The sequence below is a fragment of the Kogia breviceps genome, chromosome 12 (genome assembly GCF_026419965.1).
Source record: "Kogia breviceps isolate mKogBre1 chromosome 12, mKogBre1 haplotype 1, whole genome shotgun sequence".
NCBI lineage: Eukaryota > Metazoa > Chordata > Mammalia > Artiodactyla > Physeteridae > Kogia > Kogia breviceps.
Genome location: NC_081321.1, coordinates 69,963,712 through 70,035,800, shown reverse-complemented (window position 1 = coordinate 70,035,800; position 72,089 = coordinate 69,963,712). Strand labels below are relative to the sequence as shown.

Here is a 72,089-nt window from a genome sequence, read left to right as displayed (position 1 = left end):
TATATAGAGTTAGGGGTAGAGAGATAGAGGGTCAAAGGCTAAAAGAAAAGCAAGATTTGGCAACATGAAAGGAAGGAAGGAAGGAAGGAAGGAAGGAAGGAGGGAGGGAGGGAGGGGAAAAAAAAGGAGAACGATCAACACAGAAACAGGAACTATTGAAGAAAGATGAAGGTGAAACATCTGTTAAGTGCTGTGTGTGGGGGGAGAAGAGGGGGAAAGGACAGGCAAACTTATGCCCACAGACAACAGGGCTCACACTAAAATGTTTTCTTTGATTGTGTGTATCCAGAAAATTTTTTGGTCTATTTATCCTTGTCTAGTAAGCCTGTAGGGACACAGGTTCTATGTTTTAAGCATTCTAAAATTCCTGCTACAATTATCCACTGAAAATGCACATATATATATCTTGAATAAAAAGGAACCAGGCAAAGATATTTAATAAAAGAATTTGAAGGAAGCTATTTCATCGTGTTTGTTTCCTTTTGGCTTATGATGATAAACAATGAAATGTAACTGCTATGTTAACAAGCTAGTGAATAATATTTGCCTAGCCTATTTCAGTCCCATAAAATTTCTTTATTACTCCTCTTTGTTCAGCACAGTACCCTACCTAGAGCATTCTACCTATGACCATAAGTGAGCTGCAGAAACTGTTTTTTTGGTATTTTGATGTAAACATGCATTTGATATAATAATCATTAAATTAGAACACATGTCATTATTTCCAAGGACTATTTGCTACCTCATAAGCTAATCTACTCTGTAATCAGATAAAATATAAAGCTTTACAGTTTTTGGAGCACCCTTCGAAAGACAATATCTATGTCACTTTTGATGGTATTCAATAGATACATGCTAATTCATGGGGAGCACTGTTCTCTTCTTGCTTCAGACCTGGTAGAGCTGATGTCGGCAAACGTAACTCCCAACTGAACATTTCACGTGTGGAATACGAATTGCTTTTTTACCTTTTAGGTCCCTTTAAAATGCGCAAATCTCATTTTCCCTTAAAAAACTAGAAATGGAATTATCATTTACCATGAAAAGATAAATATAGTTTAAATATACATATATGGTTAAACCTCTTTATGGAAGAATTCCAAACAATAGATGTAGAAGAAATGAAGAAAATAGAAAGTCACCATTAGAACACCACAGTAATAGTGACTGCAGGAGAGATCAATGAATGAACACTGTAATTAGCAGGTGAAACTTTAAGGAAAAACAGGATACTTGTGTATCCTCAAAGTACCTCCCCCAAATACTAATTAATTTCTGTGGTGGTTTTAACATATGTCCATACATCCTTTGATCCTCTTCCCTCCAGGAGGTGGAGTTTAATTCCCCTCCCAAACAGAGTATGGAAAGGGAAAAAAGTAGTAAATTTGCAGTGGAGAAAGCAGGTAGTGTCAAACACTACCTTAAACCAAGTGATCAAGACTAGGGTCACCAGTGGTGATCCATGTTGATATAATGCACCCCTGATATAATACGACGAGAATGGCGTTTCACTTCTGAAGGTATTCATTCCAAAATCTCATAACCCCACCCTAATCATACGTAAAAAAATAGGTGAACCCAAATTGAGGTATCCTCTACAAAATACTTGACTAGTACTCTTCAAAAACTTTAAGAACATGAAAAACAAAGGAAAACTGAAAGACTGTTACAGACAAGAGAAGACAAAAGAAACGAGATGATTAACTGACATGGAGTATCCTGGAGGGGAACTGGAGCCAAAAAAAGCGGGGGAGCGTCTGTAGCAAAACTACTGAATCTGAGTTTAGTTAATAATATGGTACCAATGGTAGTGGATTCATTTTGGTAAATGTATGATGGTACGACAGATGTTAACGTTGGAGAAAGCTGGTCAAGGGTGTAGAAGACTTCTATGTACTATCTTTGCAACTCTCTATCAATCTATTATTACAAAATAAAAAGTAAAAAAATTATCAAGTTCTTACAGTAGCCCACAGGTACCTTAGTGATTGGTCCCTTGTATCATGTTCTCCCTCACACAGTGGAGAGAATCCTCCCTTGGGACCTTGCAGTTATCTCCTCTGTGTCAGTGCCCTTCCTCCCTATGTCCCCTTGGCCTCTCCTGCATCTCCTTCGAGTCACTTTCTCCGGGAGACATCCCCCGACTACATCAATTATAAGCATAGTCCTCTTCCACTCTAGTGTTTTCCCTACCTCCTCTTTCCTCTTTGTTTTTTTAACTGAGCACTTATTTGTAACATGCCATGTTTTCACTCATTCCTTTAGAATATAATCTCCATGGGGACAGAGAATTGTTTGTTTTATTCACTGCTATATACCAAGCACCTACAACAGTGTCTAGCATCAGTGAATAAATATTTCTTGAATGAACTAATGAATTCTATAAATATTGCATCTCTGATATGTTCCAGATTCTGTGAACAAAGAGGACATCATCCCTATACAGCGCAATGAGGAGTTAGACACAGAAACAGCTATAACAAAGTACGATAATTGCCATAACCAGGGAAATAGAAGGTGCAGGGCGACTTTGAACAGAACCACTTAGGTCAATGTCAGCAAATGGTCAGGAAAGACCTCCTGATATAAATGACTTTTAAGTTAGAACTCAAAAGGTGGGAGGGTAACTAGATAAGGAAGAAAGATAACATTTTTTCCAGACAAAGTTAATAGAAAAGAATCTCAAAGGGAAAGGACCAGTTTGGATGCCCACCAAGACTCTGAGAATTACTACAAAGAAAACTCCTTGTGGTGAAGGTTCTAAGACTTGGGACCTTTTTCAGATCAAGATCTACAAGTGATTCACTGACTTACACAGTCCTTCTGAGATTGTCAAGCAGATTACTTCCATCACTACTGAGCCAGGAGTCAAGGTTGAAGTCACCATTGCAGATGCTTAAATCAGCCTTTTTAATAAATTACATCTAGTTGTTAAAAAAACCCAAACCCTAAAGATCAAAAAAGAGCATATAGTGCATCCAGGAACTGAACAACAATTGGCCATGGGCTAGAGATGTTAGCAGACGCTGGATCACAGAATCCCTTGTCCACCATGTTATAGGATTGTGACTTTAACCTAAGGCACTTGAAGACACTGAAGAGTCTGAAGCAGAGAAGTGACTTGATAAGATGTGAGTCTTACACTCGACTGCAGTTTAGAGATGGGCTCTGGATTGTGACAGATACGGCTAGAGGCAGAAATGCAGTAAGCCAGGTAGACACAGGGAATAGATTACATTTTCATTCCAATGTGGAAAATTTTTGCTTTTTATCTTGTTTTATGTGGACTATTTAGGAACGGCTTTTTCTTCAAATATCAGTCATTAACTCATGAAAGATAGGTTCAGCATGGCCTTAGAGCATCTTTCTTTCTCTCTTACTTTCATTTGTTTTTAACCTGCACATGAACAATCACACACATTCACATACATAAGCACACACGTCACACTGAGATCTATTTTTAAATAGCCGCTATATAGTAAAGGGAATAGGATCTTTATTTGAGAGGATTCTTCTACCAGGTACTGGGATACTTAATAATGAAACTTTAGTTTCTTAAGAGCTACATGAGTTCTTTAAAGAGCTAAAGCTTATCCCTGCCAATTGAAAGTACAATATTAAAATACTTTTAGGGGCTTCCCTAGTGGCGCAGTGGTTGAGAATCCGCCTGCCAATGCAGGGGACATGGGTTCGAGCCCTGGTCTGGGAAGATGCCACATGCCACGGAGTAACTGGGCCCGTGAGCCACAATTACTGAGCCTGTGCATCTGGAGCCTGTGCTCTGCAACAGAGGCTGCGATAGTGAGAGGCCCGCGCACAGCGATGAAGAGCGGCCCCCGCTTGCCACAACTAGAGGAAGCCCTCGCACAGAAACGGAGACCCAACACAGCCATAAATAAATAAAATTTATAAAAACAACTCTCCCAGAGCAACCCTGTATTTAAAAAAATAAATAAATAAAAATAAAATAAAATAAAATACTTTTAAAGTGGCATTTTTTTCATTCACTCAAGGTCAATTTAATGCAACTGCATCACATAAGACTAACATTTGAACGTGTTTATGATCATAGTTAAACTATAAACCCTGGAGGGCAGGATTTATGTCTAAGGATGTATTCCTGTATCCTCCATGATACTTAGCACACAGCTTGACACAAAGTATATGTTCAGATTATCCATACATGACCTTAAATTAATTCAACAAAATTTTGTTGAGCACTTCCTATGTGCTGTTCATGGTGTACTGTATTGCTGCCCATCAGTAAATCCTATCACCTTATTTAATTAACATGATATACTGATTATTTCCTTAGAAATATTTTTGCCCAGAAGATCGTTTTTGGTGGCACATAAATTGGCGGCTCACACCATTAATATCACAAAATGAAAGACCTTCTTTTCTTTCCTTCCTTTTTTTGTTTTTTTTTTTCTTTGTACACTCCTACTTTCAAGAAGTTCTTCTCCAGGATCTCCCTGGCCTCCAGTGCTCGCCTGTTGCTTGCCCTCGAAAGCTGCGTAATGAGGTGTCTGAGCCAGTGATAATCCCCAGAGGTTCTCAACGTCCCCAAATTCCCTCTCTCCCTTCCCCCTCAACAATGAAAACCTGAAACCAGTATTTTGGAAAAGCATTTCTGGAAGGCTGCCAGCCCCTGCCCTGGACATTAGCGAGGCTTGATTTTCATTCCATTCATGTGACCTTATTTCTTTAAAAAAAAAAAAAAGTGGTAGGTTTTTCAGAGGCGGCAGCATTGGTAGCAAAGACAATAGAAGAAAGAGTTAAAGTTGTTTTACAGAAGCCAAAGTGAGAAAGTCCAGTTCAGTTAACACTGTTCTTCTCTTCTTTTGAGGGCCATATTATATGTGCACTTATGATTAATTGCACTTTTACACTATTTTATTACTCCGCCTTTGCCAGAAGTGAACCCTTGATACTTTGCTTTCATGTTTGCTATGTCAGTCTCCTCTCACATTACCTGTACATTTACTCTTTCATATCTCATGGCATTGAAAGAAGAAATATAGGCACACAATAGCTTGATTCACAGCATAAGCTGGAAAATGCCCCAGAAACAAGTGGGCCTTCCTGTGGTTGTGCGAAAAACAGGAATTCAGAATGTCCAGTAGATTCCAGGATTCAATCACCACTTCACCACTATATGCACAGTGAGCTTACACGGCTCATTCTGCATCCTGGGTAATGAGACCTCGTAGTAACGTGTCTGAATGAGGGGCTCTGTAATGCAACTTGCGGGGGAGTGTGTGCAGTCAGTGCCAGTTAGCCAGTCTTCTATAGGCCGTAAGAGCATCTTAAATGCTTATATTCAAAGTTCAAAAAATGATTAAAGACTTGGGGGCAGTAGGTTTCTCTGAAACTTGTAACCAAACAGGCATGGAAATCAACATGGCTGGCACTTCAAAACATATATTAGAAGTGAAAGGTTAGTTGAAGGTCAAGGGGAGGGGGTGACAATTCACCTTATGTCCTTTCAAAATGGCTCACAGTCAAAAGTACCTCGTTTGCAAGGTTACCTAATTTTCTCCCTCTGTCAATGGAATCAAAAGTAATAATCCAAAGGAGATCTCGTCCTCCTTGAGGCAGGAAGCTTCCACACTATGCCACTCATGTATTCCTTGCAGTTGATTAAGATCGCCTTACATGTGGGGAAGCTGTTTCTGATCCCCTTATCACAGTGTAAAGTAAAACATGCCTGACTGGTTAATAAAAATGGAAGATGGAGTTACAAAGAGGAAAAGTTCACTTGAGAATCCAAACAAAGACCGAAGTTCTTTGGTCATACCCAAGAAAGTCAGACAAACATATTTTGGAAATAGATGGTTAAAGGCTCCTTGGCAAAATTTTTCTAACTTACCATTAATTATGAATATATCTAAGAAAAAGGGCACTCTATATTAGCTGTATGAATTCAAACACATAAAACAAAACCCCCTAAAATGAATGTTTTCCAGATTTAAGTTCCATAGGCTAGGTATGCTATTGCCAAAGGTGCCTGTAAAGGTAATTTTTCATGTGTACAGGGAACACTAAATGAGCTCACTGTACTTTGTAAGTTATTAATATGTATGATTTTTAACTTCTTCTTTCATAAATCACTATTCATTCTCTCTAGATTTTCCATGTATAATATAATCCATTTTGGACACTGCACAAGTAGTCACTTCTCTAAAGTTCTGCTATAACAATTAGAAACATAGAACATCAGACCTTCAGTGAATCTCAGGAGTCAGCTAGATTGGCCTCATTTTACAGATGGGGAATGCAAGACACAGAAATTAAAGTCAGAGCTGTGTCAGAACTGGTTCCCCAACAATGCTCTTTCCATGGAAGACCATATATACTATAATGGTTACAAGTGTTGGTTGTGCAGTCTGGTTGCCAGAGTTTGTATCCTGGCTCTACCACTGACTAGCTGTTTTACTTTGGATAAATTACTTACTCTCTAAACCTTGGTTTCTTCATCTATGAATTGGGAATAATAATAGTAGCTGCCTCACAGAATGATTCTGAAAATTCTTGATGAAGTCCTTAGCGGGATACTAGTTGGCTATACTAACCTTTGTAATATATCAACCATTTTTAATAATCTCACTCCCATTCGGGCTATAAGAGCTAAAACCAACATTTTCTCCAGGGGAAGTTTGCCTGAAAGGGGATGTTGTTTGAAATCAAACAACCACCATGACAAATTCTTAGTTTCTATATTCCAAAGCCTCTTTGCAGAGTGTCTGATACCACTAAATGTCCATTTTTTATTAACATCAATCTCTATTACCCAGTCATTCAATAAGATGTAAGAATCATGAGATCTTTAATGGGCTATCACATATATGAGAAAATATATAGAAAAAAATTAAAAACCAATTATGGAATATAAAGAACATTAAGCATATAATATTTAATTATTATGGCTTTCAGAAACAATTTTTGAAGATTGAACTATTTTGACTTTCAACAGGAAGAATGTCTTTTATTCACAATTGTTTTTAAGTAGGGAGACTCACCAACTTATATTTAACACTTGTTATATCACTCTGAGTATATTTTCTTAAAGCACACTCCTCTCTGTGGTTGAAAAGTTCACAAGAGGCCCCTTTCGTTTCTCAAGCCTCACATAAATGGAGCTGTTTCAGGACATCGCTAAGCACTTAGAAAGAGTTTGCAATGTGGTTCATTTTAGTGCTGGGAAATCCTTCTTGGTGTTACCCTGACCTCAAGTGGTCTATTTCCTAATGCTTTTAGCAGTCAAAAACATCATATTACATTCAAACCTATTTTATACAGTTTATAAATTAGATAGGAAACACCAATCCACTTGAAATAGCCAGAGTTTTCCTTAAAGTCTGAAACAGAATTAGTAGGAAGACCAATTTGCTCTTTGGAGTTCATCCTGCTTCATTTTTCATCCTCCTTTTCCTCACCTCCTCTTCACATAGTCCAAAACTGTATGTTTGTTCTTATTGTCCAGGACCTCACGTTTGATGCTTCTATTTTGGTAGTGTCACACAATTTATACCTTTATTTTCCCACAATGAAACCCATGTACCTATTCCCTCAAGACCCTGAGCAAAGTACATATATTTTCTCAGCCTCGGTTTCTTCCACATTAAGAGGTAATAAGAATACTTACATCAGTGTTCTGAGATCTATCCAAACTGTGGCATTATCATGGCATAGTGGGTAAGACTGCAGGCTCACAGGTCAGATAGAGATCATTTCAAAGCACTTTTCAGCTACATACTACGCCTCTTAAGTCTCTTAAGTTGTCATCATCTGTAAAGTGGATATAAATGGTGAGATTGACTTCAAGCGGTTGCTGAAATCATTAAATGAATCAATGCAAGTAGAAAACTTCGCACTGTGTGTAGTGCGCAAAGTGCTCAAAAAGACTAGCTATTGTCACTATCATCATGAAAAGCAACTGGCACAGTACTTGACATGTGTGGTTGAATAAATGGAAATTATAAAAAATTAGGGCTATGGCATTTGACAATAATAGGAACAAATGCATCCTCACCTCTAGGTTAATAGGTGATGTGCCACCTTTCAGATGCAACACTTTATATGTTAACTCTCTGGTGACACTCAACCTCATTCAAATGATGGAGGGAAGTATGATTTGAAAGGCAGATCTGTGGCTCAGGACCCTCAAACTGCAGCTCACAGGGGCCAGCCCGGTACTCTGATCACACACCAGGCCTGCCCTGACTGACTGTTGCCTATGGGGGCTTCAGCCATATCACATGTGCTTTTCATTAGTGAGAATTATATTTTACCTTTGAAGTTCCTGTTTTTAAATCCAATAATACTAAATATTCAGCCATCCAAATTATATATAACTGCTTTAGGATTTTACATACCTCCTTATGGGCTTACCAATTTCTGTGTCAAATACAAACTTTATTTTATATACACTAAATCCCAAAGACATTTATTTTGAAAACTTTTTGGCACTCTAGTTCAGAACAGATGAACATGACCCAATAAAGCTAGGTCTATTTGATAAATTTTGTGATCACATCTTTGAGTCAGGCGTTCCAAAAAAGCTGTTTTTAACAATAAAAATCTAGTCAATATACTCACTTACCCTGAGGAGAGTATCAAAATCTACATTCGTATTTCCTAAATCAGGTGTTAACTAACAAAAAAATTCTGTGATTAATTACACTAGAACAACTCTATATATTATACATCACCTCCTAGAGATTCACTATGTACATGAACATGTTAACGTTCTGAAAATTCCTAGAGAACAGAAATCTGTCGAAACTTGTTCTGCCTACCTGATAAACATAATGTGTTTTCATTTGAACAACACCTATTATCAGTCTGAGAAATTAGTGGTCCTTAAGACATATTATGGACAAAAAATATTAATGACTAATATAGAAAAATTTTTTTTCTCTTAGTGAACAGTATTTGGCATCTGAGCTGTCACTTCCAGCCACTGGAAAGGAAAGAAAGTACAATCTTGCTACAATCTAGATAAATTACACACTTAACAGCCTACCACTGAACTTTGCATACCTCTGTCTTTGCGGTTAGAGGAGCTGAGGCTGGCCAGGAATTAACTGAAGATAATTTATATAGTTCCACAAAATTCTAAATCGAGAATGTCAAAGTTAAATACAAAAAGCAATTTCTACTAAACACATCAAAAATAAGTATAGGGCTTCCCTGGTGGCGCAGCGGTTGAGAATCTGCCTGCCAGTGCAGGAGACACGGGTTCGTGCCCGGGTCCGGGAAGATCCCACATGCCGTGGAGCGGCTGGGCCCGTGAGCCATCATGGCCGCTGAGCCTGCGCGTCGGGACCCTGTGCTCCGCAACGGGAGAGGCCACAACAGTGAGAGGCCCGCGTACCACACACACACAAAAAAAAGTGTAAAATATACCTTAGGGCTTTCCTGTTGGCGCAGTGGTTGGGAGTCCGCCTGCCGATGCGCGGGACGAGGGTTCATGCCCCGGTCCGGGAAGATCCCACATGCCGCGGAGCGGCTGGGCCCGTGAGCCATCATGGCTGCTGAGCCTGCGCGTCCGGAGCCTGTGCTCCGCAACGGGAGAGACCACAACAGTGAGAGGCCCGGGTACCACAAAAAAAAAAAAAAAAAAAAAAGTATAAAATATACCTTAGGGCTTTCCTATTGGCGCAGTGGTTGGGAGTCCGCCTGCCGATGCGGGGGACGAGGGTTTGTGCCCCGGTCCGGGAAGATCCCACGTGCCGCGGAGCGGCTGGGCCCGTGAGCCATGGCCGCTGAGCCTGCGCGTCGGGACCCTGTGCTCCGCAACGGGAGAGGCCACAACAGTGAGAGGCCCGCGTACCACACACACACAAAAAAAAGTGTAAAATATACCTTAGGGCTTTCCTGTTGGCGCAGTGGTTGGGAGTCCGCCTGCCGATGCGCGGGACGAGGGTTTGTGCCCCGGTCCGGGAAGATCCCACATGCCGCGGAGCGGCTGGGCCCGTGAGCCATCATGGCCGCTGAGCCTGCGCGTCCGGAGCCTGTGCTCCGCAACGGGAGAGACCACAACAGTGAGAGGCCCGGGTACCACAAAAAAAAAAAAAAAAAAAATATATATATATATATATATATATATATATATATATATATATATATATATCTTAATAGTTCAACTAATAGCAACCTACAATGGCAAAGTGTTAGAAATGAAGGTGTTGAATCCAGTCACAAAAATATTTAATAAACATTTGTTGAGCACGAAGCATTGGATGTCCAGACGCTGGAGACATGCTGTTGGAAAAGACACTCTCTGTCCTTAAGGATGGTGGGTGAGATGGATGTATTACATGAATAATAGATAGAAGTGGATATTGTGACGCAATGAGCATAGGAGGCTATGGGAGCAGATCAGAGGGCACTTAGCCCAATCCTAGGGATGCAGTTTCAGAGAAGCTTTCCCTAGGATATAGGGTTGTCAGAAAAAATAGAGGATGCCCAGTTATACTTGAATTTCTGATAAACAATGAATAATTCCTTAATATAAGTATGTTCCATGCAATATTTGTACCTGGGTATCCTGTGTTTTTATTTGCTAAATCTGACAACTCTAACTAGGACATGAGATTTAAGTTGCAATCTGAAGAAAGAGTCAAATGGAGAAACAGAAAAGACCAACAGAAATAAATGGACCCATATGTACAACGATGCAGATTTAAGTATGGGCACAGTGCCTGCAGAGAAGTACAGGTCAGTACGGCAGACTTAAGGATTTGGATGGAGCAGGGGAGTTATAAACATATTTTGGAGTGTCTGCTTTCTTTAGAGGTGATGGGGAGCCATGAGGTGTTTTTATGTTTAGTGTTATGAGATTTGTGCTTTAGAAATAGCAGTCTGGAATAGGGCCAGACTGGATGCACGAAAGCCATTAAGAGCGCTGTTAGTAAACTTACTGAAAGATGATGGTGCTTGAATTAATATGGTGACAATGAGAAGAGATATTAATGACTTCAAAATATATTTAGAAATTAGTGTCACGGTTGGGGGTTCATATTCTGAAGTCAAACTGCTTTGCTGCTTGTGAGCTGTGTGTGGCAATATACCATAGGGGTTAAGAATAAAGGTGTTTCAGTCTATTTATATAGAGTCCCCTCTGAACTCAGGTTTTTACTATTAATATAAGCCTGATAATAAGAGGATTATTGTAGTATTCCATTAAATAATACATGTGAAGTGCTTTGCACAGGACTTGGTGGCTAATCAGCTGTGATTGGCTATGATAGGAAAGAGAGAGGAGTAAAGAATGCCATTTCGGGTTCTCTTTAGGAAGTTAGAATTAGAGAGGATGAAAATCAGAAGTAGCCCAGAAATAGAGCTGCACAAATATATTCAAATGATCTTTGACAATAGAGCAAAGGTGATTCAAGAGAGAAAGGACAGTCTTTTCAACAAATGGTACTGGGACAAGTGGACAGCAACATGCAAAAAAGTGAATCTACACATAGACCTTACACTCTTTATGAAAATTAACGGAAAATGGACCAAAGATCCAAAGGTGAAAGACAAAACTGTAAAACTCGTAGGAGATAATACAAGAGAAAATCTAGGTGACCTTTGTTTTGGTGATGACGTTTTAGACACAACCCCAAATGCATGATTCATGAAAGAAAAAACTGACAAGTTGGACTTCATTAAAATTAAAAATTTCTGCTCTGTGAAACACACCATCAAGAGAATGAAAAGATACGCCATAGAATGAGGGGAAAAAAGCTTCACAGAGAACATATCTGATAAAGAACTTGTATCTGAAATACACAAAAACTCTTAAAACTGAACAATGTCAAAAAAACTGATTTTTTTAAATGGGCAAAAGGTCTGAGTAGACACCTCATCAAAGAAGATATACAGATGGCAAATAAGCATACGAAAAGATGCTCAACATCAAACGTCATCAGTGAATTGCAAATTAAAACAAAAGTGAGATACCATAATATACCTATTATAATGGCCAAATCCAGAATTCTGACAATACCAAATGCTGTGAAAATGTGGAATTCTCACTCATTGCTGGTGGGAATGCAAGTAATACAGTCATCTTGGAAGACAGTTTGGTGATTTCTTACAAAACTAAACATACTCTTACCATACAATCCAGCAATCAGGCTCCTTAATATTTACGCGAATGATGTGAATATGTATGACCACACAAAAATCTCCACATGAAGGCTTATAACAACTTTATTCATAATCCCCAAATTTAGAAGTAATCAAGATGCCCTTTAATAGATTAATGGATAAACACACTGTGGTACATTTATCCATACAATGGAATATTAGTCAGTGACAAAAAGAAATGAGCCATCAAACCACAAAAAGACATGAAGGAAACTCAGATGCACTTAACTAAGTGAAAGAAGCCAACCTGAAAAGCTTATATATTGTGTGATTTCCTATATGATATTCTGGAAAAGGTAAAACTCTGGAGAAAGTAAAAAGATCAGTGATTGCCAGGGGTTAAGGTGGAGGGAGGGATGAATAGGCAGAATACAAAGGATTTTTAGGGCAGCAAAGCTATTCTGTATACTACTGTAATGGTGGATACATTTTTCAAAACTCACAGAATGTACAACACAAAGAGTGAACCCTATGTAAACTAAGAACTTTCGTTAATAACAGTATGTCTACATGGGCTCATCAATTGTAACACATGTACCACACTAATGCAAGATGTTAATAATAGGAGGGGGTATACAGGAAGTCTCTGTACTTCCTTTTCAATTTTTCTGTGAACCTAAGACTTCTCTCTAAAAAATAAATTCATATATATATATGAATATATACGTATATATATATACATATACATATACGTATACATATACCTATACATACATCTCTCCTCGGAAGCGAGATCGGGAGTTTGGTCAAGGGTGCAGTTATTGCAGTGAAAATACCTGCAAAGAACGTTGAGAGTGAGGGAAGAAGAGGACAGAGGAGAGCAGCCAGAATCACCACCATTTAGACACAGAGGAAGAGCAGGCTGGGGAGAATAGGGAGAGCAAGAGAATGAATAGATGAGTGGGGTGTCATAGAAGCCAACAGGGAAGACTCCCTTGAGTGGAAAGCAGAGTCAGAATCAGACGTGCCAGACGACTCTGAGAATGTGTATGAGTTTCCTCGGGCTGCTGTAACAAAGTACCACAAAATGGTACTTTGGCTTACAACCACTGGGATCTACTGATCTGAAATCAAGGGATTATTAGACACTGCAGTTCTGGAGGCCCTGAGAGAGAATTTGCCCCCCACACTCTTCTAGCTTTTTGGTGCTTGTCAGCAATCCTTGGTGTTCCTTGGCTCATAGATGTGCCCCTCCAGTCTCTGCCTTCATCATCACATTATATTATCTTCCTGTCTGTCTGTCTGTCTGTATTCAGACAGGAAGGGAATATCATTTCTCTCTTCTTACAAGGACAACAGTCATTGGATTAGGATCCATCCTAACCCAGTATGACCTTATCTTAACTGGATTACATCTGTAAAGACCTTATTTCTAAATAAGGTCATATTCACAGGCACGGAGGGTTAGGACTTTTGGGGTGAGGGCACAATTCAACCCAGAACAGAACTGATCAAGAAAGTGACCACTGGATTTAGGTTGGTGATCTTGAAAAAGTACTTTCCACACTATGCTGTACACCTGAAACTAACAAAATATTGCACATCAGCTATACTTCAATTAATAAAAAAAGAATTAAGGTTGTCCAAAAACATTTAGCTAAAAAGATGATATTATAAACAAATATTAACAATTTAAGGATCACTTAAATTAACATATTATGTTAATTAAATTAACAATTAAACATATTGTGTCAATATAGCAGAATACTTAGCAGCCCTTAAAAATTCTCTTTTCAAAGAGATAGGAGGTGCTAAGTGAAGAAAGTAGGTTACCAGATACTAAATAGGGTATGACCCCAGTTTTAAAGTTATGTGTATAGAATGTAAATGCATTAAAAAAGAACCGGAAGATGAAAAAAACAGAACAAAACACAGTACTCTCCATGGATTGGTAGAAATCAAAACCCAGTTGTGGAGGTTTGAATAGTAAATGGCAAGTGAAAGAGACGAGGGCAGATACACCTTCACAGGAAGTTTTGGGGCAAACCTGGAAGTAGTGAAGGGGTGTGAAGATTTTTTTCCCACTTTTATGATTATTATTATTATTTTTAACACATGAGGTTAGGTAAATGGCAGAAAGAAGAAGCTTAAACAGACAGGACATACTGTAAAAACTCTTGACAAAATGGAAAAGGATTAGAATTAGAAAGAGAATATCTCTTCCCCTAAAATAAGCGAGAAGAAGGAAAACACTTACGGATACAGGTATATTTGTCGATGTAGTGGCAAGTAATTGACAGAGTTCCCACAGGATTTTGTTTATTTTTTTTTTCCTCATGGAGAAGATGCAGCAAGGTGGAGGAGCATTAAGGTAAAAGACTTAAAGAGTGGACAAGCTTCAAAATGTTTATGGTTGAAAATGGGAAGAAAGAGTGACTGGCTCAGGCATGTGGAGGGTCCCTTTGCGACCGAAGGCCCACATTTTTAGTGGAGCTAATATACATTCTTTCAGTGGAGCTAATCTGCACATATTTCTGATTTTTTTTTAAGCGATGTTGATTAGCCCAGGTGGAGGCAGGTGTGATAAAAGGAAAACAGCAGGCTTTTGAAGGTATCGGCCAAAGAGTAGTGAAAGAGCGGGCTGTGAAGTTTAAGCTGGTTAGGTAAAATGGAGATATGGAAGGGAGTGTCAGAGAAAACATGCAGAGGCCGACGGACTGGACGATTTGATGGAGTCAGATAATAGGCACATTGAAGAAAGTAAGTTAAAATTTGTGAACGGTGTAGGGTACTACCAGAGAATGGGAAGGTGGAATTTCCGACTTCCACGATGGCACAATTCTGGGTAATCTGAAGCTCTGAGGTATCACTAGAGATGTAGATGCCTGAAGGAAGGGGGAGGCGAGAATTACTGGATTTGATGCTGCAACGCACGGAACAAGTTTGTAATCCACTTATTTAAGTTTTTAAAGTATTTTCTACATCAGCTAGAATGTAAAGTACAGTTGAACAACGTTAAGAATGTATTTATCTTAAAAATATGCAGCATCCTGACTCTAAACAAAGTTGTGAATTGGTGAATTTTTTGTACATATAGCATCTGTTCCTCTTTGTTGGTGTTTCTTACTACTGTTACCTTGCCCCACTTTCCTCCATAACAGACCCATACATTCCCTCCCCCTTGAAGACCCCTTTGCTTTCTTCAACATCACCCCCATGATCCTAAAACGTCTGTTTCTTTAATTGGAATCTGTCAGTTTCAATACCTTAGATTTTCAAGTCAGCTCCTTACAAACTGTTGATTAGAAAAATGAGTGATTCATATTAGTGAATTGAGAGGGAGCAAAGAAGAGAGAGCACAGACTAGATCAAATACCTGGGCCAAATCCTAGTCCCACCACTTAAGTAGCTGTGTGACATTAAAGAATCTTAACCTCTCTGTGCTTCAGTTTTCTTATCAGAAAGGGGAAATAAGAAGACTTGCTCATCTGTCATGTAATAAGCACTGTTTCAGTGTTTGGTAAAAAAAAATGACTGTTAATGAATTTCTGTTCTTTCCTCACATGCAATTGTTGGGATTCCTGGATACAATACTTTAACTGTGAGAGAATTCTAGTGGAGGGCATTTCACACCAGCCCAGACACTTGGTTGATGACCCTCTGTCGTAGAATTCTCTTACACCTGTGCAGTGCCATCTACTGGTAAAAAAATAATAATAATAAGTGGATTTAATATTTTCCTCAATAATACATTTTTTCAAGTTTCTGAACTTTTAAAAATGCATGGAGATCTTTGATCTTTTGCTAGCCTGATATCCTTCACCTAACCTGTTTTTTGTTTTTCAAAAGGTGGAGTTTGCCAAAAATAAGATAAATACAATAAATGTACAGAAATTTTAGAAGGAATGGCTTTCTACAAATGTCTTAAACTGATTATATTATTTGTGGGATAAAGCAATAACTTTTAATCCATATCTAAGTGTCTAATTGCTGAATGGGTTATATACTCATTCAGGAAGACAAGTGAATATCAAGACCAAAGTATTGCAGGTCCATGGTAGATGGGCAGCTTCCATGTGGTTTATCAGCGGGGTCTACTCAAGACTATGTCATTCACCTTAATAGCATCAGCCAAACATGCACTGGAGGGAAAGTAAGGAAGTCGCTTTCTTACAGTTGCTGTGTTATCCCAGGGATTGGTAGCTGCTCTTTCCCTGAATGTCACCTAAGACATTAGACTTGAAGAATGGGTTTTGGCTAGGTATGGGCTCCAGGAAAGGGGAGAATAGATAAAAGAAGAAGGGATAGATAAGGAGTGGGGGGAAGAAACTATAGAAGAAAGATCATGAATTAAGAGATAAGTAGATTAAACAAGCTGATACAGTGAGTTGAGGAGAGATACAAAGTGCAATCAATCTTTTTCTTAGGTATTATAAATTGTCCCCAAATTGAGTTTTTGACCATTTTTATAATAGGTTCTAAATGCTGAACTCTAGTTTTGTTGTATATGCTGCCATCAAACTGGTTTCACGGATTTCTTTAATGACCTCTGATCAATTTGACTGATTGATGATTGATAATTGACTTACGATAGCCAAGGATAAATCCATATGATTTCTTTTAAGTGTCCATGAAATTCTCTTTGCATGGGAAGGCTTAAATTAGAGATGATTTCTTATTCCACGTTTTAGATTCTTTTCAGGTGATCAGATTCAACAGACTTTTGAGACACAGCTATGAGCACATCCAAAAAAGAAAAAAAAAAAAAAAAAAAAAGCTTCTGTTAGTGGACTAGGATAAAGGCAATCTTTCCCAAAGGGGTTTGTTTGTAAATTGCTTTGGTCCACTTTACAAGGTCAAATCCATTCTCCTAATGATGAATCTCATCTGTTCTGGCAGAGAAAGAAATGTTTTCTTTCACTTCTACGTGTGGCCAGAGCTCATTCATCTCAGTAAGTTCTGAAGAGAAATCTAGCTACATCAGAGAGAGGAGTATTCAAAGGGCAACTGATGGCCAGGAAGATATATGGAATTCACTTTCCTGAGACAGACATTCAAATGGTAACAAGTGATAGAAAACAGCTCTATATTTCAGCATGATGTGTGTTCGCTCCCGATGATTAAACCCCCTGTGAGCCATCTGTGTTTAATGGGTTAGAACTACTTTGTAGCTGCAGTTTTTTCCTACCACTGCTCTCTTATTTATTTGAGAGAAGACCGAACTCCACTCTTTAAAAATTAAGCATGTAAGAAACTCTGCCAAGAGAATCAGAAAGAAAAGACAAATTTATAGCCTAGTGTTGTTTTAAGCATTTAGTAGTATAAATAAGAAGTGTAGATAAATGTGTACAAGTAGACGCATAAGTGACCCTCTGTTTATCTCGGTTACATTATTTGCCTAAATTCCAGAGCAGAATTAACCCAATTAGTTTATATAATGGCTAATGCTGTCCCTCAGCTGAGCTATTAGGGACATGTAAAACTGATGCTAGACCAGGGATGGTGTTATTTTACTTCTAAGTCAAGCCTTGGGGACTGTGGTTTGTATCCAGTGATTCTTGCAGATAAAAATCAGAATCCAGTGTGGAAATTATTGTAGCTTGAAGCAATATACACTATTGGTGTTATTGATGCAATTAAATTGAACTTCTGGTTTAAAATGCCAATGATGATAATGGCTTTCTATATGCAACTGTGTCTTACCCGAGATATGTCACATTTTACTAACATCTCATTATTTTTCTCTGACTTAGAAAAGTCGGCAGCCATAAGCACTCAATAAATATTTGCTGAATTGAACTGAACTCTGAGAACTGAGAGGTGAGGTGGCACTGATCATCAGTGACACATCTGGGATCAGAATCTTGATTCTGTTCTGCCAGACACTTAGTGATCCCAGCCAAAGCCAATGGAAATACTACATGAAGAAGTTTAAATCTAAAAAAAAAAAAATGTCACACAGCTACAAATGTTAATCTGAGTCATATAACTATATAAACCTAGTAAGTTCTCTCTTGCCATGTACTCAATACATTGACTGATTTCAGGGTTTTCCCCCTTCATAACATCTAGCTTATAGCTCTCTTCCTAGGTCATTCAAATTTTTTTCAAAGATATTTCCCTGAATAATTTCTCCTGCCTTTTTTTTTTTCCTTTCCTTTGAACCAGAAAACACATCTACAAGGCGAGGCTTCTTAGGGCTTTAAAAACATCAATCAATTTCACAACTGGGAATGGAGAGATCTAGATAAGAGAGAGCAATTCGTCCATTAAACCTCTGTTTATAAAATTTAAGCAAGCGTTTTGTATAAAATGAGACAAACTTTGACCACACTGAGGCAGACAAAGAGTTAAAGACACAAAAGCAACACCCAGCTGCTGCTTCTTTTTCTTTTCCCTTTCGTGGAGTAGGGAGTATTTTTCCTGTAATGACCTCAGAATCTTCTGTCTTTTTCTTGGTCAGAGATCAAGGGGTACACCAGGGTGAAACCTTCTTCTTATTGAACTTTTCTATCAACTTTCTGCATGCGTACTTTGAAGCTGCACTTACAATTTTTCCTTGTTTTCTGTTATACATTTATATAAGATCATATTAAAATGTTTGCTGTATTTTCATATTAGGTAAGTTTCGGCAAACGTTATCCATCCAACTAAACTGACTATTTTCTTGAAGACAAAAGTCATGGTTGCATTTATTCATAACCTCCATGGCTAGCATAGCACATTGTAATACTATGAGCTTAGCACATAGTCACTGAATTGAGAGTAAAAAACTTAAAAAACTTATTGAATAAAACAAACTATTTCTCCACTGAACTTGAGAGCTTCAATCCAGTTAATAAAGTAATAATAATAAGGAAAAGAAATATTTAAAATTAGAGAAATGTTGTGGTGTGATGTATATAAAAAGGTTTGGAAATATTTTACTTAGCATGGACATAGTCTTTCAAGACACATTTGGGTTATCTTTCAGAGAAAAAGTGATAAAATGCTACACTCTTGTAAGTTCCTATTCATCTTTCAATGTCTGGCTCAAGTGTCACCTCTTCTCTTCAGCTTTCCAGGACTATTTATAATGGCTCAATTAATTGCTTTGTTACCTGTTTTCCAATAGTATTTTGCTTGAGCCATTTCCACGCCATATTTTAATTATTTATTGTACTCTTTCATCTCCCCAACCAGCATGTAGTTTCTTTAAGGTCTTAGCACAAAGGGAGTTCTCAATAAATGTTTGATAAATTGAGAAAAACTGAATTTAAATATTGAAAAAGGAAGAAAAGGAAGAAAAAAATCTAACATCAACTCAACAGGAGGAAAAATTAGAATCTGTAAAAAAAAGTATTTCAATTAAGTACTTTACAGACTACGATAAAGTATTTTCAAATGCATATTTCAATTATTTTTTTCATAGCTTTAAAGGGAGCATGTAGAATAAGAAGGCAGGAGAGGTGTTGCACTTAGAAGCTCCTTATACTCTGACCATAAATTTCCTTATCTGTGAAATGGAGATGATAATAATACCCACTGTCACAAAATTGTGAAAGTCAGGGAAAATAAATGTGAAAGTGCCTTGTTAATCCAAAGCTTTATACAACTTTTTCAATTATCCAGAAAACTAAGGCTCAGAGAAATCGAATAACCTTCCTAAAACTTTAAAGCTAAAAAGTGGTGGAGCTAGGATTCCTAAGGCCAAACTCTTTCCATGATGCTGCCCAAACCACTTGCCTCTTCTCAATGCCTAGCCCCCATCTACCGTGTCCTGGTTCCTCAGTAATCCTCATTAAAATGCCTCATTCATTCAACAATGAATGCTCTGGGGCTTCCTGCCTTAAAAAGTCCTATTCTCTTTCAATCCTCCATTCTGCTAGTAAGAGATAAATAATCTGATAAATTATTAGGCACTCTATTATACTCCTTCCACAACATAGGACCATCCTCTAGGGTGAAAAATTATTTAATCTGGAGAAATGACTCTGGTGCATCAAAAGGGTTTCTTAATCCCTTTTGTGCCATAGACCCCTCTGGTAGTTTAGTGATCTTGTGAACTCCTTAGTAGATGTCTTTAAATAAATAAAATACATAGGCTTAAGAGGGAAACTAATTATATTAAAATACAGGTGTTCAGATATTTACAAAACTAATTTTAGGATGTAGTAGTATCTGTGAATCTTTATTGACAGATAACAAGATCCAGCAACAGAGCTAAAAATTACCCTAACTTTGAAGTATTTGAAACTATTGAAGCAGTTTGAAAACTGTCCTAATCAAGTGATAAACTTGAATTATTTCAAGATATCTTTAATAACTCTAATAAATGTAATATGCCAATATCTGTTCTTTCTATTGGTACCAAAAGCACAGGTACTGCTAAAACTACTCAGATTTGTTGTCCATTCATAAATAAAATGCTGTGTTTCATTCTAGGTGTTAGTGGAAACAAAGATCTAATTATTTTTCTATCTCAGTTTATGTATCCTCTGAGTTCTATCCAGAGGTACACCCTCCTATACCCACTGTCCCTACATTATGAACTCTGCTCTAATGACATGGAGAGATTTTGAGCATTTGAATCTCTTCATCTTCCCTAACCAGACTGTGTAAGTAACCTGCAGGGGGCTCCTTTTGCCTTCTACTGAAAATTTATGTTTTGACAATGCTGGTAATTGTTCTGAATTATTGTCTTAAGTCTTTAAAGTGTACGTCAAGGTAAATAGATTTAAAAAAATTACAAGTATATATTATGTGAAGACGCATGAAAACCTTCAGTATGCAGTGTCTCTTTTTCTAAAGTCAGACATGCTATAAAATAGTGTCATGATGAAATACTCAAGTCATTTATTTGTCCCTTGAACTTAGAAAAATGCATAGTGGTATACAACTCACAGACTAAGAAGAAAAAAACTTCTGTTAATTCTCTACTATTTTATGCAGTAAAATTGAAGAATTAGCTAGACCCTGCCCTGAAGCCTTGCTCACCATTTTTGCAACATATTTCCAGGATAAATGATGGCAGTATGTTTATTTAAAAAGTAGAGTTATTAAAATAAAACAAAATCCCGTTTTAGCATTTACTATACGCTGTGAAACCAATATCGCACTTAATCTGTTTTTGAGGTTCCATGCCATAAATGCTGACTCTACTACTGTTAGGTATTTCACTTAAGATCTTGTTTTCATTTGCATCATTAGTGACATTATTGCCTGGCTTGTATAAAATATATGTAATATATGCTAAGAACAAAAGTACTATTTAATACATATCATTCTATTAAATAGATTCCCTCACAAAAAGTCATACTTTCTTCAATGCAAACTATGGATAGCTATAAGGAAATAATGTCTGTTTGAATTTTAGATGACTAATTTCTCAAAGTAGAAATGCCTTAAAGTTAGCAATTATGTTTTAAATAATAAACATACATCTTTATATTGTAAAAAGAGAAAAGAGAAGTCAATCCAAGTAGAATTTTTCCAAAAAGATGATTTCCATATTTCTTCTTAACTATTTGGCAGCAAAAGTGGTCATTTTTTTTTACTGAAAAATATATATCTAACATAATCACTCATCATTTACAATACTATTTGTTTAAATGTTGAAAGACAAAAGTTAGGGTCACTGGTTAAGTTTAGAAAATTACTTGAAAATTTCAAACAGCTTATGCAAACACTGTAGTTGATCTTTTCACTTCTTATTTCTCACCAAGGCATTGTTTAGTTGCTGATAAACTAAAACTACAACATTATATATAAAACAGCATTATATAAAACACAGGGAGGTGATGTATGAATTGTACCATGGAAGTGAAATAAGCATCCAGAATTTGAGATGAAAAAGTAAAGATACTAAAAGGGAACAATAGCATATCATCTTTGTAAAAACTGTGTTAAGTGCATTGGTCTGCCCCTCACCCCTTCCTTGGAGGTAAAAAAAATCAACAGCCAATTGAAACGATGAAACTAATACACTCCAGTAATTTATATGCACAATTTCATGAGTTTCCTCAAGGTTATATAGGTTAAGTAACTCTGTTATTCTTTTAAGATATGTTGTCAGGACTGAGGGCAAAGATTACAGTGGCTTTATTTCTCTGCTTTCATAAAAAGTTACATAAGAAGAAAATAATCAGTATTTAATGTCCATAAATAAATATTTTCAGAATTCCACAAACCATTTTCTGAAATTTAATTGTATGTTTATGAAAGAAACTGCATACTTTAGCTAATACTCCATTAAATTTCTTTCTTATCATAAGGTCCAAACCTTAACCAACTCACTCAGGAAGAAAAAGAGTATAAGAATCATCTATTAAACCATCTGTGCAAGAGAAGTGTGGAAGGGGCAAATAGAGGATGAAATAGTTACAGGAACAAATGTCCAAGTGGATCAACTACTTAATGAACCAAAATACCCAGTTTCAATACTGTCAATAATGAACCAAAATAAAAGTAAACGAAATGCTCCTTAGTTTTTCCTTTAAGTATGTACATTCAACATTTTTGTGAGTGTTACTAATTCTAGTATACAAAACTTTGTTAACCTAAGTTCAGAAAGAGCAAGAGAAAATTCAGGAAGTGCATCTATGCACTTTTTGTTTTAGCTTTATCTTATCCTACTGCATCAGAAGTTCATTTTTGTTATATTTTAGTCACTTAAATGTGTAATAAAATTTTCAGCCAATAAAAACAAAGGTCAGAATGTTAACACAAGAAAATTCGTGCAATTCTTACTACCTTCATAAAATGTGAAGCACGGTTGAGGGTGCAAACTTTAGGCATGTGTCTGTCCAGGAAGACTGTGAACTCATCAAGGGCAAGAAACATGGTTCCATTAGTTTTTTTATTCTCCCAAATAGTACTTCACACACTGCAGGTGTCAAAAAACAAAAATGTGCTGATTGAATTAAATTTATACAAAGCATTGAAGACGTAGAACTTCAATTAAAAAGATGTTATTTACATTGAAAAGAATTGAGTTACAGAAGCTCCAACTAATTATTAGAATTAATGAGGAAAAAATTTAGAGAAGGAAAAAATAAGGATGTGAAATTCAAACTTGATTAAAAAATGAGTTTTGTCTCTCATTTAAAAAATATAAGTTATTAGGCAAGGGCCACTAAAATTTCAATTATGAAAGCAGAAGAAATGGACATGGATACCATTGATTGGGGAAATTTTTGAAAAAAAATCTCATATTTTAGTTCTAAGTTTTAGTTCACAAATTCCTTCTGACCACATATATGTGTGTATGAAAAGAAGTCATTCTCTTCTAAAACATGAAGGATATTTAACAGCTGCCTAAACAATCCTTTGACAAAAGCTCCTGCATGTAAGCATAATTCTCAGGGCCAAAGTTGAACAAGTTTGTCTTGGGAACAAAACGAAAAAGAGAGAACACAAAAGTAATAAAGAACAGAGTTATTATGAAGTCAAAGAATGTTTGTTTAGGACATCACTCATCTCCATCATCTGCTTGATTTAAAATTTTATTACAGAAGATGTCTAACTGCTGTAAATATTTTCCCACTAGAAACAGACACTTACTGGACTTAAGTACTTTTTCTGAAATTTAATTTTAAAAATTCATTTATTCTTGCCCTTCAGCCTTTAGGGTTTCCAAGCATATCCCTAAAGGTTGTAGGAACCACAAGGAAGATTCTAAGTGAGTACAAAGAGCAGATCGTGCTCTGATCCAAGCCATGGAAGCCATCTTCATTTCAATTAATTTACTTTGCCTTTATGAACTTAAAGAGTCTTTCAAGGTTGACATTTCACTCATCTGAAAAAGCCTGGAATGTGACAGGGGAAAGGGAGGAGAAGTAAATCAAAGGGGTTAGCAATTTTCCAGATGCAATGTATTTTTCTTCTCTTCTTTTCCACCAGAAATTTTAGAGAGCCTTCTGACATTTTAATTCCCTGTGCAAAACCACAGTAGCAAAAATGCTTACAGCTTCTATGTCAAAAAACAAACACACACACGTGCACTTGCACATACTCATGAAATAAATACAGATTCCAACTGCTGCTCCTTTAACTGAAAATATTTCTTTGAGTGTATTTATTAGATGTTTGTGTACAGTTTAATTGACAATGTTAGTTTAAAAGCAACAGCAGGTTTTGTAACTTTCTTTTTCTCTTGTGTGATAATTAATTGCTGAGTCCGTGCTGGCTTTTTCATTAAAAAGATGGCATTTCTACAAACTGTTCTTGTGACTGTATTTTAAATCACACCAGGATATTTCAGTTATCACCTTTAGCCACATGGTTTCAGGAAACGATGCCCGAATATTTCATGCAAATGCTGGTCATTTCCGAAGAGTCCGTTTTTCACAGAGTGGAAATTCACCAAAACATGTAGAGGTAAAAAAATCTTCAAGGCCTGTAGATAAATTCTCAGCAACAGAGGATATGCCCATTGTGTCTTGGAGCCAGAGAGGGAGAAACGGCAGTTAACTCCCCCAAACACCCTGCTTCAATATTTACCTGACAGCTTTGGTATCTTGACATTTTTCCCCAGTGCATTTCCTCCTTTTTCAGGTATTATTTTACAAGGGATTTCTTGTTATACAGAACTAATATAAATCAATCTATAACAGAGGACTTTGTTTAATACATTTATTCTTTTCAGAAGCTGCATGATCATATTTCATTGACTCGTACAATAGAAACAAAATCTTACTACTAAAACAGAGTTTGTGGAGACGGGTGCATGGTAAACCTATTTAGTTTTTTCAGGGGTTCATTCTTAGATTTTAATGTTAAATAATAACAACTATTCATTTAAGCTGGTCTCACTGTATATCTTGACCTTTAGCAATTCCACACACAGCAGCTTATTGTGGTATCCTTTAAATATGAGAAATAAGAATGTTTTACTTTGCCATTAAGAGAAAAAGAAAAGAGTACTGTATGTTACATGGCCCATGAAATATTGGCAGTGTGCTCCTTGGCTTTCATTCGAAGAACTGCGATACTGGAGGACCTCCTTTCAAACTCTGGCTTTGTTTCAAATGCATGTCCATTGGTAGCCCCGGTAAGAAGAGAGTCAGTGAAAAAATTGTTGAGGGGCACGTGGCTGAACTGGTTCTGGTGGTTTGAAAACCCTGTGTAACTGGAATCTGTCCGAGGCGAGTGAGAGTAAGGTGTCATACAGGAGGAAGTGTCACGTGGTAACATGCATGAAGTGACCACAGAACCACCACTCGCATTTCCTGCCCACAAATTGTTCTGAATCTGGAATATATAAAACAACAAATATTACATTTATGCGTTCTCACTTTTGTTCCCTTACTTTGGTGAAACTGTATTTACGAAGTTTTGTTAGTTGTTCATTGTTTGCTCCTATTGGGTGGTCCGTAATTTCATTCTGAGTACATCAAGCAATTACTGAAAAATAATTATTTGAAAGATTCTTCTAGTTTGTTATACTGGAATGGATCACCAAAACCCACATATTTTACCACATAAAATACTCTCAAAACATGTCAATCTCGAGTATTCTTTTTATAGTCATGATTTTTTAAATGAAATCTGGAAGATTTAGTCATGATTCCTCACCAATTCATGTGCTTAGAAAAGTGGTTAAAAATATGGTTTTAAGTTGAAATATAGTTTTCATCTTTCTAAACACAATTACACAATTGCATTTGTTTTTTTAAATTCCACATCTGGACTCTTGGTGTGGCAGTTTGTGCTGGAAACCAATGCTGATATGAGGCTGTTTGTTCTTTAGAGATATTTTTGATCAAACTCATTTTGGAAAATGTTCACTGTTTCATTGTTTTTCGTATCCTATAGTCTTGAATACATAGCTCTGTGAAAAGGACAATTATACACATATTTTAAACATTTATTCTATGATTTATATATGATATAGTGAGGTTGCAGCAGAAGTATGACATGTAGAACAGATTTAGAATCCTAAAACTTTACTATTACCCAATAACGAAAGCACAATTGAGAAAAATATGCAAGTATTAGCAAAAATATCATATGAATATAAATAAAGTACTAGATAACATCTTATAAAACGATTGAAAACTGGGTTATCATTCGTGCCCAAGAAATTCATATCTCATCTCATTAAATCTCTACAGGAAACATTTCAGTGCAATATTATCAGCAAATACAAATTTCTCTAAAGTTACTAGCATGTAAAAGAAACATTAAGTAGAATTTGTATACTATGAATTTTAAATAGGAGGTATCTTAGACTAGCTATTTAAACAAGGGCAAAAAGAAAGTGATCACATGCATGACTGAGAAGCACAGAGAAAATCCTGATAAATGGCAGGAGCTGGGAAAAAAGGAACATGTGGCTTGGTACAGCATGGCAGAGGGATGCAGCCTTAGAAAATGAAATTTAAAAATTATATGCCTTTTACAGTATTATTACAATGGATTTAGACTAGAACACAGCAACAATATATATGTTTATCCCATCTGACTTTCTTTTTTAAAATCATAATTAGAATGGAATCATCAATTATTTCAACACATATACAAGAACTGTTTTCTCCTATTTATTTTTACATAGAAATTTCAGTCTGCTACATATAGCCTCTGGTACAGTCTTACAACACCCAATCTGAAGCCATACTTTTTAAGACAACTTATTTTCAATTAACAGCCAAAAATACGTTGATGAATCTTTTGGATTACACTGTAGAGATGTTACTCTGTCACTTAGAAAGGACCACAACCAGTTTTAAACTGAACAACAAATATTATCCCTTAGGTGGTGCTTCAGTGGTTGGCAAGATGCTCAGTTTAGTATTGTTTTTAAAATAGTTCTTTATATAAATATTTTCTAAGCTGCTTTAAATATGTCAAATCTGTGAGAGATACCTATAGACATCTATCTAGTTATCCAGCTAGCTGTCCATAATGATTTGCATACATTATCAATCCTTAAATCGTCATGGGCTGTGCTGTTTTAATCTTGGCTCATTCTAGTGTATGTATCCCACTTTAGCCAAAATATGATGATTGGTGCCAGTGACTGCTGAGTTATGTATCTCAAACCAACAGGAGGGGCTGTTAATGTCATTAGTCTGTCAAACTAGCTCTTCTAACTTGATCTGGGTGATTTTCCTCTGACATTCAATCAAACATTGTGCTACACTGCAAAAACCACAGTCATATGCCTGACAAAAGGGCTTTCAGGAAATGAAAGTGAACTTGCTTGCTTACTTTTGAAAAAATAAATGCAAGGCAAGATAGTGGTGGAGAAAGATTATTTACATTTTATGTTTGTTAAAGGATCCCTCAACTTATACACAGTGTTGCTAAAATTTATTATTAAAATCATCGACTTGTATTCCAAATGCATAGGAAATATATTTAACAACTCAGTCAAAAAGAAAAAACAAGGAGAGTAAAAGCAAGGAAGGAAATCTATGAATTTAAATTTAAAATATTTTTCCCCTGAAAGAATTAACAGCAATCTATGTATAAAATGAAAAGAAATTCTCCACTTTCCATGACATGAGCAAATATTGTTATTTTGATCAAAACTTCTTACCTGAACATGATCAAGCAAGTTAAATGCGTTACTTTTCATGAAATACAACATATAGAAATGTCTTCTGAACAGAACAGATCAATAAAGCAATTTACAAACAGCAATACTCTAGTTGGACTTGAGGGGATACCCAAATATTCTCATGGGTAGTGATGCTGTCACATGTTTTTACTGCTATGCCCTGTTTCCATGATCTCTATCACCCCTCTCTCCCCAGCCTTTCTTTGATTTTCAAATTTCTGGCATGTTTTCATTAGACTTTGGGGATCTAGTTGGTTTCTATATTAAAGTTAGATGCAAATCATAAAAAATAATATCCCCAGCGAACTGAGGTTTTGCTTCCTCTGAAGCATTCCCTCTGGATGTTTAAAACATCTGATGATGACGAGCAAGATCATGCTCATGATAGCTAACAGTTATCAATTAATTACCATGTGTCAAGCATTATGTTAAAAGCATGATGAAGACTTCTAATCGTTTTGACATCGGAAAAGGTATGTGCTTTTACTATCCCCGTTTCGTAAAAGGTAAAACTATAGAACAAAGAGTTTAAGAATCTCACCCAAGATGGCATAACTCCAACGGCAGAGGTCAAATCTGAACCCAAGAAACCTTAATAAATGCTACAATGACATAAAAACTAGCCTTATGAGTTGAAATTGTTATTTACTTATTAATATCCCTAAGTTTTTGGTTGTTCATAAACTCCACTTTCTGAAAGCAACATTCCCAATGATCGCTCACAATTGTTTTCTCATCCCCAGGCCTGACACAGTATATGAAAAACCCTTTATACACATTTATTAAATAATAGAAAAATCTCTAAGAATATGAAATTTGGACTGATCATCTTACAGATGTAATCAAAGCTTTATGGACAATTTATGCTAATATACCTAAAATTTTTTTCATGATTTGAATGCTAGAATCACCATACTACACGATCTTAACAGAAATCATGAAAATTACAAAGATAGACCCTGTTGACTATATTTCCCTAGGCAGTTTTTTGGTGTTTTTTTTTTTTTTTTTTTTTCTGTTAAACACTTATTATCCACCACAGATGCATCTTCCTGGAGATTCTGATTCATTAAGCAGGGGGTGTGGCTGAGGGAATTTGTACTAAAATAATGGCAATAATACACACAAGCAATTCTTAAGATCACCTAGGATCAGGAAACGCTATTGAAGTCCAGCTTCTTTCCAAATGCAAAACACCCTTGTACATTTTCAATTATGTTCAATTCCTGTGATAAGAAGCTCACCCTGTTTAAAAAAACATTCCGTTCCCTTTTGGAGAGCTCTGTAAAAAAGTGAGTGTTATCTTTCTCTATCTATCTCTTCTATGTCTGTCCCTTAAAATGATACAGAGTAAGTAGCATCCTTCTTACATGGGAAAACCTTCAAATATCATCAGGCGATTATTATACAATCACAAGCCTCCTTCCTTTAAGGATTCCTCATATGACATGATTTCCAGATGGTACCATTCCAGTCACGTTCCTCTGGATATGCTAGAGGTTGTCAACACCCTTCACCCTTATTAACATCCTGCACTGACAACAGAATATAACCTAGATGTCGTCTGATCACCGTAGGGATAACCCAGCAGGTATCATCTTTGTTCTAGATCATCTACTTCTGTTAATATTTGAAGGCGATATTTGATTAAACAACAAAGTCGTTTGAGCTTGGGGTTTAATAAATCTACTGCTGTCCAAGTGGGCTCATTCTATGTCTCCTCCATCCCTCCACCAATCCTATTCTTGTAAGTGATCATTTTAAAACGATGTGCTAGAATCGACACATACTGTCTAAAACTGCGTATATATTTGTCAACAGAGAAGTCATACAAAAATCTTACTCTCTGACTTATTAAAAATATTGTATTTGCTGTTAAATTTTGGAATGAAAGAATGCACTTTTTTCTAAATAAGATCACTACTTTTCTATTTTCTAGACTAATTTTAGACTAGTTCACTGACACCAAATAATTTTTGTGTAGGCTTCTAACTATAATATTCAAGGGCTTTACAACCAGGAACAGCATTACTGAATAATGTCCACATCCTTTTTCATGTGTGCTTAAAAAAAAAAAAGAAAAACGAGAAAAAAAGACTGCTTGCCTTTACATTTTTCTTCTTTGTTGTGTTTAAAAGTAGTGGATAAAAAAATAATAATAAAAGTAGTGGATAATCTAAAAATATTCCATGTTTTAATGCGGTTCACAGCATTTTTTAAAGTTCTGATGGTATGTTCAAAGCACTGTCCAGGGAACTTAGCCAACTACCTCCCATTAGCATGAATGGAAGTTCAGCTGACTTAGAACTCTCCACTTTGAACGTTTGCCCCTTAATGTTTTTCTAATCAAGTAAAAACTTAATTATTCCATAACTGTAAATTTTGGAGGAAAGTTGATTTTTTCGTCTCTTTCCAAACTGAAATCAAATTCATTTAACATTCACTTTCCTTTCAAGGAAATAAAAGCAATGGCTAGGAAGGAGAGGGGTGATATATAAGTATACACATATATATTAAGAGTTCTTCACTGTGGATTTATATATGTCATGAATTGAATAGGGTAAATCATGGATAGGAAATTATAAATCTCATTTACCTTCACCATGGAAACTTGATACAGACATATTCTTTATATAACCAAAACTGTAAAGAAAATTTTAGTATGCTAAATCTGGTGTATATTTCTAATATATTTGCTGATTTTATTGTAGTGGGGAATTTTTCATACTTTTAAAAAACCTTTTAATGTAAGTTTATTAGTCTTTCCCTTAGTTGTAAAGTAGCATGATGTGTAAAAAAAAAGCAGATAGTTTCCTGATTTATATACTCTATATCCTACTGTTAGTAGTATTTATTGAGACACTAGCCAATGGAATTTAATCTGGATTTAATAGAAATACTGAAAAATGTGAGAATATATGAGTAATAACTGTTCCTTAATTTTAGAGCATCTCTAAAACCAACTAAATATTTTTCTACTAAAACAAGTTTATTTAACCTTACTCCTCTCTATATACACTGCTTCTACCAGCCACCAGCATCTACATGTACACACATACATAGACACACACACACACCATGATACACATATTATCCTATCCTCACACTACCCTCACATCACAGCCCCAACACTTCCCTGCGGGAGTTAAAAGGTTGCTTTAAAAAGACAGAGATCAGGGATTCACAAAGAGGTATTTGTGATGATGTTATAGCAATAGCTACTTTGCATTAAAATCTGAAAGTTGACTTTGGTTTATCCTGTTTGACAGAATGTTTACATTTATTGACTACTCTGAATATTATTCAATACTTACTATATAGATTTATTATCACATTATCACTATATAATTTAATTTACCTGATTTTTTATATGGTCTCTTTTAAAAATGAAAACATCACTGTTTACAAAAGCAGTTCAATTTTTTAAGAGACCATTACATTCTTTATTAGCATATCTGTTCCTTTAAAATTTAGAGGGAGAAAATATTAATAAGAATCATGTGCTTAGTAACTTGCAGATATTTTTAGCTGTTGTCTAAACTTAGGGTCCCATTAACTTTTCTAGTAACTACATCAGTAAGCTGCTGGCAGGGAGAAGGGGTATAAGCGTTTTTCCAAATAGTGAATTTGCTACCAGTGAATAACACACACTGAGACTTTGTGCATCTGGAAAAAAAAAAATCCCAACTTGAATTAATTACGCAGTGAAAAGATCAATCTGAGCAAGTTTAGGTACTACCTGAGATAGAAATGAGGGTATGTTTTCACCCTCTTATTAGGTGGAATTGTAACGAAAAAAATTTAAGATAATATACAAATACTAAGATTTTGGGGGAATCAATTTACTTTTCAAAAATTCCAAAAATATATGTTTTCAACACATAGTACTATTAAGTTGAAGGGATTCGAAATTATTTATTCATCAGAAAAGGACCACATGTTAAGTATTCATTGCTACTTTGAGTTCTTAAATAAAATTTCATCTTAGAAATGTACACAGGGATTTGAAACAAGAAAGAGTGCCTTTTCTGTTAGATATAATAGTCATATGAGATCAATGAACTGAGAAAATTGCTATACAGAAAAAATAAAAGTATATATCTCATTAGTGCAAAAATTAAAAGCACTAAGTCTCATAAGAAATGTTAATGTCTGAAAATTTTAAGAATGATACCATATAAAAGTGTTTAAATTTTGTATTATTCAAATAATATTTGAAATATGCTCCAAGTCAAAGCACAGGAAGCATTAAGAACATTTCTCGTTTCCTTTAGTGTTGAATGTGTTCTCAAATTCTGTATTAATTGTGATCATTTTTAAAAAAAGATTCATAGGAAATCTCACCCTACATGCCTTAAAATGAAACTTTTCAAATCAACTCACTTAAGGAGCAAATAAAATCATAGCACTTAGTATTTGCTATTTTTTTAATAATTATCCAGCAACAATTATCACATGAAGTATTTTCCAATTATTTGTCACCTTACTTTTCATGTATTTTAATACATGCATGGTAACTACTGCTGATTCATTTTTAATGACAATTCATCTATTAAAAAATTTACAATTATAAGAAACAAAAATTATAATATAAATTAAGTTTTCTTTGTGAATTATTAACTTAAAATGTAAATCAAATATGCAAACACTTGAAGTATTTACACAGTATATTTTTAATCTTAGAGAGTCCCACGTGGTGTCATGTACGAGCTTTGAATTTATTCTTAAAATCTCGAGTAAAGTTATCAATTATATTCATCTTGTATTTGTGGTAACTATAATTTGAATTTTATTTTTGTGATTTTTTAATTCAACTGTGCGTTTGCACAAAAATTTTTTTCTATTCAATGCTTCATAATTTAGAATAAAAAAGAAAACCCACAGACACATGTGACTTAATAAACATGGCACACATAAAATTCTGGATTAAAATATATCCTGAGGTTCACACTAACAATAATGGTTTGAACTGTAGGTTTTAATCCACAAGTCTGTTCTCATAGACTTCTCAGACTTTGATGCTTAATTTCCCCCCCGGTTCTTCTCTATTTTCCTATAAGGTAGTTTTTATATGTATATGCAACATTGGCACTTCTCAATAATTTATTTTCATATTTATTACTTATTTTGGTAACCTACTTAATTTATTGATTTACTCTTTCCTCTTAAAATATAAAATATGTATAACCAATTCAGTTAAATACAATGCTTTAACAGTGGTCACTTATTAAAAGCAAAAAAAAAAAAAAAAAAACCAGCTAAGTTATTACGACTATGTAAAGTCTTTAAATCACATTAAATTTGAATATTACATTAAAAAAATAAATCTATTTTCATAGTCAACAACATGAATGCACTTTACTTCTTTTGGAGGATATTCTTTACTTCTTTAAAGTATCTGTACGTTCAGGAAAATAAAAGAATTATTCACTGTCTGTGTCTAGCTGCACCTTTACCTGATACTAACAAAATCTACCTCCTACTACACATAACTTAGTTTACATATACATATATGTGAAATAGTCTTTATATGTGTTTATATAAAATATATATGCATATATTTAATTAAATTAGCAACTTTATCCATTGTAAAAATTATATTAATTTGAATAAATTACATCCTTCTATAATATTAAATATTTGTGCTTATAATTAGTGAGAAAGTGAGAAATTGTACAATATCACTATGACCTGCTGACCTGACGCTGTTAACATTTTTGTCCCTCCATTCATCATGAGAGAAGTTTTATTGTATCACAATATATGACCACCTTATTGGTTGTTTGACAGCTATGAGACTGTTCATTACACAATGCATCAAGTATAGCTATATTATTAACATTTTTTAAAGATCTTGGGATCTTAGTTTACTTCAAATATCTGGGAAAAAATAGAAATAATAGTGATAAAAATGTGATACTTTTTCTAAAGGTAAAAACCGCTCCAGAAAAAAAAAAAAAAAAAAAAAAAAAAAAAAACCTGCTCCAGATACCTTTAAATCACTAAACCACGGTGGTAAAGAAAACAAGTTTCATATTCCTTATTTAGCTTAAGCAAAGGTAAACTTTAAGATTAGGACAGATACTTGTGAGAGAAGAGAGTAGGGTCAACAATATCTTCAAATCACTATTTTATAGAAATTTTAACATTTCCTTTTAAAAGTTGTATGATAACAATGTTTGAAATAGATTTGTTAAACTAGAAAGATTATACAGCTTTCATCTTTTTTAAAAAAATTGCTCCAGTTACTACAAATTATCTATAACTTGAATCCAACTCTTGGTATGTTCAAACTCCAAGTGGCATATATTTATAAAGTCATCAATTAAACAACAGAAAGCAAAAATACTGCATGGGTCCTTTAGTGTATTTGGAATATATAGATTTAATTATGATTCTCAATATATACTAAGTAAAACCTCATTGAAAATTTTGGTGGGAAAAACCTTCAATCCTTTTTTTGAAATTTTTGATGAAAACATTTTCTTCATGAGAAAATAATTTTGGTGGATTAAGAATATACTCAAATTTTCCTAAAGCTACCATATTTGTTCACCCTAATTTAAAGAAGAAAGTATATTTAACTGAATTTGATCTTTCTCTAGATCCCCAAATAGTAAATATACTTACAGACTGGATGAGCTTAAATGCTACAACATAAGGGAAAATTCAAACCACTTAGCTACCTCTCTACTGCAGAAAAAAATTAATAATGACTAATGGCTATCATAGAAACATGACTATTGAGCACTCATTATGTACTAGGCAATATCCTAAGAACTCTGCATAAACTACTTTGTTTAATCCTCACGAATAACATATGAAATTGTATCACCATTTTATAAATGAAGAGAAACTTTCCTAGAGGTTAATTTATTTGCCAAAGGTCTAAAAATCTGTTAAGTGGCAGAGTCAGGCTTTGAATCCACAACTCCCTAATTGTGCAGCCCACAGTCATAATTAATCCATAGCCCATCCCAAATCCCAGGATTTAGCTGCACAGACTGTTTAGAAATCACTTTAATCCTCTCCATAACAGAAAAAGTATCATCGCCATCATCATCATCATCATCTGCACTACTAAGACCACCAACTCTAGCACCAACAATACCTCCAGCTTACAAATAAAGACTCTGAAGATCAGGGAGGTCCAGAGACTTACCCAAAGTTACCCAGCTAGTAAATGATAAAGTTAATGTACTTTTAATCCAAACTAAATCTACTGGCATGAAATTAGCTCTTCTTTTAAGAATGAAGGCTGCTATAATCTCCTAGAAAATGTTTATAACTTAACAGAAAATATTTTACTCACTAAAATTAATTATTTTTAAAACGCTTTGGTTTTGTTAAATTAGAAACAAGTTAGAATCTAATGTTGATAGATACGTGCTTGCTCCTTAAACTCAAGGATAAAATTATGTAGTTCTCTAATTGCCTTGGTTTGCTGGGTCTAGTTTGCATCAAGAAGTGTCTGCAGAATTTGTAATATCTAGTTTGTAACCTGTCCACAAAGCAGGAGATTTTGTCTGGATCATTTGTATAACCTCTGTGCCTAAAACAATACCTGGCATATATTTGTTTGATAAGATGCAAATAACTCTGCAAGAAAAACAAATTAAGCCGAAAGGGGTCTACAAAATCTTTCTAGTCTATTCTTTTCAAAGAGGAAAAGTTAATTGCTTAAGACCACAGAGTTGGTTAATATCAGAGATTCAGAAACCATCTGTTTTATTAAAAAACAGACTAGATTTTGTTTTATAATGTACTCCTGAATAGTGAAGTGAACCAGTACTTTTTTTCACACCTATTCAGTGTATACATAATTTGCTTAATACTGTGGTGATACCAAGGTGAATAAGAACTGAATCATCTTTTAAATACTTTACATCCTAAATGTGTGGGAGGCATTTTACACAATCCACCACAACATCAATGAGAAAGTGAGGCGCTGATTGAGGGAAAATTGAGAGGAGGCTTCATGGAAGAAATATGGTTTAGGTGAAGGGAAGGGAATTCAAGATAGAGGGAAACAGACTTAGCACAAGCAAGGAGACTCTTCTCTAAAATATCATGTGTTGGAGAATATCAAGTAATTTAATTTAGCTATACAGTGTTGACAAATGGCAACTGATATTGTGACCCAAAATAGAGCTTTAAAAAATAACAGCTTTTCACTACATCAAAATATACTACCTTTAGAGTATATTACTACTGACATCACAGCATTCACTTTCTGATTTGTTTGTTTGCTATCACATATGAGTAAGTTTAAGAAAAAGAATATCTTAAACAGTCTAAGAAGTATCTACATTTTTTAAATGTTTTATATTATTATTTTACAAATTTAAAAAATGAAAGCATTTTTCCTTACCAAAGTAATGTGATGCTTTAGGGTCAAAATTGAACTATTTCAACACTTCGTGTTGGATTAGGGAGAATCCAACATAATGTTGCATAAAAAGCCTGGGACTCCTGAACTCAAGAAACTTGGGCTCAAATTCAATGAGTTAATGGCTATAAGAAGGAAGCCTGGATTAAAATAAGCCCTCAACTGGTAGTTACTATTTTTACTGTTACAGCTGTTGTTACTATAGTGTAATGAAGACCAGTGGAAACAAAGTATTTAGAACATTTTAGAAAATATTAATTACTATTCGCAAATAAACATTATATGTTATATACAGATACCTTTATGCTAGGTAAGATTATGATACACAGGCTTATTATTATGAGCAGGCTTAAGGAGATCATTTTGTAAACCATTTCTGGTTTTGATGTATTTCTGTGTATGCTTTTGTTTCCCTGCCAAATTGCTAATTCTTTATTTCTGTCCTGCCGCCAACATTTTCTAGTTCCAACATTTTGTAATTAATAATTTTTTTTTCTGTAATTAGTAACAGTAACCAAATTCAGTGTCTTACTGCATTGAGTTGGTTAGGCTCTATTTCAGTTCCTATTTTTCCCATTATAAACTTCTATTTTTAAGCCACATTGATAAAAAAAAAAAAAGTTTCCTTAGGCTGAGTCTTGAGAGACATGATTTTTGCATAATTATTTTTTTTCAAACAAACTAAAAAATGTCAACCATGTATTTTTAAGTTAAAATGGAATTTTCCCCTGACTTTATCCAATACCTACAGTGGGGAGTGGTAGATGCTTGATTTCAGAATTTTTGGTAACCAAACATTAAATGACTTACCAATACAGAAAAGTAGTGTGGATTCACCAGTATTGATTTTTATCATTGTTAATGAATTGCACTGTCAAGATAACTTCAACATATGATCTCTGCATTCCCATACTTAAATTATGAGGTGGTGTAACCAATGTATATAAGTTATGGAGAAGCCACAAGAAGAATTAGTGCAAAATTCTGTTATCTGTGAGGGGAATTTTTTTTAAATTTATCCTTTGTTGGCGTGAAAAAGACTATCAAATGTATGATTTGATTTTACCATTTCCTTTCTTGCCTGAGCTACTAGGCGACCTCATTCTGCTAATCGTTAATGTCACAAGCTATGAGGCACAATAACATAGTAGCAAGATAATTTTAGGAAAAAAGGGTGACTAGTTATATTAAGCTTTTGTATAGAGCTTAATTGGTCCAGGCACTATGCTACATGTTTTATGATATACTAAAGAAGAAAGTGGGGGTTAGAGATAAGGCAACCAAAAGCAAGGAGCAGAAAAGTGGCAAATAGAAATGGTAACAGGGGAAGGAATGAATATTGAAATAATAAGGTGAAAAAATGATACATCACAGTCAAGTGTTGTGGGACATATCAGTAAGACTGTGTAAAGTCCATTTGAAAATAGTTCATAATTTGTGACTTTATTTCTAAAGTCACCAACAGTCAAGTAATTCAAAATTATATGCAGTATACGCCATCTCCGTTATTTTTTTAATTGTTATTTCACTGATTGTGAGAACATTCTTTGCTCCCCCGAACTAAACTGCAATTTGAATAATGCTACTTGAGTCTTATGCTCCTTTGGTATTAGTTAATCATTCAATCATTCAAACATATTCACTGGGAGAGACAGTCTATTGTGGGAGTTAGGATCTTGCCCTTGAGAGCTAGATTGGCTCTGCTCAAATCTGGGTTCACTACCACTAATGAAAGTGAGTAAATACCTCACCTCTCTGTGCCTCAGTTTCCTCATAAGAAAAATGGGAATAATCAATAACACCTACTGCATAAGGTTGTTGTAAGGATTAAATGAGTTAATATATGTACCCTAGTTAGAACAGTGCCTGACAGTAAGGGCTATAGTCATGTTAACAGCTAGGAGAATAGCAGTGCCTGATCTCATGGAGCTTACAGCCGAGAGGACAAACATCCTCACTGCACTTTGTTTAGAACTCAACTAGGACAAAATATTCACCAAAATATTTGGTGAATAAAATTTCATTAGCCCTGTGATGTTAAGGAACCAGGAGTATATACATGCTTTTAAAATAGGAGAAAATATAAAGGAGCTAGTTTAAGATAAAATTTTTAAAGTGAAAGAAGCAAGATTCTTCTTAAGGTAGGTATGGGCATTCATTCAAAAGGTACCCATAATGTTGGTCTTTTGGCAAACTGCAGTGGCAAGGCTTAGCTGTAACAGTCTTTTATAGACTGCCCTGTAAGGAACCATTTGTGTGATCACAGACCAATTTTTTTTTTTTTACCTCATCTGGGTCTGGTTTCCTGACTTCTAAAATGAAGGAATTGAACTAGGTGATCTCTAAGGCTCTTGTTTGCATATAATATTACATTAATAAATTTGGTGGATTTATCTGGAGGAATGAAGTTCTCAAAATAGGTTTTTAAAAAAATCATGAAAGGCACAAGAACACAAAGATAGCATGAAATTAAAGGACTGAATTCATGCTCACAGGGTATGAATTTACAGTTAAAGAAAACAAATACCCTTAAGTTTGGGGCTGAGATGATTTGTTTACTGGACTCTCAAGGTATTCTACCAGCATATATATTACATATTTGTTTTCAAAGTAGTCTCTTACAATGCATATCATTAAACAATAAGTAATGAAATAACAGATGGTTTAAAAGTTCCTTATAATACATATGTCCTTTATCATGTATCAAATACAATTTTGAATATTATAATTCAGTATTAGGAAAAAGTAATCCCCAATTAGAAAGACAAAATTTATTTATGTGAATTATGAAGTATGAAAAAAACCTCCTCTCTAAATTAAAAGGAAAAATTAGAGGAAAAAGAATTTCTAAATAGTCTTTGAAATGAGATGAGAGCTCCCATTATAAAAGAAGTCTTTCTTAACATGATACATACAAAAAATTATGTCCAGTACTAACTCTATATATGTTTTATGTCACAAAGGGCTAAATGTTTCCTTGAAACAATGAGCAAATTCAAAGCTGAAAAGACAACATAGTTTTAAGTGGAACTTAAAACTGAAAAAAAGATGGTTTTCAGTGAAACCGAAGGTGTCAAAGGCCACATGTGACACCAGGTTATGGTATGGTTCATAAAACAACAGCCACAGAGACAGCATGCCAAGCAATGCTTTATGTATTTTAAAAGTTAACAAAGGGAGTGAGTAGAGTAATTAAAAGACATACTACTGAATGATGCTGGTTAAGTTGTTTCAATGTATGCCAAAGAAGAGACCCTGAAATATTTTTAAATTAATGGCTCTAGAAAAATAAATTAAAATAAATAAATAAATATTTTAGTAAAATAAAAATCTAACAAACATGGAAAAATTCTTTTGGAGATTAAAATTTTCATTCTTGGCTATTAGATATAATAAAGCTTATAATAGCCCGTTTAAGAATATACAAACCACACCTATGCCTCTCAGTGTTCTGTGCAGTTTACCATACCTGTGGATAGCTGTCAGTCCTTGGCAAAACTGATATGTCATAGGTGGCAGCAAAATGGCTTTTAGCTTGCTGGATTTGGCCATAACGTTCTCTTTTTCTCCACTTGGCCCTTCGATTTTGAAACCAAACCTAATTTTTTAAAAAAGTAGAATTTTAGGCAAGGAATAGTTGATAATGCAAATATGATGTTCAAAGACTTCAAATTAGAAAGGTAAACCAAGTCAACATAATTACTAAAAAAGGGAATTTTTTTATATTAGAAAAGGATCCACAAATTTTACTTTCTATTTTACCCTGACAAGTGCCATGTCCATAAGGCAATATAATTTAATACAAAGCGACATTTTCAAAAATTTATTTAATATGTCTGAGCCTCTGTTTTTTCATTTACAGAAAATAAAAAAGAATTAGATTATATGACCATGAAGTTTCCTTATATCTCCAAATTATCATAGATAATAATCCCTCTCTCAGAGAATGCTGCAAGTCTGGAAGACATTCATAACTTTTTAGTTTGGGGCTATGTATATAACATTAACCCAGCCAATCTATAACCAAATTAATATCTGGGTCTGTCAAAACAATTGGCTCTTCTGGGTTGTACCCAGACTTAGAAAAACTTAGAAAAATGTAAACATAAAGATTATATCTAAAACATATGGCGTCAGCAGAAATATCATGATTATTTAGAAACAAAAACCATTAGGATTATATATTATATTGATTATGATAAAGACTTCAGGTAAAATGGTATCATCTGAAGTTGAACTATGGTTTTAAAATATACAAATTGTTTATTATGTAAATGACACCACTTACTTATTTTCTCTTATAGAAAATGCTCATAAAGTCTTCAAAATCATTTATCCAACTTAAAAGACTTACGGGTAATATAAATTAAAAAAGAAACAGGGCAGATATAATCAAATGTCAAGAAAGCCTGTGAGTTAGTACGGCCTCTACAGGGTCACTAAACTGCCTTCCAAATCTCTCGAATTAACTGCATAGATGAAATATCCATTATAACACCTATCTTCCTCAGAGGGTTAAATATTAACTAATTCACACTTGTAGCTTTCCAGAATCATCATTTTAATATTTTAAGGTATTAAAGCTCTCTTTAATACAGCTCTCTATACAGAAAATTATATTCAATATGTATAATTTACATAAGCAGCTTTCAGGAAGCTCTTTAGTCTTTACAGAACTATACTCAGAATATAAAATATTTAGGAAAGAAGCTGGAAATGAAGTATAAAAATGCAAATTGTAAAAAGCCTTTCATTAAAATTTATTTGAAATTTTTACTCTTTTTCATATTCAATTCTAATCTTTTATATCTTTATCTTCACACTTATGGAGACATATTAATACTCAGTTTGGTGCATAAGCATGTATTGCAAATTTAAGATGGCACTTTGAAGAGTTTTCAGCAATTAAAAGAAGGCAAAGACAGCTACCTGTTCAGATGGTTTCTTAGAACACTGCTGGGAAGTGTGTATTATCCACTATATTCAGGGCTTAAGACAATATCAACAACAAAACAAAACAGAACACACTTTCTTGTTCTCTCCACAGCAGGAGCATACTGAGGGAATTTAGTAATGAGGGCTTTTTTTACTGAGAAAAAGACCTTGACAATCTCCTTAAAATGGGTGCCAATTACCACTCTGATGTGAAAAGCAGAAAAGAGAACCATCTGAGTAAATTAGGTTCAGGCTGGCTCTCTGTGCATGTTCTTAGACAAAAATTAATCAGAACTTGGTGAAATGATAAGGGGAAAACATGCTTTGTGTACAACTGATCACTCTGTGTGTGTAAACACATTTTTCTATGGTTACAAGTATAACTAATTTACATATATAAACACAAGACCAAAAAACGCACATGTCGGGGGTTTGTGTTAACACTTGACAGTTCTAAAATTCTTCCTTAGTGTTGACTTTCTATACATTTACTTCCTGAACTAAGATAAAGTAACCATTTGGCTCCACAAACTAAAGCAAAAATCTGCTGCTTGGTATTCCTGCACCACCAGATGTTGTCTTTACCGATGTATAAGGGCCTTACAATGGCTCAAACTTCAGAAGGAATACTATTACTCCACTCAGAACAAAATTTTTATTTATTTCTCTATTCTAGTGGTTTATGGGAATTGCAAAATTCAAATTATTTTATTTGGAGTAGTAAAAACACACACAAAGAAAAATGTTATTCTCCTCAATTATTGTTACTTAGGAACTAATAAAATATAGTTTAGAATATCAAGGCTAGTAAAAATAAAATACACTTAGGAGGTAGAATTTTTACCAGTATTTAAAAATTTTTTTCAAATTATTAAGAAACTTAGTATATTGAATCATCCAATTTGATAATTTGAATACAACATATAGATATAATTTAACTGAATTTATATATTTAAAAATTACTTTAAGATTATTATTCCTATTGCCTCTGCAAAAATCATATAAGTTATCTAGATTTTAAAAATTATAATGGAATGGCATGTACTGGCAATTCCTGGGGCTAGAAAATTCTAGATGGGCTATATGATCTTTCTTTAATTATGTATAGTGAAAACAGTTTATGGTATACATAACAACTGGGAGTTTGTGAGATTCTTTCATTTTTCCTTGTTTTATTATAACTCCAACCTCAGTAAAATTATAGACTTATGGACCACTATACAAATAAGTTACCAATATATAACCCAAAAAGAACTTCAACGGCTGATAAAATAGAAAAATAAAATACATGGATTACTAGATTGGATAGCTATAGTTTTTTGTCCTTCAAAAATCACTTTTTGAAATCAGAAATTTGTTCATATTCTATTCTTTTAAAATACTCATTAGTTTTTATGCCTATGTAATAATTCAACTGTTCTTTTCTTTTATACTTGTGTGTGAGCTGTCAAATCCTCTGCAAGTAAAAAGTAACTTTAGTAGACTTACATGCTACACTTACATACTACACTGTTCTATATCTTCAGTAGGACAATCAGTTTCTTCCTTTGTAGTAAAACACAACTATGGGTCAAACACTATCCCCCCTCCAACTCCGCCCTCCAAACACACACACACACCGAAGCCTTCATTAAGCTCCTACCTGGACCCTGGCCTCAGTCAGCTCAGTCCTCAGAGCAAGCTGTTCTCTGACGTACACATCCGGGTAATGGGTTTTCTGAAAGACCTTTTCCAGCTCCTCCAGCTGCAAGCTGGTAAAGGTGGTTCGGTGTCTCCGCTTCTTACTGCTGGATACGTTGCTGTCACATTTATCCCCAAGTTCATCCAGTTCTCCCTTCTCTGGCATCCCTTTCACGGGAGACATCCGGAGACTGTTACAGTTGTCCATAGCTCTATTCAGTTCGGTGTGAAGAGGCTGTCCTTCTACTTTAGTGATCCCATAGTTCACTGTACCCAAAGGGGGAAAACAACAGTTCTCAGGATTGCAAAACATATGGTTGAAGGACTTAAGTTGAAGTAACTTAGAGCATCAGGCAAGCGGTCCATTATGATTGATTGCGCCAGTATTAATTTGATCATCACATTATTAATTCACTTTGGGCAGGTTTAGAATCATCTAAAAATGTGTACATGGAACTCATATAATTTGTCAAAACACACAGTTCTATTTTCCAGGATTAATGTAATGTTTATGCACATAATTTATAATCAAATTAGTCAAATTAAAAGACGCTCTAGTTTAAAAAAATCTAAGTGAGCCAAATTTAATATGTCTGATTTATTCACAGCAGACAAAAGCAAGCTACTTACATGGCTCAAAAAATCTATTTCAATTTAAAATACTATCTGTAAACCAAAATCCAAACTCTTTTCAAAAGTTATGTTTCTCCTCCACACAAAACCTATGGACTATAGATTTAAGATATGGTATTGTTTCCCACTATATTTCCAATATTTCAACTGTATATCATGTCTGCATTTAAATTTTTTATTTCAAAAAGCGACCTACTAAGTTAAAAAATGAATTTTCCATCAGTGCCTGTGTGTGTTTCCTACAGAAAATAGTAAGATTTAGGTAGACTTCTTTAGCTTAAAAACTCATTTGCCATTCTTTTTAAATTTGTCAAATTTATGCTTAACTCATGAAACATGTTTTAAGACAGAAAGCTTTACTCTTTCCTCTAGTAAAGCACAGAAATTAAAACATCTATTAAAAGATTACAAAGGATGTCATCTGGCATTCTGTTTAGGGGTGCTTTAATTTTAGTGATTTCCTCCAGATTTGAGAGCATGCTTGCAGTATGATATAAAACGAAAAGGTATCATATGGTGCCACACACACACACAAATGTAATGGAGGCACATAATGCAACGGGAAGCATTTTTCTTAAGTCAGCCCTGCCACAATGATTTCCAATGAATTGTTATACTGTTTTCGTTTTTGTCTATTTTAAAATTATCTCATGATGTATTTTTACAACGGCTTTAATCATTATACAAATGTATTGAACTCTAGTACCTAGGTAACTTAAATACAGAAGAGTATTTAGGCAACAAAAGGTGATGTAAAACTAAACGGAAAGAAGAGCCTGGACATTAACAAACAATACGGTTTTGTCTCCGCGGGCCGACTTAAATGGGGAACTGCGGTAATTAGGGATGGGGGAGGGGAAGCAGGAGTGAGGGTAAGGGCATCTCAGGAGAAAGACAGGAACTTTCTTAATTTAGCGGACTGCTTGTTGCCTACATTTATCTTAATACTTTCCTATTAAAATCCATCCTAATAGTATGATATTCTTTAAAAACTTGATAAAGTATCAAAAATCACCTATTTCTCTTCTTATTTTTGGAATCCCGACAATTTAAATAAAAATTATGATTGAGTCGTATCCAGCTGTCAACAGAGGACATTTCAGAACCATGTTTTTAAAATGCTGTCCATAGAAATAACTTTATGTATACCTCTATAAATTCCAAAATAAAAATACTGCAATGTGAAATACAGCCAGAAAGCCAAAACTTCAGCGTATTAAAATAACAGTTTTTTGCGTCTTCCTAAATAAATGACTGAGATTTAACTGATTTTCTCTATTGTTTGCGCCTTTATTTTTTATTTAACCTTGCAAGTCAAAAGTAACTTGCAACGTTGAACAAAATAAGTAAAATATACGAGGTCATTTTTTAAGCTTATTGCGTACTAGGTATTTAGAAAAGGAGCTTCTATGAGCCGGTGCCTTGCCAGATTTTGAACTACCATTAGAATAGGGGGCGGCAGGCTTGCTGTAAATATTTCACACTTAATTCGTTTGTTATTTTAAAACAACCCGCTCCTTACAGCTTAACTGTGGAATATATACAATGATAAGGAAAAGTCCTCTTGGAATTGTAAACTTGCTTTAGCTGTCGCGATCTAAAAAAATAGGTTTGTATTGGGTTACAAGATAGAAAAGATAGATGGTTTGTTTTGATAACATTTTGACTTTGAGATACTTGGCCATCCAAAGTTAAAGATTTCATCCAGAAGCATTCCGAAAGTCTTCTTAGGTGACTTCTACGTGGAGTCAGAAAAATAGACAACGCAGAATTCGGGAGTGAGTGATTATATTGAAGATTCTTTGCCCGAAGCTATTTAAAGTGATTTGGCGTTTAACAAAAATGTATGTTGTTGTATCGCAAACCCAAAGAAGTAGAAATCACAGATCCCCACAAGCTAATCTAGTAACCCTCTAACTTCACAAAGAAAAATATCGTTGCGTCTTGAAAAGCAAAAAACATTTTTCACCTAAGTTTTCTTATTCTTGACGGTAGTGACGTCCTCTAACGAGCTGTGATGGATTTCAGCTCCTCCTGCCTGGGCAGCGCGGCGCGCTCGCAGAGGAAGCGCGCTGTCTTGACTCAATTACGCTCTATTTAGCGCCCTATCAGTTTACGCCGGGGTCCTGGATAGAGGGACTCCAGGACCCGTGGAGGACAGCGAAAGGAGAACCGCGCGGAGGCAACCGGGTGCGGGTTCCTTCCTTGGCTCCCCACAAAGTCTGCAGCAGCCAAAACTCCGCTTCCCAAAAATAAGCACCGTTCCACTGCCTTCCTCCGCCCTCCAGCTCTCTCGCTCCCCCTCCCTCCCTCCCTTCCTTCTTTCCTCCCTTCCTTCCTTCCTTCCTTCCTTCCTTTTTTCCTTCCTTCTTCCTTCCCTCCCTCCCTCCCTGCCCCGACCACTCCCCGCACTCCGGATTCGCGGGTGGGCTTCCGCGACCCCGGCTGGAGCAAGGGACTCACCGCTGCCGTCCTGACAGGGCGAGGTCCTCTCCAGGCGCACGTGATGCTCGGCGCGGGGCAGGGGCCCGAAGGCCTGCACGCATTTGCCCGCCGACGCTTTGCTGTAAAAGGACTCATTGTCCAGCGTCTCCATAACGTGCTCCAACGCGCCTCCTGCGCCCATGTAAAAGTTACTGTTTTTACTCGGTGGGCTCTTGAGGGCAAACTTCTCGCTCAGAAACTCCATAATCCTGGAAAGCTGTCTCGGAGCTACTGGAGCTCGGAGGCTGGAGAGCGCTGGGGGAGGGAGCGAGGGGGCGGGAGGAGGCAGGGCCAGAGAGGAGCGAAGGGGAAGCAGGCGCTGCGGCGCGGGGAGCTGCCCGGCTCCGAGCCCTTTAAGATGTCCCGGCTGGAAAGGGGGCACCCGAAGTTGCTTTTATATCTTGAAACTCAGCTGGGCTCCTCGGGCAACCTCCCAGTTCTAATGAATATGAAAATAGGCAGGCGACTAACTCCACCCCGGACTCCCCTCCGCCCTCACCCCACCCCCATCTTCCCCCACTTACCCGGGAAGGGCGCGTCCAGGCCTAGGTTAGACAGACAGCTCCATTTCAGACAAATGCCAGCAGGGATGAGGCCACGACACCCAGAAACATTGCCGCCGCGACAGTGGACTGGCATTTCGGAAGAGCTCGGTGAGATCGCAAAGCAGTTAACCCTCCACTCCCCGCTCTCTGCGCCCTCCCGGGCCGCCCGCCCGGCACCCGGTCCCCACCCCACCCCCACGCCGGCCACTCACTACCAGAAAGATTTAGAGGCGTCTTACGAACTTGAAAGGAAGTACTGCTTAAAGGGCTTTTACTTCATCCGTAAATCGTTTATGTGGAAGATCCACATTAATCCGAAGCCCAAGAAGCCGGGTACGTTGGCAGCTATTAACTGGGATGGCCGTGGTAGAGGGGCCGCTTCTCCTTCCAGTCCCGAGGAGCTCGGCGTCCGGGGGCTCTCGGCGCTCACGAACTCGTGGCCTTTTCTTTCTTTCTGGAATGCGGTGGCGTGTGGATGTGGTGGCAATGGGAGAGGAAAGCCGAGCAAGAGGCACTGAAAACATTATACCGATACCAACCTGATTTCCCCACCCTTCTTCCACCCCTCCCCTTGGTCCACGATTTTATCATTAGATCCAGATTATTTTAAGAAACCCCGATAGGAAAAGTACCTCCTAAGGGCCCTTAGTATAGGCCAGAGAGAGGTTCGTTACACAAAGGGGTTTATGAACGAGGAAGGCCTTCAGGGTGGTTTTCAAAAGATTATTCTTTTACTCTTAAATGGTCGCGGTCGAGTTTGAAAAGCGCGTTCGGGGAGCGACGGGCGCGCGCGGAGCTGGGCCCGGACCCCGGTTCCAGCCCGAGGGGATGGTGGGAGGCTGGAGAGCTGGCCGCTCCCTGAGGGCAGGCAGCACTGCGGAGTTGAAAGCCCTCTGTGAGGCTTCGGGACTGCCTTTGGTTTCGGAGGAGCCCGCCGCGTCGGAGGGAAAAGCGTTCAGCGCCTTGGGCAAGGAAAGGCCGCCATTAGCAACAGGCCTCTTAAACTGGCAAATTGGGTGAAAACGCCCACAAGTTGGGGACTAAGGGTTGTGCCCTCCAAGGGAGGCCTCTACCCGACGGCCCTTCTCGTACAGGCCCTCGCAGCGCCCGTCGCGTCTCCCCAGGACAGCCGGGCAGTCACCCCGCGGCCTTGGGCACGCGGGGCAGCCCCGACGCTGGGGTGGCGAGGCCAAGCCCAATTCTGGCGAGCCTCCGGATGGGCTTGGGAATTTCCACTTTCTTCGGGGTTTTGGCTGTCCTAGGACTCGCTGAGAAACCGTCTTCGAGGCCAGAGTGGGCCGCAGCCGGGGAAGAATCATGGAGCGCTGAGCACCTCAGAGCGGCGCTTCAGCACTGCCCTAGAAGCGGGGCCGGTCCTAAACCCAGATCCGGCCGAGTGGGACCCGAGCAGGCGCCCCACAGCAACAGCCTCCATTCTCCCAAGACGCTTCTCCCGAGCAGCGGCACAAGCTCGGTTCACGTGGCGCCGCGCTCTGCACGGCCTTGAGCGCGCGCTCAGGTTCTCGCGAGTTCACACCATTCCTGAATGATACAATTTTAGCTGTATTATTACTACCTCCGGAGCCGTGCAGCCGGCACCAAACACTACTAATTGTTAAATCTCAAAAGGGGCGCAAAGAAAAGCTTTCAGGGACTGGGCTCAGAGAGAATTCCAGACTGCACCAAGGCGCGTGAACTCCAAGCCTGGCATCCTCGGATGGCGGGTGTAAGGTGCTGGGGTGGGGGTACGCGGGAGGAAGGCCAAGGAAAAGCTGGCGAGAGGTTGCCCTGGTACACCCTATCCATGCTTAAGGCGAGGGAGCAAGCTATGCTCTTCCTGAGCACTTTCTAGCTGTTCCTGGGCCGTCCCTACAGGAATGTCGGAAGTCGAGTTATCCACTCACTCTTATCCGGGTTGATAATTTTTGATTCTCTCCTAACCCCTTCTGTACCTTACCTTCAGATGTTCTGACAGCCTGCCTTTCTCTAATAGACACGGGGAGGATAAGAGAAATGGTCGTTTAATAGGTTTTTCAAAAATTCACAGCAGCAAGAACAACGCCTTGCTGACTTGAGGAAATATACAAACAACTCCTAGCTATGAACTTAGTTACCTCGTAGAGCTCTGTCAGCTTGTTTATAAATATGCGTCTTAAGAGCCCCGAATTCCCTGAAAAACATTCGGTGTCTCTTAAATGAAAGACATATGATGCAAGCTCTAGAGTACTTGTAAACCAATAAAGGTCCAGCTCGCAGAGGAAACTACAGAAGAGCCAGGGTCCACAGCTGCCTAGTAAACCCGTTTCCATCCCACACCTCACCCCCACTTTTGATGGTAGTGGTTGGAGGGATGGGTGCAAGGTGTCACCAACCCCACTTAATATCCCTGGAGCCTCTTGGAAATGCAAACCTATTACACAGAGTCCTGTATGTTTGTGGACATGTAACCACATGTGCCCAAAACATAGGGAACAGCTAATGGCAAACTCCCATAACGAATGCTTAATCTGCAGTTTTTGGCAAGAGGCTGGGTCTCTGGTTGCCAAGAGCTGCATTAAATGGATTCTGAGAGGTTGAGATGGAGTTTATGGTAATGTCACAGCTCTAACCATTGGAGCCTTAAATAATAAATTTAAAATAATACTAATTAAAACAACAATAATTAAATGATTTCTGGAAGGCACAAGAAGGGAGAAGAAACTGGAGGCTGATTGGATTGGAGGGTGTCTTGCCGTCTCTGAGATTTACCTGGGCATTTTCTGCCTGGTGCTTTGAGTATAACCTTCTTGGAAATTGACCACAGCACTTTGATACATACTTTCAGCTACTCTATCCAGAGACTACATGGCTCTTTCCTCTTCAGCAGGCTCTTAAAACCTGCTTCTAATCCACATTCCTCATCCCAGCCTCCCCAGTTCCAACGGGTCAGCATGGCTAGGGCCCTGGCGTCCAGTGCCTCGAGGAACCGTGGCTGGCCAGAGAGACCCAGTTTATTAAACCAGGTTCTAATTGGGATTTTATCTCAGCATACTCAGTCCATCACCCCCAGGCTACCATTCCCTTCTTTCCTCCACCTTTCTATCTCTTCTTTGAGAGAATGGTTCATCACTTTCCATACCTGGAACCTGGGTTCTAAATCCAGGATTCAGCACCCCATCTTTCATGTTAGTGAAGAAATCTACCTGGCAAAAAGCACTTGCAGGAGGTGGTGGGAGTGGGGTGAGAGTGGGGGTAGGAGAGGGACAGAGATGGGGAGCCATCAATTTCTTTTAAATCCCAACAAAATTTAGGACATTCTAGGATGCTGGCACTTTCAGATCCCTGGGTGAGGCTACTGATGTTTCTTCACATCTCCTTGATGGGATTGAGGCAGAGTCAGGAAGGAATGTGCAGAGTCCGGGAAGCAAAAGGATGAGGGTTAACATGACCTATTGCAGGTTCAAGTCTCAGCCTCTTTGCCACACTGTTTTCTCATTTCTCTGGCACCAGGGATGCTAACACAGCGGAAAGGCTATTTTGTGAAGTGACTCTGATGTTCTGATTTGAAGTTACATTTAACATTCCTGCAGCCCGTTTGTGGTTGCTCCTGCTGTTGTTGGTAGGTGCCAGCTCCCCAAACACAGTGATTTGGGATGTGTTTAAAGTTTTCTTTATTTAGTTTCCTTTAGAGCCTAGAATTAAAGTAATTAAATTAAAACTAGTTTAAAAGCCCACTGAAATGACTGACTCCTCCTCCCCACCCCACCCCCCACACATACAAAGCTAATTCAGGTAAGTCAAGTTCAGATAAGGGATTGGCTGTCCGTTTGACTTATTTTACATTAAAAAAAATTCTCATGGTCTGAAAGTTGCTTTTGATGTCCCCCTCCCCCATGAGACTATATTTTGGGAAATGAAAAATATTTTGAGTACATACATCAAAGCAACAGTTGAAGCAATGTGTATACCACTCTGGTTCCTTTCTCAACTTCTTGAAAGAAATGTCACACTTATATAGTAATAGTGGGAATGTCAGGATAGGATTGCAAGAATTTTCATCTTAGCCCTTTCTTTTTTTGGCAAGAGTTTGAGGCATACTAGTAAGTAAAGCTAGGAAAAATGCGTGCTGAATTAGATGAACTATGACAAATGTAGAAAAGCAGGAGTCTGGAGAGGGGAGGGGAAGCTGGGTGGAGAGAAAACTCTCATGAAAAAGTACTAAAATAATTGAATGTCATGTAGGATGGCAAGAAGCCAGGTGGCCTCATGTTTTGTGTGTGCTCCGCTGCTGCTTTCCTTCCCTGGCTTCATCTTCACCCTTCCCACAGCTCTACAGACATAACAGATACAGAAATATAGTTTGCATCGAAGCAGCTCAAGAGGGTTTCATCAAAATAAAAACTATATATGTACATATATATACACAAACACAAAGAAACATTTAAGCTTTCCTTTAAAATATCTGTTCCATCATCTACTCCAGAAAACACCCCTATAGACTAATATATAACTTTGTCATATTTTTGAAGCTTCTGTATTTTAATTTGAAAAACAATGGCCTGAATTTTAATCAGTCCCGTCAGTCTTTCAAGTGTGCTGTTAACAAAGCTCTCAAATATAATGGATTAAATTTACCTGTGATTTCAATCATAGTAAGTATTCTGGTATTTTAGAAATTCACATGCTTTTTCGAAGACCTGCGCTTGTTTTGTTTTGAATTTCAACTTGTTTCAGTAATAGGCTCTTACAGAGTTGCCCTTTTCTTAAAGAGAGAAATGGATTTAATTTCTGCCCTCCTAAAGGATCTAATTTAAATGTGAAAGTCTAAAATGACTATTTTCCCCACTTGCAAATACTGTGACTCATCTAACATGCCACTGTTTACATTTAGTAGGGAAATGTATTTTATTACAAATATTAAAAAATCATAATTCAACTGCAATAATCTAATTACCTTTATTTCTCTTTATGGCTGTCGTCATTGCTCTAGGAAGTTCTAGATATAATAAAATAAAAAGGCAGTTAAAGTTAGATCTCTTTTATGACACATATACTTTCGTATAGTGCATAATTAAGCTAAACTGTATTCAATTCATAAATCCAAATTTCACTAGCAAATTATTAATCGTTTACCTATAACATGTCTTCCACCGTTTTATTTGAGATATGCATTGTTTAAGCTTCTATCCAATATGTTTTCGATACATTTTTCCTGCTGATTTATTAGCTATCTCTTAAAGACAGAACTTACTTTCAAAAAGATGCTGTGCAAACACTTTTACGCGTTGAGGTTTCGCGTCTCAGGGAAAGACTTAACATCTCACTACAGATGGAAGCAAAACGACAGGACGGATGTTTCTCCTTTGGACTGGAATTATATACAATGTAAGTATAAAGTCCATGGTCATTAAACAAACCCGATCAGGGCAGGGCCAATAGACATAATCAAGGCAGATCCAAACCGAGAGGAGCAGATTCTCCTCCTGGTAGACCCCCACCTACTGTGCCCCTCCCTCGCCCACGAACACCCTTTACCTCTGGACAAGAAAACAGGGTTTGGGTGCTGAGGAGGTGCGCTTAGAACGCACCTCATCAGCTGAAAACCATTCGTAATCTAGTTTAACCTCTTTGCCGCGGTGCTCTATGAATTCAACAGAAAGAAAAACACAAACACGGTCATTACATCAAGGATTAGTCGGGGAGGGGAGAGGGGTGGGGGAATGGGGGAGGGCGCCAACTCCTTCATTCGAAAAATCATTAAAGAACTTTAGAGAAAGGTCACGATTAATATTCATTCAACTTCTCCTTTGCAACCTGTCCTGCCTGTCCCCAACAACATGGATTTCCGCTGTGGATTTTGATAAAGTAAACTTTAACCTGCAAAGTGCCGTAAGTAGAGATGCGGAATAAAAAAGTCTCTGTGGCTCCAAGAAGGGGAGCCTATCCCCTGGGATGCCCCTCGTTGGGGCGCAGGCTGGGCCGGGGCTGCGAGCGGCGCCTTGGCCGCGCGAACCCGCATTCCAGAGTCTGCGCGCGTGTCCCACCGCGGCCGCGGTCGACGCCGGCGCTCTCCAGTCGGGAACCTGAGAAAGACTACGAGCCGAGCGAACTAACGAGGCCGGTCGGAGCGCCCCCTTGCACCGGTGGTTCTCCACCTGGTGCGCACCTCTGGTGTAGGACCACCCTCCCGGCTACCGGCCCGGGGGAGCCGCAGGGGACCGCCCTGGCGGGCCTCTGGGCTGACGGCTGCGTCTCCAGACGCCGCCTGATTTGACCTCAAGGCTGTAAGCGAAGTCACCTACCGGCCGGGGACGACTCTGTGGTTAAGAGAGCAGATGTGGAGGAGTCTCTGTTCTGAGCAAAGAGAATGAAGTTTCGTTTCTCCTGAAAACTTAAAAGAGCCTCGACGACTACAGAAAGAAGTTAGTGGTTAACCGATTTGCTGCTAATATTTCATCAGTGGTGCTCTCCCTCCTTTAATGTCTAACTCTTGGGAAAACAACATATTTTAAGCTTTCCATCCAAATATTGATATTGGCAAATAGATCATCCAGCAGTCCCCTGGTAAGGACAGGGCACTTTTTGTTTCACAAGTTGGCAACCAGAATTATTCCATATCACAAATTGCTGCAGATTTAGGGGATAAAGCAGAAGACGTGTGACTCTCTTTTTAACAGTAGCGTGTGGGCGTGAATGTGTGAAGTAGCGCACACCTCACTCTTGTACCTGCCTTCCACCGGGAATGAGCGCCTCTCCCGTTGGGGAGAGCCAGGTTTCACCCTGACTGCAAGAGGTTCCTAGCGGATACATACGTAAATGCAAGGCAATGATCCGGTCTCTTCTTAAGATCCTGTTTTGCAGTAAAAAATTCTCAACCTTTACTGCATTAAAAAAAAAATGTCCTTTTTGTTAAACAAAACTGACGCACTACCTTTAGCAGGGTGGTGCCCGACGCATTGGAGGTCGTCTACTAGAAAGGAATCCTCCGGTCCTTAGCGGATTACGTCATTTCTCAGCTCCCAGAGGCAGATGCCCCATGGACCTTTGTTATAAAGTCAGATCAGTTAAACACTTTCCTACGTTCACAGTTTGCTCTCGGAGATAACAAAATGTCATGAACACACAATTTATTAATAAAGTTCAAATATAACAAGCAGTTAAAATATTTACTGCCATTCTACCAAATCCTTCAGCGAGTATTTTCTCAAGTTCCACAAGAGAAAGAAAGAACAAAGTTGGCTTTAAACAATTCATTTATATTTCATTCTTTGTGAGATTTCAACCACTTGTGCAATACATATATATGTGTTGCATGCATATACATATATATGTGTTGCATGCATATACATATATTTATATAGCAAGCTCAGTTCTTAAGGAGGACTTTAATTTTAAAGGAACTTGTTTGGGGGGAAATCTCTTTGATACAGTTACTTATAGGGAAGCCACATACTTCCAATAAAGTTCATTTCTGATTAACATTAATGAAATTATTTCTCTTACCCTGTATTTGATTCACATGTCCTACTTTTGCGGAGAAGGAATTGCAGTCATTCTTTTGTTGCATTAAGAATCGCTCAATAATTGAATTGAATTAAACAAAGTCTAAGTAACTGATTTCTGTTTTTAGTAAGAATGCTCTTTAATCTTGCATTCTTTTTAATGTTAATACAACTTTGAATATTGTCTTAGAGTTTAAAAAGAAATATAAATCTGGGCAAAATAAATAAAGAGACTTTATTAATGTAATTTTTATTTTTCAGGAAATAAAATAGATCTACAGGCAATGTTTTACTTGAACTATATGAGCTTCTTTGGGCATCTTTAACTGCTGGATCACAGTTGAGGCAAACCATATAGGATGGATATAAGAGCTTCTCTAAAGTATCTCTTGCAACTTTTTGGCTCTAGAAGTGAACGCTGAGGAATCCCGTAAATCATTTTTTTAAAAGTCCTTCAAGTACTATCTATTCAAAGTGGACCTTAATTCGATTCAATATTTTCACCAAAAACTAAAATATAGTTTGCACTTACAAAATTTTACGAAGTATGCATTCCTAGGAGGGCTAGTTAAAGCCTTAGAATACAAGAAATTGGGAGGCAAATATTTTTGGAGAAGGTAGAATGAATGATGGAATTAAACCAGTGAAGACCGACATAAAGCTGCAAATTAAGGTTAAAAAAAGAAATATAGGAGAAGGGAAACAAAGCTTTATTATAAGAGTCCATAGAATAAAGATCTGCAGATATTTTGAGTCCACAGCATGACTTAGTTGCTAAGGTAGCTGCAACAAACTTAGCTTATATTGCATTAGCAAAAGTGAAGCAGTCACACATCAAGAAAGATCAGGTCCTCATTACACACTGTATTATGCAGAAATCTAGAGAACTGAGAATTGCTCTGGAAACTTTCTAGTGAGAGAAATTAACAATTTTGAGCTTTTCTAGTGTACAGGGGGTGAGTCAAAGAGGATCTGGAAACCATGTCATGGAAAGAATGGCTAAAGGAGTTAGTGATTTTTTAGCTAAGACATACAAAAGAGCGATTAAATTTTTTCAGTTTAGCCCCAGTGTGGAAGTAAGTGGATCACGTTTGGTGGGAAAACAGCTTTTTATGTAAAAAGCAAATTTTTTTAAAACAATGACAGTTCTCTCTGACTAAAGTGGGCTGATTGTCAAAGTTGCACACTGCTGGACAAGAGATGTTAGAGAAATCTGTCTTGTCTAAGTCTCTTCTAAACCAAAGCTTCCAAATGATGCTCTTAATGCTTACAGTAGCATTACATCTCTGAAGTTCCTTCACAAAAAAATTACTGTACTCATTTCCAAATTAGGATTAATTTTCTCTAAGGAAAAAATAACTTTGTAGCATATTTTGCCTTAATTATGAGCTGAGATTAAAGACTACACTTAGAATGCAGGTGTTTTCTGTCAAATAACCATGGTATCATTCTGGTCTGCCTGTATTTTTCTTATCTAGATAATATTTTTGATTACCTATTGATGGCATTTGGCTAACTGGTTACATACAATTTCTAGGACAATACATATGTAGGCATATCTATTTATCTATAACACCAAAAATGTTGAAAAGTACAAACTAGACTCTCATTCACAGGATTTGGGTCCAGCTCTACCACCTGCTGGCTTTGTGATGCTGAGAAAGGTATGTAACCATTCTAAGATTCAGTATCATCTTCTGTAGCATGGGGCTAGTAGTAGTACCCATCTCAAAGGATGGGAGGAAATATAAAAGGAGTTAATGTATCTAAATGATTTAGGGACAGTGCCTGGCCATACTATAGGTACTAAACGTTTACTATTATTATGATTTTAAAAATTCAGAATAGGGAAGCATTTAATAAAAATTATGGACACAGTAAAAATAAATTAATGGTGCTAAGAAGTGAGAAGTGATTGTAAAAAACAGAAAATTCAACTATTTAAATTTTTGAAAAATGAAATATATAATTATGGTTATTTAAGGGTTAGAAAGAGATGGAGAAAGGATCACATATGGGAAACAAATCTCCCTGAAGATGCTATGTCCTGAGGCGTGTGTGCTAATGCAAGGTAAGTGTGCTTGCCCAAAGCTGCTATTCAGTTGGGCTGTAGACGCAGGCATTACCTCTAACAAATTTTCCAAGAGTTTTGTGACTCGGAAGACTGGGGTCCTACTCCCAGCTCTGTGATTAACCATCATTTTGTATAACCTAAAACAGAGTTACCTGTTAAGGTCTCAGCTCCCTTTGTTAAAATATTTTTACTGTAAGCCATGTATTGAAAAAAAAGACTCTATTGAAGTTATTTATTAGAAATACAATGCTTATCAATTAAACTAGATGGTCTCTAGGAGGCTGCTATGGACTGAACATTTGTGTCCTCCCCAAATTCATCATGTCAAAACCTTAATCCCCAATATGATCTATTTGGAGGTGGGGCCTTTGGGGAATAAATGGGGTTATATTTGGTCATGAGAGTGGAGCCCTCATGATGAGATTAATGCTCTTATAAAGGGATGAACAGACACGAGGTCTCTCTCCCTGCCATGTGAGGTTACGGCTAGAAAATGGACATCTGTAAACCAGGAAGAGGGTCCTCACCAAGAACCTGATCTCAGAATTCAAGTCTACAGAGCTGTGAGAAATAAATATTTGTTATTTGAGCTGCCCAGTTTATGGTAGTCTGTTAGAGCAGCCCAAGCAGACTAGGACAGAGGTCTTCCAATTCTTTGATTCTAATATACTCCAAGTAAATAATATTAGAAATTCTAGCTTTTTCCAGCCATTGCTGGACTTAGAGGACTCGGCATTGTGCTCCTGAAGCTCTCTTGGAGCTCATTCCCTGGGGTAGAACAGATTGTTCAGGATGTCACCATCTGTAGCAATATCCTTGTGAGGAAAGCATTTACAAAGAATTCTGCCAGTGAAGCTACTTGGAAGCAGCTTCACTCCGATTTAAGAAGCATCAGCATATGTGAAATCAAGTCTCAAAAGACTGAAAGGCCAACGCCTCTGTAAGTCATTCAAGTTTCTCCCACTTAACATGAATTAAAAAAACCTCAGTGTACCCGTTAATCAGGGACTTTGGGATAGGCAACTATACTGTTATTTCGTATTTGAATCAAATTAATGTTTTGCCTAATAATATCTATTTTTATTTTGAAATTAGCCAGTAATTATTGGTAATAACATTATCTGAAAATACTAACAGCTTCCTATTAATATTTTTGAAAACCATCACATAGCAGCTTTCCACCTAGAGACCACACACATAACCTAAAATCTATAGGCTGGACAGGTCTCAAGGTACTTTATCCAATGCTACTTTTCAATCCTATTTCCCACTAATTCCCTGTCTCTCTCACTGTGCTCTCTCAGTTCTGTCCAGTAATTCAGTCCCTGGATTGTCTACTCTCCATTCCCTGGACATGCTGCTATCTGTCTCCAGGTATTTATTTCAGACTGTATCCTTTGCCTAAAATGCTTGCTTGCCTCGATATCAATTCATCCTTGAAGATCAGTTAAATAAACAGAATATGAAAACACCCATTCCCTGTTCATTCTCCTTTGAAACTAACCTTCCCATGCCCAAAACATTTTTTATCCCCTTTAGGATACTAAAATAAAGGTTCCTTAAAGAGCTGTTTATTGGTATACTCATCTTTTAAAATCAGCTTATATTTATGAAGATAATAAAATATGCAAGTTTTTGTTCTCAATTTTAAAATTGAATAAAGATTAAGAAAGAAATCAAGAGATGGATCCCCTTTTTTTTCTTTGTCTTTCCTTTGAAGAGAAGGCATGGGGAGTGGAGAATTGGGAGGAGAGGAGAACACGAGCCAATCTAGCCAATTACTTGGCATCCCCTTTGGGACCTGGTAGTGGAAACATTTTATGAGTCTATTTTGGGGTACAGAGCATTGCCTACAGAGCTGTGGTGCTGACATTTCAGCCCATTTTATAGAAATATATGTTTTTACTTGTCCATGTGAAAAAATAAGTTAACATGCTATTAGAAGTGTATGACTTTTACATTTCCAAAGTATTCTGCACACATACATACAGAGGAGGCTCAATATGTATGTATTTGAAGCACTGAATTCTACTTCCATTTCAAGGCAAATCTCAAGAAGTCAGTTTTCAAGATATTTTAAAAATATTTTTTCATCATTTCATGGAAATACTTCCTAAAATAAAGTATGCGGAATTGATCCAATTTTTGGTTCAACTTTGGAAGATTGGTCTGGAAAGATTTTCTGTGTCAACTCACCATTTATTGAGTGCTTATGATACCCAAGGGACTGAGCCAGGGGCTTCTCATCTACTTTGTCACTTGATCTCACTGCACCCTAGGAGTTGTATTTTTAATTTACTGGTAAACAAACAGACTTAGAGTTTGATGCTTGTCCAAGGTAACATATCAGAGGATTAGAACACAGGACAGTTAGATTACAAAAAAATCATGTTCTTTTCACTTTCTTCCACATGTGTCATATAAAAATATGTGCCGAGCAGAACAAAATTGATGTGCTGATTTCCTATTGCTCTTTGTATTATATTGAGTTATTCTAAGCATTGGTTTCATTTTGAAGTTAATAGAAAGTCCATGGTTAGACCAAATCTGAATGATCCAGAGAGAGATGAAAAACAGACCCACCCTTACTGTGTCTTCTTGTAATTTTCTGTTGCTACATGAACTTTGAGAGAGAAATCTTGAATAACTGTGGTAGGAAACCTCAAATCCATAACAAAGAGCAAAACAGTAAAGTTAGCATATATTTGACTTGGAATGTGTATAGCTGAATATTACTAATTGTTATACATTAATAGATATCTAATCAGAAATCATCTTATTTTTATACCTTTTAATTTTTTCTCCAAGACAGGTAATTTTAGAGGCTGGTAAAGTTGAAGTTTTCTCCTGTAACATAATGTTCTTCTAATTCCATTTGATTAAAAAAAAAGGTATTGGATATGGGTTAAATAAAATATATTAATTTTATCAATTTCTTTTTACATTTGTAATGTGGCCACTAGAAACATTAAAATTACATATGTGGCTCACGTTATATTTGTATTGTACAATGCTGATCTAGACCAATTCTATGAAAATGATACAACAAGTTTGAAAGTTTCTCTTATAGCTTTTGCAGGAGAAAATAACTTTTTAGAAATTGCAATTATATATTTATTTTAAAAAAAAGTTTTACGTTTACTCACCTGGCAACCACTGGTAGATGCAGTCAGGCCTTTATAAGCAAAGCATGGACTTGCAGTGGTTTCTCATCTTTGCTCTTGTGATGTAAAAGTGGTTATAACAAGACCTCCTAAAATGTAGGAATGCTACGAAGGTTACACTCATAGTAAAGACAAACCTTTGTAATGTTAATTCAGTTGGTTCACTTTTCTCTAAAGCTTCATAGAAAGGATTTGTCTTTCTGTAGCACCTTGGTTAGTTATTGTCCAAAAGCAACACCAGAGAAGCCCACACTCTAACCTCCCAGTGCTAAAGCAGACATTGCCAGCTGTGGCACTCCTTCCTGCATCCTTCCTCACTGAGCTCTAAAGAGTCCTTTAGAGTCCTCACCAGTCCTTCCTACTGGTGGCCATTCCAGATCTACTACAGAGGTCTCTTGCCCTTCAGTGCTGGCAGGGAGATAAGCTATAAATGAAAAGTCACATGAAAACTTTCACTTCAATTTTTGACTTCGGTAAAATTCTGGATCCTAGAAAGAGTACATCAACTGCATGGTATTTGGAGGTAAGGAAGATTGGTGGTCAGGTTGTATTAAGTAAAGCATATGTCATAAACACACTACATTTGTTACTTTCAAATGCATTATATTCATTTATACAACTGTTATTGGCCTTTATGTTTTAGATCTTGGATTAAAACTGGATTTATTATACAATAGAATGCCAAATATAATATGGCTCTCATTAAGAGATCCCATCTACATCACAGTTCAAATCTTGCCATTTGAAAAATTAACAGCTATATATATGTAAAGCCTGATATAACATAGACTACAAGGTGGGTGTGAATTCTATTTCTTATCACCAGTTACATAGAAGACTTCAACCTGACTTTATAAGATGTTCTCTTATTAAAATCAAATAAAAATAAACACACACACACACACACACACACACTATATGAGAGTTAAATTTATGCAGAGTTAAATGCACTTATGCCATCTTAAAGTCTGGAACCACAGTGGAGGGTTACTTTTCCTTTTTATTTAATAATATTCACTATGTTTAGCAGAATCAAAGTTCCTTTTCTTATAAACTAGGATTTTCTTGTGCCTGTTTTGTAGGCACTATCTTTTATCTATTATTTTATCAATTATTTTCTGCATCAATACACCCTACTTACGTTATATCACAGAATAGCCTCCAGGTCAGCGCTACGTAATAGAAATACAATGTTAGATATATATGTAACTTTACATTTTCTAGTACTCATATTAAAACATTTTTTAAACCAGATGATATTACTTTATTTAAGCCAAAATACTATTGTTTAAACATAGTCAATACAAAATTATTGGGCAACTGTGCATTCTTTTTTCATACTAAATGTCTGAAATCTGCTGTGCATTTTACACTTAGGTCTCAATTCACACTAACCATATCAGAAGTACTCTGTAGCTACGTGTGGCTTAATGGCTAATATTGTGGACAGCACAGATCTGGATTATAGTTCTTTATGTGCTGGAAAGAGGCTTTCTCTGAATGTCACAAACATTAATGACAAAAAAAACAGCTCTATCTAGGTAGGTAAAAATATCATGGTAGATAATGGATTGCGTTCTACACTGAAATAGACAGTAAAATTACATCTCCTATTAGAGATTAGTTAGAAATTAGCTTTGACAACCAATATGCTATAGAAAGTTTAGGGGTTTTCTTCCCCTAAATTAAAGCATATTCAGTAGATAATTCACTTGACCCCAGTACAGTCATGAAAATCATAAATCCTGATGGTGAATAATTTTCTGGCCTCTAAGGATGATGGCAACTGCTTTTGGTAGGAAATATGTGAGGGCTGTAGCACTAACTGTTGTATGAGCACAATAAGAAATGAGGATTTGGAATGCTTCCCACAGCACCTAGTAAGATCTCCTATAATGCACCATGTGCACAAAGATGTTGGGCAGACTGGACCTTGGGAGGGTGATAGCTCCATAAACCAATATAGTTAACTCTCCTATCAAAGACATTCTGGAATCACCAAACATCCTACCAGCCTTTCTATGATCAGTATTTCACTCTGCCATTCTTATAAGAAGTGATTGGTGATGATTGTTTGTGATAGCACTGGGGGAGGTGGCCAGGTAGGAAGGTGAGAATTGAGTTGGGAAGGGTCTGGTCATAGAACACAGGGTGTAGGAAAGAGCAAAATGCCATGTTGAGATGTGCATTTGAATGGTAGCATTGCCTAGGTCCATCACTGCCAATCCAAAATTCAGTCAACTAAGTGACAATGTAAGCTCATATTTCTACCTTCACAAATCTTAAAGACAAATATTTGCCCTAATGTCTCATCAAGGAAACAGGAGAAAGAGTATCTCTTGTTTTGATTTCTTTTCAGGTTTTATTCAATTTTTAAAATTAAAAAAATTTTAATTAAAATTTACAATTTATTCAGTTTTAAAATTTCCCTTTTCTATTTTCATAAATGTAAATGAACTAACATCAAAAATGATAAGTTTGAACTCTGAAAGATTTTTCAAATGACCATTTTAGGGCTGGACCCATTAAACAACACTACAAAGAACTTCCAATATAACTCCATAATTAGGAAACTATTTTATTGACATATAAATCAATCATAACCTACAAATTTAAGGAGCATCAACACCCATCATCTTCCTCAAAATTAATATTATGAAACAATTACACAGATCACAGAATAAGGAAACTAGAGATTAAATTATTTTAGGCTCTAAAACAGTTTAATCATAAGCATCTCACTTCTCATACCAGCCTTTCCACTTCATTGATTTGCACATATGAACCATAAAACCCCATCAATATCAGCTTTAATGTGGTTTTCTCTTGCAGGGTTCACAATGAGCTGAGATAAAATATTTTCCCTCATTACATTATGCTGGTTTGTGGATGCCATTAGTAAAAAGATGACATAACAGCATGTTCATAAAGCAACTACACATGGAGCTTACTTTCCAAAGCCTCAATTTCTAGGCCACAACATATGAATCCATGTTTTCTTTATTGATTGACAGCTCAAGGCTCATTAACATTTCCATCTCAATCAAGTTAAAAGAGATTTACAGGTTTGAGATGCTACAGAGCTCCAAAAGTAGGTGGGGGACACAAAACAAATAAATGCATCTCTAAATCTGCTAATCATTTTTAAATGAAATATTTCAATAAAGAGTAGGAAAAGCAAAACAAAACAAAATTAAAGTTCACTGGATCCTATTACACAGCAACAAACTGGAAAGTCACTGGAGAACTTAGCTTTGTGAAAAAAGCCCCAGACTCAGGAGAGTTAAAGATCCTAAGGAGCATGAAAGGTAAATGCAGCATTTTGCACATTATATTTACTAAATTATCACAGAATATTGACTATGCAATAGTGAGAGTTTAATAAAACTCATCTGTAATTTTAGAAAATATTAGCATTACAAAATTATAAGACTGGGGTTTGAAAAGTTGAAAAGATTTTTTAATGGTAATTATTTTAAGGCACATTAAAAATTAAAATTATAGAGTATTTTTGAGTCAGAAGAATATTAATGAACCAGAATGAGCATCTACCATTTATAAATGATAAGAATGAAACATTACAAATAAAATATCTAATCATTAAGTTGATATTTAAATTTATGCCATTGAAATTTAAATGGGATGTATATTTTCTTAACATAACTCGAATCTATTTAAGATGACAAAGTAACAGAAAAAGACTTTTCATTTTCTATTCTGAATTAAGTTACATGTAAATTTATCTTTGAAATATCCAATTATAATAATATAGTCAAATAAAATTTATTAATATATTAATGATCCATTAGTACTACAAATGGTCCAATAAAATACAGTTATATTCTCTTATGATAATATTTATGGTATTACAATTTATTATTGGTTACAAAAACCATCTCTAGTACGTGTAATAAACATTTTAAATAAAAAAAGAAATTGGATATGCAAATTCCATTACAATATTTCAAGAATTAATTTCTGGAAGCCATTCCATATGAACACAGGAACAACAGCAAAACTGTATTTTACAGATGGAAAATAAGAGAAATACATCAGAAAACAGAATCGTGAAATATGTATAATAATACAAATTAAATACACTTAAAACCTTGTATCTGATTGGTAATATGACCAGTTATCCACAGATCTCTTGAAAAGAAACCGTGTGCCATATGCTTTGAATGCTGAAGCTTGAAGGATTAGTTTGAAGTTTTCACCTTCTTTTTGCCACTTCCCCATCCACCACTGAGTTGTACAGGATTGTCACGGAATGATATACGTTCTTTCTTAGAAGGTCTTGTATTTGTTACCATTGATGCAAGTATTCCCTTAATTGAACAACCTAGACAGTGACATTAAATGTTCACTTTCACTTAACTTGATCCAAGTAAAATTATATTTAAAGAAATGTATTTGTCAATCACATGCATTTTAGAACTGTATGATCTTTCAGTTTAAAAAAGGTATATTGAGTTTCCTTTTTGTTTGCAAAATAATATAATCAAAGTTTAGTATAAATTGTATTTAGGTTAAATGAAAGAAACTGACTTAAAAAATTAAATAGATATAACAATTTATCTACAATCCAAATGTCCCTGGTATTTCAAGACTATGAACGGATATGTCTTAGTTTCTAGATATTTACATTTATGTTTTCATAGTTTAAATTTTTATAATTTCTTATATTTCATAAATAATGAATATGTTAAAATTAGTTTTAGAAATAGTCCTATTGAATTAAGAACTTTTTCAGAAAAAAAAACCTTGGCAAAATGGAAAGAATATTAGATGCAGAATCTAAAGATAATTCATCCTTTCTAGTCTGGCTGCATAAAACACAGCTTTGTGACTGGACAGGTCACAGCCCTTCTGAGCCTTAGTTTTATAAATGAGGGAAATGATCATGCATTACAGGGTTGTTGTGAAGATTAACTTTCTGATTATATTGCAATGGTGGTTAGACCTGGGAGAATGCTTTGTAAGCAGGTGCTATAAGATGGAAGAAATAATCACTTACATTCAACAAGTTAGAATTTATCCAAAAAAAAGTAACAAAAATTGTAAGAGGGTTAAAAGCACATAGTAGTTGCAAGAATGGGATAGCAGATTAGGAATGTTTTACTCGGCAAGACCCCAAGATGCTGTATCAAGAATACCATTAAAGAATTATGATCATCTGCTTCAAATCTCCTGAGGATTAAGCAAGTACACAGGGCTGTATCAGTGGGGAAACAATTTGAGAAGCAGCAAAGTGAGGCATTCCAGAGCTCCCTCAGTCCTGGTTCTAGGCAAAGGTTCAAACCACGTGAGTCTTCTTCGTTGTGATGCTTTTGTGCTTTAAACATGTTTACAGGGAAATATATCAAAATTTTTTTTTCTGGATTAATACTTCTCCAACTAAATTTTAAAATATTTTTAAAATATATGTCCAAATAGAAAGGTTTGAAAACATTAGACCGTTGTGGAAATTGGTCTGTAATATCAAATTTGATGCAACATGATGGTGAAAATTGATTGTAAAAGTCCATCTTATGTTTAAAAGCTTTTTGAAAACAGAATATTGCTTTTTGATTTTTAATCTTAAAACTATATTAGGAAAACAAATTCAAAGGAGATAATGAGCCTCTATAAAGGGAGCATATTTTACTTTTAGTCCATACAGAAAATGTTACTAAAAGGCAGGAAAAAAAATTAAAAGCTATTGTTTTAGGAAATGGTAATCTAGGCACAGAAAGGGTGATGCCTATGACTATAGGCAGAAGTCTGTGATGGAATTAAGAGATAGAAGAGACTGCAGTTTAGAGACCTTCACAGCTGGCCCTCATGAAGACAATCTCAGCAGAGAGACAAACAAGAGAGATATCAAGTGAAGTTGGGTTCTATGTGCCTGCCAGATTTCGCCTGTGTTAAACTACCCCCAGTAAGTCAGTCAGTATCCTCTTTGAAACTGCAAGAAATGCAAGAACTCTTTCAAGCAACAGGAATGCTACTGCTACATAAAAGCAAGAATTTCCTAATGATAAAATACTGGCCTAAAAAACTAAGAAACCATCCTCAAAGCTTGTCCTCTATTTGCTAGCTCCATACTGGAAATATATATACATTTTTTAACCAAATAACAGAATAGAATGTCTACTTTGGTCTATTTAAAAAAACAACAGTAACAGCAAACCCTCACCTTGCTCTAGCAAGTAAAAATTCTTTGATGAATAAACTGTTTCCTGGATAACAAGTACCTATTTATGAGAGCACATTATCAAGGGAGAATGCTGGGGCTTGATGGGCGGGGCGGCAGAGAGGATTGAGAAATGAAGAGCTATTGGGGCATATTTAAAATTCAGGTATATTTATTGAAGATAAAAAACTAGAGATTAATAAAAGAGTAAGAGAATTTCCACAAATGGCTAACACAAATGTTTTGTTCCAATAGTGAAAGCTAAATCAAGTCCCTTGCAAGCATTATTCAAGGTAATAAGTAGAAATAAGTATATATTTTAAAATATAATTCAGTAACATATCTCCATTATTGTTTAATTCTTTTTTTTTTTTTTTTTTTTTTTTTTTTTTTTCGGTATGCGGGCCTCTCACTGTCGTGGCCTTTCCCGTTGTGGAGCACAGGCTCAGCGGCCATGGCTCACGGGCCCAGCCGCTCCGGGGCATGTGGGATCCTCCCGGGCCAGGGCACGAACCCGTGTCCCCTGCATCGGCAGGCGGACTCTCAACCACTGTGCCACCAGGGAAGCCCTGTTTAATATTTTTAATGGAAGTATCTTAATAGTAGATAGATGTATTATTTAATGCCTTTATTCTTAACATAAACTTTTTATCAAAGACAGCAAATAATATGTAAGAAAGGTGGCACTTTCTGTACAAAGCATTGACATATTTAAAGATAATTTCATATACTTCTAAAATAATTTCAAAATTAAAGTGAACTGCATTATAACATAACTTTTCTGTAGACCAAATCCTCATTCTTAACAGTGTTTCTGCATTCTAAAGAATTCTTCTATTGACTACAAATTTACCATATGGCACATTTTTTTCCATAATACTGTTCTGTTGTCTTTGTTATTTTGAAGCTACTGATGAATCTTCAAGGCTTTTTGTACTCATCCACAGTGTAACCCTATATTTAAAAGGCAGCTTGTATATTTTTCATTGTTTAGTGTAATTCCTTCAGCAAATAATTATAATTTAAAAAACATATTGTGTGATATTACAAGACAGCTTTATAACAATTTTGAAGTACATTTTCTGTGGAATGAAAATGCTGTAGGAAATTAGTCTTTAAATAAATACTTATGTGAATATATAGTTTTTTAAAAAGCAATATTTTAGATGTGATTAAATAAGCTTGCATTTTATTGTTTTGCTACGTGTAAATAAACAATTTGAGCAGTAATCAATATAGCTTATTCTCTCATTGCATATTAGTGAAAGTCTTTGTTATCATATAAATTCTTGAACCACCAGATATACAGAAACAAATTGAGGAGTAAAGCAACACATCTAAGAAGGAACATATTACGAAGGAACCACATATTGGCATTAATTGCAAAGCTGTTACTTTGTCCTATGAATACTCTAGAAATGAAAAAAGAAAATAAAGAAGCAATTTAATACAGTCAATGTATAATCATTCTGAAATTACTTACCCACATGAAAATACAATAGTGAGAGAATCTTACCTCAAAAAATGGATATTAGAGGTAGACCTACTGATGGGTTCCTGGAATAAAAAAATTATAACTAAAGGATCTTTGCCAGTTTTTTTCTCTTTCCTGCAACATTATTGTTACAGATTTTATGTTTTTTTAAACAACAGTAGGCTGCATATTTGCAGGTGACCATATAAATCAACCAATCAGTCTCTTACATATATGCTGAAAGTATGTGTTGATAAGTACGCTCTATCTTCCAGTAACTCACTGCTTGCCACATAATCTGTGTTCTGCTAAAGATTTGTTCTGGTCCTTTAAAATTTTCGGGGGGTTAAATCCTTGGTTCTTTAACAAATGTCAAGGTCTATATATGCTGTGTTTTGATAAGTAATTTAATATGTAAAATGCTTTGAATGACTCTCCTGGTATGAATAAGAAAAACTTCCTTAAACAGGTTAAAATAGAAATTTCATGATGTATAGTAATACGTCATCGGATTTTTGTCGATACACTATGTGTCTGGATATAGAAATCATTTCAAAGTCCTCCCCATATTGTACTGCTTAACAGCAGATACAGCAGAAGTAAAGCATGAAGGAAAAAAATTCAACATTTTAATGAAAGTGACCAGAACAAATTTTTAGCAGCAAAGCGTTTACATCAATTTAAGTGCTGTGAGTGAGTTACACTGGGCAAGTTTGAGGTTGAGGTAGATATTACAGTGTTTAAATAACAGTTGCTTTTTAAGGCTATTGCTATATCCAGACTTGAATTATAATGAGTATTTATAGATAAAGTCTAAGACTAAAAATGAAAATAAAACAAATAAACAGGTTGTTTATATCATATTCAGATTGCCTCAATGTAACATGGTGATTTTGCTTGTTTTTGAAATTGTTTTCAAGTTTTTTCAGTGAATAGAAGTTTTCTCTATAACTTATAAAAATACTAATAAAATTTCCCTATTCCTTGAAATCCCAATTGTACAATGACATTTACAGTTATCCTTCTTACCCAATATTTAAGAGACATATAAAAAAGAAAACCAGTTAGGTTTGGTACATTTGATAGTCACAAAAATATCCACAGTATTTGTTATTGTTGCTAAAAATCATGATGCCTGATGTTTCTTTTTAAATCAACATGACACATATAATTTGCTTTGTCTATGTACATTTATTTTGAAAAAACAATTCCTAATGAGCATAAAATCTAATACATATCATATAGGGTAGGGTATATTATTTTGTTATACAATGTAGATTTTTACTTTTGTATTTTGCCCATTTCTTGATCTTTTATAATAGCTACCATTCATATTTGATCTAGAATCTTTGAGGCCTCCCTATAGTATGCAGTGTTTCCCCAGGTTTTATTATTTTTGACATACTATTGTGTTGATTTCTTCTTAGAGGTGTGTTTGCACAGACAAGGATGGCTAGAATGTGGTGCTAAAAATACTATTTTGTTTCTTTAAATCCTGTGGTTCTTATACTAATATTGTTCAAGATTGTTTTAATTTTTTTTCTGGAGGAAATTTTTTTGAGTGATTTATTTTTTTGTTATAAAATCTAAATTGGTTTTGTGATGTTTTTCAGAATTAGATTTGCCTTCTGTCACGTGACCCTTAACTATTCTGTCCTGGCTTTTCTGGCTTCCCACCAAACTAGTAGATACTTGCATATTTAACCTCCTAAATTGACTAGGTAATAAAAAGTGTAACTCAGTAAGGAATTAAGAATGAAATTTAACAAATCTATAAGTTATGTAGGCATCTATTTTCTTCTGTACACAGTTGGTTCTAAAAAATCAGGTCATATGTCCCGTTATTCTTGTCAATTCAGAAAAGCTCTGTTCCCAAATTCTCCAGTCATTCTAAGAATATTCTCTTCACGACTCTATTCAATTTTACTATACTTACAACTAAGTGTCCATAAGCATTTGTAATTAAGGAGTAATGGCATGAATTATGCTAATAATTGAGAGCATTTTTTACCCTTAATTGATATGCATATTCCTTTGAAACAACCCAGTTTTTATATAACACTCTAATTTCTAATAATCTTGTCTTACCCCTCATTTTCCCATGTTAATTAATTTTGTCAAAAGTAAACATATAGCAAAAATATGCATTTTAAGTAAATTCCCAAATGTTTATCACTGTGCAGTTATCCTTTGGAATTTAAAACCTAAATTAGATTTTCAAGATCACTTGGAGTCTTTGAAAGCTTAAATTTAAACTCTTCCTTTTATTTACACATTCATTCAATATGTATTTACTTAGTGTCCATTATGTAGCAGGCACTGTTCTATTCTGCCTTTCAATGAAGCTTCCCTGTCAATATTCCTCCATGTGCCAAGTAATATTAGTAACCATCATACTACAGTTGCTTTCTATTTCACTCTATTCTCATAATTCCATCCTTACAATCCTCATATGGAACTTGTATAAAACAAATACTTATTTCCACATTCCCAGATAGTGAAGACTTGTAGATAGGTTTCCCAAAAACTTTTCATGGAAACTTTCATTATCCCTTTTCATGCATATTAGTTCTTAGCAGGGAGACATTTGGCAACAATAAACATGACTCGCCTGAGGATTTATTATATTATTGCACTTCAGTTTCATTCATTTGACAAATGCATTTCACATTTGACCATACCCATTTATTTTTGCACCACATTAGCTAGTGTAAGAAATCGGTTGGAAAGCAACAACCAAAAAAAAAAAAAAAAAAAAGTCAACGTCAAGCTATTTATTTATGAAGGAAAGGGGTAAGAACTAAAATATTACAGTTAGAAACATGATGCTTTAATCTATTATCAATAGAGCATACATGGATCCTGTCCTCAAAACTGTTAAAATGTGTGTAAATTGGGTTTTTCTTTTTTTTTTTTACAAAGAATAAATGTAGTTGACATATGTGCAACTAGTTCTCTCACACAAGTACAGTTGAGATTTGTCTTTCTCTGGATAATGTCAACTGCTGGTGAAACTAACTACTGTTTTAGATCTGTAAACATTATTCTGTGGTTACTAATAACTGTTATATTTAACTGTCTGGAATCATTGTTGACTGTTTCATTAAACTGTCTCGGATCCTGGAAACAGGCTGAATTGAGCTGTTAAAGGACATTAAATCAACAGCTATTTATTATGTGCCCTACTCTGTGCTAGAATTTTAATATATGTCTGTTGGATGTTTCCAGCAACCACGTAAACATGCTCTTGGTATAATAGTAATTAATTTTGACTATCCAGTTCTGATTATGGGAATATTTGAAGGGTTGAAGTGTTAATGTTAATGTGTTTGTCTATTCAGGGACAAAATATTAAGACCTAACAAATCTGTATTAAAGTTCCTGCCAAAAAAATTGAGACCAAGAAAAATCGGAGTTAATGGTTTAGGCAATAATAAAATAAAAGCCTTAAAGTTTAAACTTTTACATTGTTAGAGACCAGTTCTTGCTGAACAAAATTTTTTAAAAGTAGTAATTCTATGATGTAGCTCTAAGATTCTTTACTGATGTGTTACTTTAAAATCAAACTCTTCAGCTAAGAAACAAGAGGATAAACAAAGCCAGATTTTATTATACACAGAACAAAAAAGTTTAACTTGGCTACAGTTGTTTATAAAAATCTTATTTTTACCTTATTTTTATCTGGGGAAAAATATAACATCTAGAGCAGGATTAAAGTTTGAATATTTTAAATAGGAAATCTGATAAGTCAATTTTTACGTCTACAATGAAATTTTGCAACAATTGACATAGATAGTGGTATTGTGGAATTATTTTATTAGAAGATTTTGTGGGCAGAATGCCATCATTTATAAGTATGCCAGTTAATTAAAAGTATTACTACAGTGTGATTTTTAACAACCTCTTTATTGTACATTTAGCATCAACAATATTTTTGCTTGTACACAATTATATTACTTTTTACTATCAAGTCTATTAAAAGACTATTATGTGCTATCGTCCACATTTTCTCATCATGCATTTGTCTTCAATTCTGCCAATGTCCATTTACTCATAACCTTCCTGAAAATGTCATACTGAAGGAGTAGCAGGGATTTAGGAGTCCATTATGTTCCAGGCCCTGGCTTGGCATTTTTTATTCACCATCTCATTTAATCCTCAATACAACTGTGCACAATACATATCACCCTCATTTTTAAAATGGGGAAACTGAGGCAATGCAGTTAAAGTATTTACCCAAAAGTAAGTGACAGTAACACTAGTGAAACTTGGCTTTACATGACTAAGTTTTATTAAAAAGAAGACAATATCTTTTTTAATTTTAAGAAATAAAGTATGCTTCTAATATAACAGTACCATAAAGAAAATCATTAGGCAGCAAATGTGAGATGTGTATCTGTTTTTGCATGTCTTGTAATGGAAAGAACTGTCCATTATGGGAAATAGGCTTATGAAACTAAAAATGAATAAAATGTATAAATGAAAAACAATACTATCCTTAATTTCTGTAAGCTGAGGAAAAACAAGAGAAAGATATTTCGTTATCTGTATCCATATCTATATCTTACCTGTATCTATGTATGATATCATAACCCTTAACATGATTTTTTTTATTATTAAGGTTTTATTTTTTTAGAAGGATCAGTTTAAGGTTCACAGCAAAATTGAGGTAAAGGTACAGAGATTTCCCATGTACACTTGGCCCGCATATATCCACGGCCTTCGCAATTACTGACATTCCCCAGAGAGGTACTTTGTTACGTTGATTAAACTATATCATAATCACTCGAAGTTTAGAGCTTACATTATGGCTCGCTCTTGGTATTGAAATTCTTTGGGTTGGACAAACATATCATGACATTTATTCATCATTATGGTATCATAGAGAGCATTTTCACTGCCCTAGAAGTTCTCTGTGCTTCACCTATTAATCCCTCCCCTTCCAACATGATTTTTAAATTTAAGAATTACTTTATCAAAAGATTTTTTTCAGACTTTCTTATCCTTCACTTATGTCACTGTCTTTCTGTTTACCTGTCAAGGTCTTTGTAAAGCAGGTGTTACCAGAATTTCTGAAGTCCTTCAAAGAACACTCCCATATTTGAATGATTTTGGCTGAATTACATGAACATATACTTTAATAAAATAACATTAATGAGTGTCTCCTTTGAACTTTGCAAAAATAGACATGGAATATTAGAAACTACATGTTTTTTTCTTTAAGAAAGTATATGAGGACAATGTATCAGAATTACGTAGCTACCTAGAGTTTCTAAAGGCCATGTACAAGTAAAATCAATATGCTAGTTAATTAGTGGACAATTGAACCAAAACTCAATCTTTTTAAAATATATAGTTTCAGTCTATACTAAAAAATATGCAGGTAAGGACATAATTAAACATAACTTTCACTCACCTTTTGAT

General features: G+C 35.9%; 1 protein-coding gene across 1 annotated transcript; it reads right to left on the bottom strand.

Annotated features, from left to right (window-relative positions):
• Positions 1-24,999: 24,999 nt before the first annotated feature.
• ALX1 (ALX homeobox 1) lies at positions 25,000-45,957 on the bottom strand. The gene is made up of 4 exons (XM_059080818.2): positions 45,732-45,957; positions 42,598-42,902; positions 39,490-39,618; positions 25,000-25,320 (listed from the first exon to the last, which is right to left on the bottom strand). Exons 1-4 carry the CDS (start codon positions 45,955-45,957, stop codon positions 25,000-25,002), a joined length of 981 nt encoding a protein of 326 aa, XP_058936801.1.
• Positions 45,958-72,089: the final 26,132 nt, after the last annotated feature.

What these genes read in the sequence shown, in the direction of transcription:
- ALX1 (XM_059080818.2), bottom strand. Translation starts at nt 45,957, where the DNA reads ATGGAGTTTCTGAGCGAGAAGTTTGCCCTCAAGAGCCCACCGAGTAAA. An exon ending in GCCCTGTCAGGACGGCAGCG is followed by an intron (nt 42,903 to 45,731) that starts GTGAGTCCCTTG and finishes CTTTGGGTACAG; the next exon opens with TGAACTATGGGATCACTAAA. An exon ending in GGACTGACAGCTATCCACAG is followed by an intron (nt 25,321 to 39,489) that starts GTATGGTAAACT and finishes TATATATTCCAG; the next exon opens with ATTCAGAACAATTTGTGGGC.